Source organism: Dermacentor silvarum, chromosome 10, assembly GCF_013339745.2.
Source record: "Dermacentor silvarum isolate Dsil-2018 chromosome 10, BIME_Dsil_1.4, whole genome shotgun sequence".
NCBI lineage: Eukaryota > Metazoa > Arthropoda > Arachnida > Ixodida > Ixodidae > Dermacentor > Dermacentor silvarum.
In genome coordinates, this window is record NC_051163.1 from 76,344,511 (window position 1) to 76,416,599 (window position 72,089).

Consider the following 72,089-nt stretch of genomic DNA (forward strand, 5'->3'; position numbering starts at 1 on the left):
TTCATGCTTGTGTAAAGGATAATGTGGGGGTATGTAGAGCGAGCAAATGGTGACGAGTTTACCCAGAAGTACAGCACGAACGGCTACCGCCTCAAGTGCCGTATTGAGTGGAAGTTGCTGACAGGCTACACTTCTGTCGAGTATGATGGCCACACCACCAGAAGATGCGGCAGAGTCCTCGCGATCTCTTCGGAAAATAATATTCTGACGTAGGAAGTTGGTGTTTTTAGAGTTTAGGTGTGTTTCTTGAACACACAGCACCTTTGGATTGAATTTATTGATAAGTTCTTGGATGTCGTCTAGGTTGTGGATTAGTCCTCTAACATTCCACTGCATTATTGTGTTCATGTTGGATGAAAATAAAAGGCGCTGTGTGTCTGAAAAGGGAGGAGAGTGACTTTACTTTACAAGGCCTTTGTCAGGCCCTGTAATTGGTGTTTTGTCTTTTTTGGAGCGGTCGAGAGAACCTCGCCGCTCCTTCGACGCTACCTGCGCCGTTTGGCTTGGACTGGTGTCCATAGCCTCTTGCGAGGCACTGGACACCCGCTCCAAAGAGCGATGTGTGCGTCGCGTAGACTTCGTCTCGAGCGACGAAGTCTTCGTCCCCACCGTACCGGAGGTCGACAGGACCCCTGTGGCCTCTGCAGTGGCCTGGCTGCTGCCGGAGCTTGTAGAGGCCACTGGTGTGGACACTTTGAGAGATGGCAGGGCAGCGTTGGCTGCTCCCACCTTAGGGGCGGGTGGCGTTAGCCTCGGCACGCTAGGCGTGGTCCGGGCTACCGCCAGAGGCCGTTGTGGTGCCGCCCCCCGTTGCACCACTTCGGCGAAAGATGTTTTGAGCAAGAACAACGAGGAGATACGTTGACGTGCTTCGCGGAATGTGATATTCTCCTTCACTTTTACAGTAATTATTTCTTTTTCTTTCTTCCAGGCTGGACAAGCTCTGGAGTATGCCGGGTGACTGCCGTCGCAGTTCGCACAATGTACCTCGTCATTATTGCAATCGTCAGAAGAGTGACCAGTTGTGCCGCACTTTGCGCACATAAGCTGCCCTCGGCAGCTTTGGGATGCGTGACCAAATCTTTGACATTTGAAGCAACGTCGCGGGTTCGGAATATAAGGTCGAACATGAAGTTTTACATAGCCGGTTTCAAGAGTCTCGGGTAATGTGGTTGAACTGAAAGTGAGTATTAAATGCTTTGTTGGGATTTCGTTGTCATTCCTTCTGATTGTGATGCGCTGCACATGGATTACGCCTTGGTCCTTCCATCCATCCAGGAGTTCTTCTTCATTTAATGTCATTAAGTCTTCATCTGATACTACGCCTTTGACTGTGTTCATAGTTCGATGCGCGCTTACAGAAACAGGGATATTACCAAAGGCTACGAGGTGTGCTAGTCTGTTGTATTGTTCCTTGTCTTTTAGTTCCAGGAGCAAATCTCCACTTGCCATCTTTGTTACCTTATAACCAGTTCCAATGGTCTCTCTTAGGCACTTGGCCACAAGAAATGGTGAAATTGTTCTAGCTTTTGTAGATGATTGTTCGCAGTGGAGGACGTGGAATTTCGGGAAACGTTCGTTGTTTTTGGGCAAGAATAGTGATGTTGCATCGGTGCGTACCCTTTTCGAGGCACGATCGGTTGAGAAAGGGTTCGGGGATCCCATGGAAGAAACTACTTGTTCGGCAACGGCGTCTGCCACCCACCGCGGAGCCCAACAAGGGGACGTGGCAGAACATAGAGACAACTCTGCACAGCGCCAGCAGTATGCCGTTGCTATAACCCAATATGGTAACCCAAGGTAGGACAGCCACACCAGGTTAACCCTTGCCGCCAGGAAAAGTCGAAGTGAATGGAAAAGATGAGAGGACAGGACAGATTAAAAGTGGAAGGGAAAGACGAAGATGATGCTAGAGAGAGATAGGAAAAGACGACTACCGGTTTCCCCCGGGCGGGTCAGTCCGGGGGTGCCGTCTACGTGAAGCAGAGGCCAAAGGGGTGTGTTGCCTCCGCCGAGGGGCCTTAAAGGTCCGAACACCCGGCTTCGGCTCAACCCCCAGGATCCTCTTTTCCCCGGACACGGCTAAGCCGCGCACGGCTACACGCGGGAGGGTCCAACCCTCGTGTGCTCGGGTACGTGGTGGCGCAACTCACCAAACGCCTGCTTGCGCAGACGCCCCTGCGGGGGACCTTTATAGTTATTATTTCTTTTTCTCTTTTCCAGCCTGGACAAGAGCGAGAATACGCCGGATGTTCGCCGTCACAATTTACACAGTGAGGCGTGGCCTCACAGCTATCTGAGGCATGGCCTTGCACTCCGCACTTGGCGCAGGTGAGTCGACCACGGCAACTCTGCGAACCGTGTCCGAACCTTTGGCACTGGTAGCATCGTCTCGGATTTGGGATGTAAGGTCGCACGTTCAGTTTGATGTAGCCTGTTAGGATCGTCTGGGGCAGAATGCTTGATGAAAATGTCAGAATTAGATGGTGTGTTGGTATTTCTTTATTGTCCCGCCTGATTTTTATGCGTTGCACATTGATGACATTTTGGTCGCTCCAGCCTTCTAGAAGCTCGGTTTCAGTCAATTCTAGGAGGTCTACGTCAGATACTACTCCGCGTGAGGTATTCATGGTTCGATGTGGTGTAACAGTTACCGGGTGCTGTCCGAGTGATTGAAGACTGGTGAGCTTTTGGAATTGTTGGTGATCCTTAACCTCCAACAGAAGGTCACCGCTGGTCATTCTGGTGATCTTGTAGCCAGGTCCAAGGTTTTCGGTCAGAGATTTTGCGACAACAAATGGTGAAATTATTCGGGCTGATTTTTCGGTTTTCTCACTGTGGATCACGTGGAATCGCGGGAAAGTTTCAGCTGGCTTTGTAAACGTATACAAGGATTCATCGGTGCGCCCCCTCTTCTGAGGCTGGCGATCAAGACGGGGAAATGTAGGGGTTCCCATGTAATTAGTTTTGTGTTCGGCAGCAATGGCGGCCACCCACCATGGAGCCCAACTTGGGGACGCTGCAGTTCTTAATGTTTAAGACAGCATACGCCAGCCGTACATCGCTACTATAACCGAATGTATTATGCCCATGGGAGGACAGGTACACAAGGTTAACCCAAGCCGCCTATGAAAAACGTGGAAGTAAGAGAAGAGAAGAGAAGACAGGACAGTAAAGAAAGGAGATAGGAAAGAAAAAGGTCAGAGAGGGGGATAGGAAAAGGCGACCAGCCGATTTCCCCTGGGTGGGTCAGCCCAGGGGTGCCGTCTATGTGAAGCAGAGGCCGAAGAGGTGTGTTGCCTCCGCCGGGGGGCCTTAAAGGTCCAAACACCCGGCATCGGCTCAACCCCCAGGATCCCCCTTTCCCCAGACACGGCTAAGCCGCGCACGGCTACACGCGGGAGGGTCCAACCCCCATGTGCTCGGGTCCGTGGTGTCGCAACACACCAAACGCCTGCTTTCGCAGACGCCCCTGCGGGGATTGTTGCATTCGTGTTTGTCAATCGAACGGCTTCGTTGGCGATCAAATCTTTATATGCGTATAGCACGTCACGACGTATCATCAATTCGTTTGGAACAAACCGCGCATAGTCTTTATCAAAATGCACCCGCGTGACGTCTCTATTTTTTGAAATCGTATATCGATCCAGCATATTCATTACTCGTTTGATTTCAAAGCACGTATTTCGAATTTTCTCGTCATCTAACCACCAACGTGTAATAAATTCGTTCATACCATCGAAGATAGCTTTACGTAAAATAAATGCATTTTCTTCTGAAGGTGTCCGTTCTGACATTAAATGATGTCTGTAATGTTGTTCGCACCAGTAAGCACACATGTGTGTTAATAAATTCCATAATTCTTCATTGTTAGAAAGAGGTGGTCTTGTGAATAAACCACCAGTTTCAACTGGTATCGTACAAATTTTAACAGTTCCCATTATTTTTTTTCTTCACCATCTGCAAATTATGTACTATAATTGAGTACACATGATATTCCTGTTAGTTTTTTTTTATTGCATATTTATATGTGAATTAAGCCTTCTTTTTCTACGAAGGAATGATTGAAGTAAGAAGAAACATTTATTTCGGAATATTTTAATGAAAATGGCCGAACTGCGCAGCATATCGCGCAGTGGTTGCACAAACGTACCACGCACACTGAACTTATCAGTGTCATTTTTTTCTTCTCTATTTTTTTTTGATTCCCTCTCTCCACTGCGCAGCGTATTGAATATCACGCACCCCCCCCCCCCCACCGGATAAGGAAGAAAGGAAAAAAATATAAAGCATACACGGCATGCATAATATATAAGACCGGAACTTCTATTTGCTACTTCAAACCGCCAAGAAGCAAAGATGCAGCGTACCACCAGTATGTTACGCTGCGTTTCTCATGCGCTCGTCAAGGCGGGTGATCTCTCCCCCGAAGCTATGATTGCAACAGCACAAGATGAACTTGGACCAAGCGCGATGGACGACTTAGAATTTGGCACAAGAATGGTGAGCGAATTGTCATATTTGACGAATTGCAATACGTGCAATAGTACTAGTCAAAATGAGCTCACAATTCAATATGCAAGAGCATGCCACAAGCTACGTGCTGAAATGGCAAGCATGCCGTGTATGCCGTTATTTTCAATCCAAAAGGATGCAGTTGATTTACCCGAGAAGCACATCCAATTTTGGAACAAGCGTTTTACCGGCTCTACAGTCTTCACTAACATGATGAATGGCCTAACACTGAAGATAAGTAGGCTACCTATGTTGTGCTATGGCAACTGTTATGACAAGAGGAATCCGTATGATCATAGCAGTTCATTTGACTTTCTCGCCTTTTTATACATACATGGTCATCGCATACGAACAATTCAATCATCTCTGAGTACTGTTTATACTCAGATGAAAAATCATGAAATGTGCATTAGAGACACCATCAAGGCTGTACTTGAAATGTATTGCATCAACATAGATATGTTAATGTTTAAATATTATATGCCTTGGTTTGTGAATTGCCTACAGATCAAACGAGTAATGGCACTGCACGACTCAATATCGAGTCAATTGTATAGTGAAGAGTCCTCTTTGAACACTGGCATTCCAACTGAACTATCATATGACCTCGGCGATGCCTTTATAGATTTGATTCCGTTAAATGTAGAAGTGCTCACTCGAATTGATTTAGCAATTTCGCAAGACGAGGTCATCCAATGGTTATGCTATAGCAGTGGTCTCTCTGCATGCAAAGCTCTCAAAAGCCTGAAGCTTATGTTCATAGTAACACCACAAAGACAATCTTCGATATTGATGTGGGTGGAGCAAGTTGGTGATGTGTACCGCTGTCGCTTCATGAACAGATTGATGGAAAGGATACCAAATGAAAAGTTGGAAACACTAGATATCACATTTAACATTCATATGGCCATTACAAAATGTAATTATTGGGTTATTGCAACCAACTTGAATCCTAGAACGATACGACGTCTCTCTGTAGAATGGTGCCACGTACGTGGGGACTATCCACAGTTTGATGATGAAAGGAGCACAGAAAAGTTTTCATTGAAAAATGATCCACTTGAATACATGCTAAAAGAGTTCAAGAAGCTAGAAGAATTGCGGGTGCGTGTTCCAAATTATGAACTGTTCAAACTTGCAGAGAAGAATAACATCAATATAATAGACTCGTGCAGCGAAAGGACCGACATTTCTGATGTAATGTGTAGACACACCAAGTCGATGTCGTGTTTCACTAGCTATGCATTTAGCCTTGATATCTTGAAGCCAGCTGTGGATACTATTACAAACATAGACATCAACTATCATGCCCGAATACCTGGTTTGTGTGACCAAGCATGTCGAATGATGCAACTTATGCCCAATTTGAGTAGCGTGCGATTTAAGTTTAGCACACATGATCACCATCTCACTGATGAGATGCAGATTAGGCTTATAGAGGATATATGCAATCATCGTAACGTGAGAGAGATCTGCATAGATGGGATAAGCATTATTCACGACTCTCGTAATAAAATTGCATCTGCTATATACACAGCGATTAACAAACCAAAAGCAGTGTATAGCATGTGTGTGTCACAATTAAATATGATGCAACGGTACAATGTGTTCGACATGCTAACCAATGAAAACAAACACCTGAGCAATTTTACTTTAATGACACTGTCATTTGTCGCCAAGTCAATCCGTAAACTAAATCGCATTATAGAAACCACGGATGGCTACAATGCCATGTCTAACATTTGTATGAGAAATGCTATGTTTCTCAAAAAAGTGGTTCACGATATAATCAATGACAGACCATCTCTGAGTGTAGAGGATCGCATAATTTATGATCTCATGAAAGATCATCCAGCACTTCCAGAAATGGTAATGACATTTTCAAAAGTGCCAATACAAAGCGACATAGACAAGCTGCTGGCGAAGAAGAGGAAGGAAACCATTGACATTAAAACGTGGCAAAGTATCGTCGGTGACAGTGCTCTAACGTTTTACTTGAATGAAGACTGCTGGAATCATTTGAAGAGTTTTGTATCTTTGAGCGACATTATGATCCACAACGAGCTTGGCGTAAATGAGACGTTGCGATTGTTTTACCCGTATAACAAGAAAGATTTCATGGAACAACCACTACCCATCGGAAATGTGATACGCGAAATTGTTAAACTCACTGAATGCCCATCCAAGAAGAACTGTGGGGACGACGAACTCTCACAGACTGATTGACCGCTGGAACAAATGTGCAGGTGTGTGCGCGTGTGTGTTGAGTGACCGCTGGAACAAATATGCCGGTGTGTGCGCGTGTGTGTGCTGTGCGTGTGTGACTACCATGCAAGAAAAAAAAGAAGAGCAAATCATAGAAGATAAATAAGCGAAGAAAAAGAAGACGAAGAAGACATAGAAAAATATGAATAAATTAATTTGTTAGTACGTAATGTTGCTTCTCTGACTCATTATTTAATGAACAATTAGGAATTCGATAACAATTAAATAATATACATATTTATTTTTTCTTTTCTTTGACTTTTGTTTTTTTTCTGATATTTGGTTACACAATTATTATGCAGCATCAACGACCAAACCAACTGCCCAACGGAGTGGAAAATGAGCTGGAAGAAGAAATGGTGGAAGAGGCGGTTGATGAATACATACCACCAACACCACCATCGCAACCTATGTCTCCAGTATTGCCAGCATCACCACCTGCATCTCCAGCATCGCCATCGCCAGCTTTGCAATCAACAACGGCTCCTCTGCATTCAACACCATTGCCATCATTAGAAAGTGGGTCGCCTAATAAGCAAGCGTACGCCACTATGTTGAGTGAATTGGAACCGTTCTTGATGAGTATCAATAGCAATAACAATATTAATATTGCTGAAATTAGAGAGATGTTATTTAGCTGCTGTGACAAACTGCCGTTCTGCATGATAACTAATCCAGATGCTCCTATACGCATCAAGACTCTTGTCTAGTGGAACGATGTGCTTCAAATAGGAGGCATACGAGTGTGTGAGTGTAGTTACGCGGACGAACTCGCATTACAATTGCATTGCATTTCGTGTGTTCTGTGCGAGAAGAATCTCTTTGCCATATTGGCATTTCTTTACATGCACGGGCATCGTATCACTTCAATCGTCACTTCCATGTGGGACATGAAACCCATCAATGTATGTAAAGTACATGGACCGTACATTAAGATTATACTGGGAAGATTGATTGCCGGCATGTGTGAAAATGTGAAATCATTTAATGCAGATGTAGGGTTTTCTTGGTTATGTGAATACGTTCGTCCTACTCGGATTACACAGTCTTCTTTAAGCGGAAAAGTGGAACATACAAACATTGCCATAGGTAATAGGCCTTTGCGCATGCCCATATTACCATGCAATAATGCCATTATAAGAATTTTAGTCATAAATGCTGAACATTTGACTAGATTAGATATAAAGATTTTAAGACTGAGCGTGTATGGCCTCTTCTTAAAACATTTGAACAGATGCTCTTCTCTGAAGACTTTGAATGTGACATACGCATCCTCTGTGGCTGGAATAGATTTATGTGAAATTGGAGAATCCATACCTGTTAATAATTGCATCGAGGAACTGGATATTACGATGGAGGAGCCTACAGGTGGACTCGTCTTTGTTACAATTGCAGAATATTGGGCACTTGTGAACGCACTCAAGCCAGACAAATTACGGTTATTTGCAATCAAAAGGTGCAGGTGGCAATGGGATGGTTATCCCGATGAGATGTTGGGATTGGAGCATATGGAAATAGACCCATTGAAGCATTTGAATGAAAACTTTACCAAACTGAAAGTGCTAGCAGTGAGAATGCCAACCCTGCAGCTCTTAACGATGGCTCGTGAAAAGGGCATTAAAGTGTTGGATGTAAATCGAACTGCAAATTCGATACGAGACATTCAGCGTAGCACAGAGATTGTGGAGGTAAATTGCACGACAAAGGATAACATCGTCGCGACATGTTCAGTAATCAACGTTACAGTGCTGGACATCAACTACTATTCAGTTTCTCAAAGTTTTAGTATGTATGAACATGCTCTAAATTGTATCATGTCGTTGGTGAATTTGAAGACTGTGTCATTTGGGTTTGAGTATGGACTGGATTATTCACGAAAAATACAACATAAGGATGACGTGCATGTAAGACTCATTAAAGCCATATGCACACATGATACGATTACTAGCATTTTGATCAAGAATATTGATCTGGTAGACGTACCAGATGATGATATTCGCATTGGTTTTGCTATGGCACATTCGTTATTCAAGCGGAACCCAGTGTACAATCTGAAGATATATGACATTCCTCATGCTCATAGACAATACTTTGAGAGTAGCGTCATGCAGGATCCCAGATATATCGGCAACTTTACAGTGATGATCATTGAAACTATGTCGCCGTCTTCAATGGAAGATGTTTCGCTTAATCGAGTGTGCTTTCGCAACAGAATGATGCTGGGAAAAGTAGTACATGACATTGTGTCTGGCCAACTACCTACTACTCAAATTTCTAAGATCATGTTTGAAATAATGCTTTCACACCCTCTATTGCGTCAAGCAGTTTCAGATTCTATAGAGTCTACGTTAGACGTTGACCAAGTCATAGCACCTTTCAAGCGGTACTTGAAATATAACAGCAGAGACTTGTTTCAAAACTATATTGGACAAAATAACGTTTTGAACGACCTTCCAGACGACTGCTGGTATCACTTGAAAACTTTTTTTTCTTTGGCAGATATCAAGTTGATGGTAGACGACATACCACCCCCCTTATACCCCAGTGACAGTGACGAAGACAACGAAGCGCAATCTATGCTTGTTTCTGAAGCCAGTAAAAAGAGAAAATTTCGGCTTGAAAATGCAATTGATGAAATGGTAGACGATTATATATATTGTAATGAAGATATGGATAGTATGGATAGTATATTAGATGAGGAAGATGATATTGATGAGGAGGTTTACCGAGAAATTGAAGCAGAAACTGATGAAGAAAATGAGGAAGAAGACCGGGCTAACGAGGAAGAGAATGATGTTGGAGTTCAGGTTCAGATGTGCGATAAACGTTAACTTCGCGTCCAGAATTAGGCCTAGGAATTTGTGTTCAGTTTTTACAGGTAGACCCTCACCCTGTATCTCGATGTTGGGATCAGGGTGCAGACCTCTCTTTCTGGAGAAGAGGACGCATGTGGACTTTTGTGGGTTAAGCCGAAAACCATTCTCGTCTGCCCACTTAGACAGTTTGTTCAGTCCAAGCTGAACCTGCCGCTCACAGATTGCAAGGTTACATGATGTGAAGCCTATCTGTACATCGTCGACATATACTGAATAAAATATGTTGCGTGGGATGTACAGACGCAGAGAGTTCATTTTTATGATAAAAAGGGTGCAACTGAGCACACCACCCTGTGGTACTCCAGTTTCCTGCACATATGGTCTTGATAGGGCATTACCCACACGAACACGGAATCTGCGGTTGGACAGATAACTTTCAATGATATTCAGCATAATGCCACGTATTCCAAAGTGTGCGAGGTCTCTTAGTATTCCGAATCGCCACGTGGTGTCATATGCTTTTCCCATATCAAGGAAAACAGACAGGAAGAATTGCTTGTGGACAAAAGCCTCGCGAATCTGAGCCTCTAGGCGTATCAGATGATCAGTGGTGGATCGGCCGTCGCGGAATCCACACTGGTATGGGTCAAGCAGCTTCATCAGGGTCAAGCCAGGTCGCTGCTCAAGTGGCTAGCTTTGTTCAAAACAGCACTATCCTTCAATGTCTGTTCATTGTCTCTGGTTACAACAACGGCTAGTTGGTTTTTGGCTGCTGAAAATGTTCACACGGTCACTCCTTGCGTAGCTGTGAACACATATGCCCATTTCGTTGTGTATGTATGAAGCTGCGCATCCCTGTTGACATGTGCCTTCCATTCCTGTGATTGCAAGCACATTCATTTGCTTTCCGACAGCAGGACCTGCACGTTCACAAAGACAACATTCTTGCAGTGGCATTAGGTGATTTGCCACTAATGCTCTCATGTATGTGGAAACGAAGTCTCAATTGTAGGATAAATTGCAGCTTCACCAGGACACAATCCCACTACAAGGAATAGACATTTCTGCCTTAAAGCCTTGTCCTATGCACTGCCTGCACACATGTGGTGTTTTGGCATCTATCTAGTAACTGTTTTGAAAAGCTCCTTCCACCATGGCCAAGCTATGCCTCTTCATACTGTGGACAGCTATACTCTCCATTTTGCGCATAGCAGGCAGCACTACAAAAGCTAACGAGACTTCTCTTGCTGTTCACATTCATGACGAAATGGTGCATCACATATGAAAGTTATAGGTATGTGACAAAACGTCTGTGTAACATTACCTGTCATACTTTTGTCTCAGTATATGCACAATTTTATATGAACTGTCTCACACCTTAACCTATTTGGTACCACCAAACGAGCACAATGACATGTTTCTGCAATCGGCAGCGCCAGTACATCAGTTGTGCTTGTGATTAAAACATTGTGCATTTTGTATTTTGATATAAGACATATAAACATTGCATGATTCAACTTAGCTTTACGTCCATCAGTTTAGTCATTCTTCTGAAAGAAAGTGTCTCCCTAGAAGTGGGACTTCTATGACCACACTACTTGCTTAGCTTGTGCAGCATTGCTTGCTTGGTAGGAAATGGAGTATAATCGCTTGAGCAGTGCAATGCTGATGGTGGCGTGCTGGTTTCGTGCAGCTGAGTTAACACTTCCTAGTTATGTCTCCTCGAGGACATGGCTGCTAGCACTGATGACCCTCCAAGCAAAGGTTTTCTGTAATCGCAATTTCTGCTCTCTAAATGCTGATGTGGCCTGTACAAACCGCTTGCTTCAATTTCTTAATGGGATGAGCTGTTTAAAATTTAATTTTGGCTAATAATTGCAATATTTAGGTAATTTCACCTGTCTTCTAATGACTCTATTAACACCATGCTTCTACCTTGACAAACCTATTGTGAAATTAGTTTGTTGAAGCCCAATATTAATTGAAGCTATCAGAAACTATTAAAGGCTATGCTAGCTATGAAAATTATGCTTGTGTTTGGAGTTTATTCACTTGTGTGTTAAATTTCATCTTACAAAGTGCAGTCAGTGAATTGACAATTGCATGTCTGCAAGGGGAAAAGTCAGACAATTGTATTTCGAAGACAATTGCATCTTGTTTGATACTTCAAGCGCACTTCTGCCTCACTTATTAAGCTCAGCTTCACCCTTGGCCCACAATTTAATCAGGCTTGTAATATCTGCTAGTTACTAGAACTGCACCAGAGCTCACCCTGTGTCATCCCTCGAGTGTTAACCCAACAAAGAAATGACACGCATGTGCCTAGATCTAAGCAGATGCCTGTCATTTTTTTGCATTGAAGTTCCCGATACTTTCTAGTCTTAAGTGAAAGTGCTGATGAGGCTGCGCCTGGATGCCAATAGTTCAGGTTCACTGTACGCGAGAGGCCTCCTTAAAGCTCTTTTTACAAAAGAGCTTGAAGGGAGGTCCCTCTTTGGGCGGCCTTCAAATGCCCATAAAGGCTTTCCGCAGAAGGAGCCACTGGACTCCAAGAAGATCAACGCCATACTGGGTATGTTTGTGACAAATATTCTTTCAGTTTCAGTAATATTCTTTGCAGTTTTAAACACTTTTTTCATGGCAATTTCAGTGCTGTGTTAGGGTAGTGCTTGCTTTCCTGGGAAAATTGCTACTAACCTGATTATAATAGCATATTATAATAAAAGCTTTGCCAACATAACTGGAAAACTGTCATTACTGTTGCCATAAGTGATTTTGTGATTGAGGTCATGGTGATGTGAACGTACTACAATAACCTGTCTCGTGGAAAGCTATGCTGTTTGGTGACAAGCTCCTTTTGACGATGTCTGCCTGCACCAGCAAAAGCATTTTATAATCTCACTGTAGAACCTCCATAATGCCTGTTCAACTGCTTACATGTTGCTTGTATCATTTCTTGGTCCTTAAGTGCCACACTTAAGTCAACTCGTCTTTGTACTTGTGCCCAAGCAAAGCTGCGACACAGTTTCGACAGCCACTTTGCCTTTCCTAAGATCGCATGCATGAAACTTCCATGTACTGTTCACGATATGAATATGAAAGTTCATTAAACTGAAGTTGATTTGCAGGTTTTGTTTGTATATGACAACTGGTATGATAGAGCTTATGCGTCTTGCATCTGTAGGTGTTGCGTACATCCATCATTGTCCCAGCTCTTATGCACTAATTTACCATTTCATGCACTTTAGAAGGACTTTGCACAAATCAGATGGAGACGTTTAGAGCTCATAGGGTGGAAATTTTGCATCTTGTGCACTTCCTTTCACAGAAACAGATGCATGGTGTGTTGCAATGTCAAAGTAATGAAGCCAATGTATCGCCTTTCTTTTTTTTCTCTCTCTCTTGTCTAGGCTACACAACGCAGCACTTCAAGGTCCTACCAGGACAGCTGAAAAACACGTTGTCCTCACTACTAGTCCGGGGCTATTAAATGAATTAATTCAACTACAAATTTAAACCTGTTTCTGTTGCATGCCACACCTAGCCACTTGGAAACGTGTAACGCTTTCATTAAAGCTTGCATGCTATTCACTAAATTATTACTGTAGTCAGTTGATTGGTATATCTTTTTTAAAACAGCAACAAATGTGCGTTACTCGGAACGTCATTACAGTGTTCACTGAAGTCCGACAAGCAGTTCTTGGACAGTTACAAAGAAGTTGTTGGGAAGTACATAAAGATGTTATTCAGAGATAAAAGGTTTGCAAAGATTTTAATATATCTGTGGCCAATAGTCGGCAGGATGTTGGTACGAAGTTGTTACAGTGTCTAAAGACGGTTTATTCAATGTCGATAGGTTCTAGCAACCTTTGTCTAAAATGTGTGTGTGTGTGCGTGCATGCGTCTGTGCATTATTCAATGTTACTAAAAATTTTTGTAAGGGTTTACAAAGTGCAATGGCTGTTGTGATTCATATACAGGTATCCAAAAAAAGATTACTGCTGCATCAAAGAAACGTGGCTGCACTTTGCTCAAAGAATGGATCCAGGCGCTTAGCGATGCTATTGTTCAGCAGGCTGCCGATGTAGCTCAGCTGCGAGACACCTTGGTCCGCCAAACTCTGGCCCAGGAACGCCTGGCTACTGCTGCAGAGCGTCAAGTGCAACAGAGAATGACCTGGTGCTGCAGGAGCTTCGCACTTTGACAAGGATGGCCATAGCATTATTACATTTGCAGCAGGCGCTCAGCATTCCGAGTAATGATCCATAAATGTGCAAAGCCAAATCTTTTCTTTTCCCATGGAAGGGCACAGCATCGCTGTAGTCCCATCGCGTTGACTCTCCGAAGACCAGTTTTGCTTCTGGCCTCATAAAACGAGGGAGTCAGAAGTAATGGTCATGGCGGAGAACCGACCTCACAAGAGAAAACTGGGGGACGTATCCCGTAGTGGTCATGGCGAGGTTCAGTAAGTGACTGCATGACTACATATTCCTTGCTTTTTACTTATAAGATCTGCTGTATCTAGGCACAGCATAAGTACAGCTCCCTTAAAAAAGCAGGAGCTTACCATGCAAATGAATTTTCATAATTTTGTCAGAACGATAACATTAACTTTAAGCAGCCAAATGGAGACGGAAGGTCTCATCAGAGGGCTTGCATTCTTGAGTGAACACAATGTGAGTATTACAAGCTTCACTACAGACTGCTACCCAGGCACTAAAAAATATGAAGTTGCACCAACGAGGCATCCCACATTACTTTGATGTGTGGCATGTGGCAAAATGTATGAAACATGTTTGTATGGCACCTTTCTGCAATATAGTCTACATTTATTTCAGAGGAATGCAGTTATTTTTAATGCCTGAGGGGCATAAGGCAGATTTCAACCTAGTTTTTCTGGTGCCTTGGATTATTTCAGTGTAAAAGCTCAGTGCCACACAAAATGCATGACACACCATAGTATAAAACAGTCAATAAACTTTGATAAATATGGCTTGACCGAAAAGAAGTCTTGTGGTGGCGCCCCCTATAAAAAATGGACGACCACTGGGTGTCGGACGTATTAGATGAAGCTCTCGCTTCTGTTTCTGCTTTAGTTAACGGTACACCAACGCCGCCAAATAGTCCTAAGTTAGTAATTGAAATATCCGAAGACGAGGACGGATATTACGATTGGCAAAGAGTGTGGGAAGCTCAAACTCTCCATAATGGACTACACGACGAAGAGTCTCAGCTACCCGCCGACATGGTGGACATCGGGCAACCGTGGCAATCTTTGGACTCTTCAAAATTACCTTCCGAATGTGAATCCGAATATGGGAATCGATGTCCCGGATTACGAAGTGATGGAGCAAGAAATTGTGAGTTTTTGGAACTTTCTCAATGTGCTCGAAGATTCCGAACTCCAGTAACGTGCGTAAGAAGCAGAACAAAGCATGGGGGTTACTCCGCGATTCTCCGACAAGAGAAAACCTGGTTAATTTCAAGCATGTCAAATCTTAGGGAAGGAGAACGCACCGACAAGCTAGAAGAAAGAGTTGGCAAAAATATTTATCAGGAATTAACTCTTACACAGATGAGACGAAGGTCTGGAACAGAGTGAACAGAATAAAAGGTCGACAACCTTACTCCCTGCCCTTAGTAAATAAATACTTCGCCTGGTCTTCCATACCTGGTCAGCCTAAGTATTTATTTACTAAGGGCAGGGAGTAAGACCATATAGCATTGTAAAGAGAACGAAGGGTTTTTTGCATTTCAGATGGCCAGTGTTTTAACATTTCATATATAATGCGGTCAGACAGAACCTGGGGCAGATTTATTGCAGCCGTTTAGTGCTGCTTGAAGCTCTGCTGTGCAAAATGGTCCATTGTATAGCTCGCCTTTTGTACTTTTTCGTTCTAATGGCTGCCGTTCTATTCGTGTTTTGTGTCTGAAATGTGTCAGAGTAGTGCGACGAACTGGATACAACATGTTCAAAATGTGCACCTAGAAAGTTCGCCTGGTCTTCCATACTGTCAGCCTAACTTTCTAGGTGCACTAGTGCTGTTAAAACTAACAAGTTCTAGTATATAATTCTTCATAAAGTACTTTTATAACCATACGACTCACTTTTCATTGACATTATTTTAATTGATACATATCTGTACCATGTATAGCGAATATTTCATGCCAATATACAGCCACTCGATTTCCACCATATTACATTTTTTCTCATTGCCATTCATCACCAAGTGTCATGGCGCTCTTTGGTCATTTCTGGCCCTTGCGCCAAAAAACAATATCCATCAATCAATCAATCAATCCCGAACTCCAGAGACAGCGCCTGCTGATACACTGACTAGTGATGTTCCTGACAAAGCTGCGTCACCAACAAAGCAACGAATATTCGGAGTACTTGATTTGGAAAACCAGCCACTTCATAAGAAGAGGAAGTTCCAGAAAAAGAAGTGTTGGGCAGAGCTTCTTCGAGTGATCTACTTCGTGCTTCATCGGCTCATTCCGTGCGGTGGCGAAATGGTATCTTCAACGAGCGGAGCATGAGGGAACTCTATAATCACTGTAATGCAGTCGTTAGCAACACAAGCCACATTATTCACGACATCTTACCAGATCCAGATGGTCGAGGAGTTGATATGTTACTGGAGCATCAAGCACAAGAAAGTCCAGCGGAATGTGGACCATTAGCGTACATCGACGCAACGGTTCTCCTAACGAGCTGGTGTAACCTGGGACATTACCCAGCAGAAGTGAAGCAATTACTTGGCTAAACTGATCAACAAAGAGTATGGAGGAGGATCAGATAGACATGCTCACATCGTCTGTCTGCCCTTGGGCATCCAACTATTGCAGATGCAAGCCACTTCAAGGACTGTCCATCAAACAGAGATCCCTCCCTAGCAAACCTTGGCGAGTGTTGTCTGAGCCACTTTGCCAACATCCTCAACTACCTTATGCGTCATCCCAGGCAGTTGTGTTTATTCGAAGCAGGATGTGCCCCCGTTGACATCACACTTCCTTCAGGTGACTGATATCACCTTACTTTTCATGATCGCATCTGTTCTGTATGTCGCATGTATTTACCTTTTTTCCTGTTATAGGTGAAAATATGGAGAGCACAAGACCCGATGCTTCATGCCCTCTACTTCTCAAGTACACTGTGCCGATTTCAAGCACGAGAAACCATCTGCCGCTCCAAGTCTTTCTAAACAGTCTGAACAAGAGAGTTACGAGCATCAACCCACAGAACAGATGAAGAAACGTGCACAGGACTGTACCAGGAACAGCATATACAATTTTCTTGGGCAAATATGTGTGTCACCACCAAAGTCAAGCTGTCATACTTTAGCGTCACGAGCACACCTGCGGCAGAAAGGATGTTCCTCATCTGCCCCTAGGTTTGTGAGTGGTGGCGCTGGCTAACACTCCCAGTGTTAGTTCTAGTTGTAAAACATAAATACCCCAGAAAGTGGATGGGAAAACGGCTCCACGGTAGCTCAATGGTGAGAGCATCGCACGCGTAATGCGAAGACGGGTTCGTTCCCCACCTGCGGAGAGTTGTTTTTTCATCCATGCCTTTAAAGAGTGCAATGGCTGTTGCGATTCATATGCAGGTATCCAAAAAAAGATTACTGCTGCATCAAGGAAAGGTGGCTGCACTTCGCTCAAAGAATGAATCCAGGCGCTCAGCGATGCTATTGTTCAGCAGTCTGCCGATGTAGCTCAGCTGCGAGACACCTTGGTCCGCCAAACTCTGGCCCAGGAACGCCTGGCTACTGCTGCAGAGCGTCAAGTGCAACAGAATGACCTGATGCTGCACGAGCTTCACACTTTGACAAGGATGGCCTCAGCGTTATTACATTTGCAGCTCAGCATTCCGAGGAATGATCCATAAATGTGCAAAGCCAAATATTTTCTTTTGAGCAAGTGCAAATAAGCAGGTGGCAACAAATTCCTCTACCGAGCTTGCTAGCGGAGAAACAGCGCCTCCTTCACCAGTGTAGGCTCTCCGCTTGATATAGTTGGTTATTTATTAGGCAGACGCTACTGTTAGTTTCATGCTTTTTAGCAAGTTTCTATATTATAAATTTTGCAGCAGTTGCCCTTGAATAATTTTGTAGTGATATTCATAGCTGCAAAATTGCGATTTTGGTGCAGGTTTCTTACTCTGCAGTTGCTTTCTTTCTCCTGGACATGACGCAGGTCTGTGTTTATCTTTGCAGTGAAACAAGCATGCCATTTTGGCCCACTTCCTATGTTGGAAATGATGAGGGGTTCCACATAATGAACTAAAGCAGAAGGCACCAGAAGTATCATGCTGCATCTGTGTGAATTGTATGGTGGAGGGAGTGGCAGGAGTGAGATTGAATTGTTGACACGGGCACACTCGAATTCTCAAGAATGGCTGATATCGAAAGGGCTTCGTGACTGCAAGTACTGGTCATGCTTGCATGACCCGAGCGAAGACGTTTCTACATTCCTATGGCTCTCGCCAAAACATTGTGGAACATGCTTTTGGGAGGCTGAAAGGCCACTAGCACATTGCACTAAAGCAGGCCGGCATTTATTATAAGTTTATGCCAGGTGTGACTGCGGCAGCCTGCATCCTCCTCCACAATTTTTACAAGCAGATAAATGAAAGCACAAGAGATGGCTCATGGACGTGAGGGACTGAGCGGCACCTTTACCAGCAGCCATCAAGCAGCCCTCAGGATAATGACTCAGTGTGTGAAATCCGAGACTTCTTGAAGGACTAGCACAGGAATTCCCACTGTGCTCAGCGACATGGAGATGTTGCCATATTGATATGATCACGTCAAGCTGCGAACTGTTATGCAAAGTGGTTCACTGCATGCATGCACCTCTTTTGTGCTCAAACGTTCCTGGAAACAAGGCTCTTGGAGCTTGCAAGAACTGAGTTCCAGAGCTCACCAGGAGAAGCATCAAGCAACTGTACTCAAGTGTCAACATCTACAGCTTACAAGGAGCGCATCTGAGACAGCATTTAGAAGCTGGCAGCATCATCAGAAGATCCTCCTCCAAAACAGCCAACATCGACGAGTTTTAGTGGTACCTTGGAGAGCCCACTTGCACTAAGGACCAAGACCCTCTAGCATTCTGGAAAAAAAACAGGCAAGCACTACTTCCCAGGACTGCAAGATGGCCATGAAGCACAGGCGTGGCATCTGTTACAGGTGTGTGGCCACGCTCCTCGGACCACCAAGCGGGTGCTACGTGAAGTATTGCGGCGCAAGCGCAATCAGCGACAGAGGCGGAGTTAGCTGCACGTCGTGTGCTGTAGTTCCTCCCACTTCGCTGCACATGCTCTGGTACAAAAGACTGTAGCCATGGTGCCCGAAAGAAAGTATTTCAACTGAGTTATCTGGGCATGCTGCACCCAGTAACCGGCTTTGAGTTTTGAACATTCTTTTTCGTCGCATTCATCTCACAGTTATCTCGTCTGTCACCATAGTGTGGTGTGTGAAGTGCACGACACAGCACGGTGGATTCAGGAGACGAGAAGCCGATGACAAGGAGTGCGCGCGCCGAGGTGAATTCTGTGTTGGCTAAAGACGACAACGTCAAAGAGCGGTCGACACGTGAACGCGCGGTGCAAGAGAAGAAAATAAAAGTAAAAGCATCCAATCGCAAGAAAACACGGAGCTTTGAGCGGCCAATGACCAAACGACAAATCGGCCAGAGCGGTAGAAAAACGAGCCGCTTTGGCAGAAGAGGGGAGGAGTTCCAGAAGCGGCACCAGGAGGTCAGCCAACGGATCGGGGGTTGAAGACGGCCGTCGGGTTCCGGACCCAAGCCACCAGGACTTCACCCGCCCGGGGCCTCCTGCCAACCCATTCCTGGGCGTCGCCAGTCCATCCGATCGGGAACTGCTAGGCGAGGCCGGCGAGTGTCCGCCCGTAGGCAGAACATGAGCTGTCGGGCTACGGGCCCGAGTTCCACGACCAGCTGCCCGGCCAGAACGCCACCGCTGTCTACCCGTGCTGCCGAGCCGCCTGTCTTCTCCCTCCGAGCCAGAGCTGCCACACTCTGGCAGCGTGTACAACGGTCCGATACAGCGACTTTTTGGTGAGACCAACACCGCTTCTCCCGTCTCCACTGCTCCACGTCGAAACTATAGTACGCACACACGCCTGCTTCCTGCCCGAACTTGACTGCCATTGATATCATCCTAACCCTAAGTGCGTTTCGTGCCGTGATAGTCTTTTTGAGTGTTTGTTTTATGGGTTAATTTTCATTTTAGTTTTATTTAAAGTTTGTGTGCTTTTTCAACAAACGGCTTTGTCCTCGATTGGGTTCTGGGAGGCTTTGCCTCAGAGAACCGCCTGAAAATATTAGACAAAAGAACCTGTCATCACACATAGTCTCAATACGCGTATCTGGATCGCTACGGGAATCAATTTCTATACCGAAAGGCATCGTACAAGTGTGCAAGTGCGACTAGATGCGTCTTTCAGCAAAATAAAATGAAGTTTGCTGCTGAAATCTCACTTGCTTAGAAAAGATAGAGCACGTGGCACAAGTTTAACAGTGTTTGTCTTTGTTGTTTCAAATGGCAAACAGCGCATTCAGGCAACCAAAGTGATGTGCACTTTTGATAAAACCCTGTTAGGTACGAGTTTAAAAGGGGCTGCATGTGTTACTACCCTTGCATTTCATCGAAGCAATACGTTCGGGCATGGCTAGAGTTCCTGAGGACGAGCGATGGGAAATCGTTGTTTTATTTCAAGGATATGTCGCAGCGAGAAATTATCAAAGCAACAGGAAGATCACTCAAGACAGTCAATAGGATTGTAAGAGCATTTAAATCTCTTCGGCGAATCAAGGATGCTCCGCAGAAGCCAAGGTCTCGAGCTACGACCGAAGATTTTTGCATTGTTGCGGTGGCAGCAGTGAAGCCAGGCTTTTATGCTCTGGAAATCAAAAAGACCCTTGGCTTGGGAGCATCCATGACAACGGTCAAGGAACGCCTACGGGAAGCGGGTCTCAAGAGCAGAATTGCAGCCCAGAAGCCTCTTCTTCGCACCCAAAACAAAGAAAATCGGCTGCTGTTTTCTCGACAGCATGCGCAACGAACAACTGAGGAGTGGAAGCCAGTCGTCATCACAGACGAGTGCATATTCACTACGTGTGATCAAGAAGCCCAAATTTGGTGCCCTGACAACACCCGGTAATCTACACGAGAATTGTGGCGTTTGCAAACATGGTTTTTGTAAAAACAAAATATCTTTCCAACACGGCCTTCCACTTTCATATTGTAAATATGTTTACGTGGGTATGTGATTCCATTTGCATAAAGCATGCATCTCTAGGCTCCGGCATGCTTCCATTTTGAAGGCGATTGATTATGAAGTTTAACGCGCCGAGGCTACACAGGCAATGAGGTGCACCGTAGTGGGGTGCTCCGGATTAATTTTGACCACCTGGGGATCATTAACATGCGCCTAAATTGTTTATAAGAAGCCTAACATAATGAGGACTACCATAAAATGAGGTTACTTTGTGACTGCAGGGTTACTTTGTGGCACACACTCGGTTTTCTGTATTTTAAATCTCTCGCCAGCACCAGGCACCGCCGAAAAGCTATGAGCCACTCAACAAGCTCGCCTGACATGCCGTGCCACCTAGCAGCAGCTGGCAGAAGTTTCAGCACTCAGGAGCCACTCTAGATGTCGACAGGTTGAATTGTGTTTTAGCGCGCATTGTTGAAGCACCGTAAACTTTGTGTGCTCGACCTGTCCGCACGAGAAAACAGCGAAAATGGGTATGTACTTCCGATTGTTAATATGTAGGCTAAAGTAAACTGTAATATATATTTAATCAAGCCACGTTTGTTTAAGGTTATAGAAAGGAAACTGAAATGGTGATACTTTGCAGGGTAACTGTGACAGGCCAACTGTCACGCAGTTACCCCACTGTAGTTAATTTAAATTATATGTTGTTTTGTTCATTTTGCAGCGTTTAAGAGAGATGAGGAATGATAAAAGGAAGCTTGGTGCACGGCCGTACCAAAATTATACCCAAGAAACGTTGAATAATGCCGTCCAGTTGGTCCTTTCAAACAGAGAGAGAAAACAGGTAAAGGAAAGACAGGGAGGTTAACCAGAGATGCTTCAAGGTACGTTGACAGCGCAAGGCCAGCAGAGGGGACAGAAGAGAGAACAGAGCGCTGAACTTCCTACAGTGTTCTCTCTTCTGTCCCCTCTGGTGGCCTTGCGCTGTCAACCTACCTTGAAGCATGTTTTACCAACAAGCTCAATCTTACACCTTTCTTAACCACAGATTTTCTCCGGTTGGCTACCCTGTACCGGGGGAGGGGTGAAAGGATTCGCTAAATTTTTGTTGAGGGCAGCATCTGAAAGGTTCGTGAATACTATTAAAACCTTTTTTTTTTCTTGTTTTTAGGTCCTTACCTACGCATTATCGTTACCTATGTGTTATGTGATCTTTGTTTTTCCTCTTAAGTTCAATATTCATTGGAACCCCTTGTGGTTGAAGACCAAACAGGCTTGGAGTTTAGTCGATCGACCGGCTCAAAAAGTTCCTGTTTTTATGGAAGAGGAGGAGCAGAGGTTGATTGCTCATGCAATCGCAGTCTTCATTTGGCTTCCCAATGACAAAGTTTGACCTGCATTGTGTGGTGAAAGCATATTTCAACCGAACGGGAAGTGTCTGCTTTCAAAGATGGCAACTTTCCCAGTAAGGAGTGGGCAAACTCTTTCATGAAACGTCACAAAGTTACTCTGAACCCGTGTCAAAAAAACATCACACATGCAAGGGCCTCAATGGATGCAGAAGTGATTGACATGTTTTTTGGCCATCTGGAGAAAGAGCTAGATGGTATTCTTGACCGGACGAAAGCATTTGGAACTATGATGAAACAAATCTACAGGATGATCCAGGGAGCCAGAAAGTGATAACTAGAAGAGGAGCAAAGTATCCAGAAAAAATTCAAAATGCATCAAAAGCCTGTACTTCGATTATGGTTTGTGGAAGTGCCGCGGGAGAGTTGGCTCCGCTTTACGTGAATTACAAAGCAGAAAAACTTTGGCCGACATGGACAGAAAATGAACCAGAGGGGCGCCCATAATCGAATGAAATCTGGTTGGTTCTATCACCAAGTTTTCGAAGACTGGTTCATGTCACTTATACTCCCCATATTGAAAAAGCAAGATAGTCCAAAAGCTCTCACCGGGGACAATTTGAGTTCACACATTAGCCTTGAAGTGCTTCGTCTGTGTGAAGAAAATAATGTAAAGTTCATCGCGCTCCCACTGAATGCGACTCATCTACTGCAGCCTCTCAGGTCACTGTTTTTCGTAGCCCTAAAATAACTTGGCTTGCACTTTTGGCGGAATGGAAAGAGTGAACCACTGGAAGCCGCTGCACATCCATGCCAAAGGACGAATTGCCCGATCTACTAAAAAAAAATGACGATCAAATTGTAGGAAAGTATTAAAACAAACCTGAAGTCAGGATTCCAGAAGACCAAGATTAATGCAGCAATAAACTGGGGGACGCGACAAGATTATTTGACAATCGCATCTTGTATACTGCATCGCGTAGGCATTGTTATACCACACTCACGCAGGGCGCTTTAATTGCGATCGAGCCCAATTCGGGTGGAATTTCTTTCCCGATTGGCTCTTTTGTTCGAGGAAATGAGAATATCGCCAATCGAGAAATTTTATTCCAAACGGATTCGATTGCGATCGAAACTGCCTGTGTGACACATGGATGTGCTGCTGGCATGCACAAGGCACTTTACTGCTAGATTTTCATAAGATGTCTTTTGTGTTGTCGTATCACTGCACTAATTAATTGTGTATTGAGAGGGGCACACTAGGCGAACTTTTCAGAACTGTTTCTTCGTGTTTTATACGTAAAGCAGCCCGCCGTGGAGGTGATGGTTTCGAACGAGTCTGTGGGCACCACAACAGGATCGAGTGGCATTTCACGTAAGCTTTTGTTCTTCCCTGTTGTCCCTCCTTTTGTGGAAACTGCTTCATCTATAAGGAGAGCAAACGACTTCTACTGTAACTATTTACTGAATGTACTCTTTACAACCAATATAGGAACACTGCGGCAGCCAGACAGCCCTCCATCGGAACCACTGCCCCACTGCCCTCTCTCCCTGGACACAACTTACAGTGCTATGCACCATCTGCTCTGCCGATATAGGGTCGCCCTATCTGTGTCAGTTCCATCTGCATCTCAATGCGTATTTCTTGTAATTGTTGTAAATAATTCTTGTAAACACAAAGTGTCTTCAAGCTTCATCTGCTTCTGCTTCCAATCGATCGGATGTCCTCAGCGAAACCGTCGTCACTATCATTAATGGCAGTATCCTCTACTTGCGTGGACCGTCTCTGGCGGTGCGTCTCAAACGCCCAAGTGGGGAAGCAACACCCGTACCCTTGAGAGTGAGGGAGAAGAACCTGGACTTTACTGGCCAGCCCCCAGCTGGGCCCAGCTCTGCGAAAACCAGTAAGTGAAAAGGAAAATCCTGAAATGTCACAGCTTTAATGCTATGGACGTAATGTAGTTGTGTGTCTAGTGCACCTACAAGTGTTAATTTTTTTCAGGTTGGCCACCCCGAGTACAGCGTCAGTTTTGTGGTCCCTGTCGGGTGTCGAACCGGGAGTCCCTGCTCCAAGGCCTGACCGACAAGTATGCTAGAGGTGTCCCGCAAAACGACAAAATAACAGAAGTACATATGTCCTTGTTTGTTTAGATGGTGGAGCATAACATAACTGTCACCATTCGCCACTGCTTGTTGCATGTACGCTTTCCGCTGCTTTGCGCGTAGTCGGTCACGTGACTTAACGGCGCCGCTTTATTGGGTCTTTTCGCCCTTTTCAGTAGGCTTCGAATGCTTGGAGGCTGGTGCTCTCCGGGCGCTACATGCTCAGTTCGCGGGTTGTCTCTGAACGTGGTGGCTGTGTGATGCACTCATCAGTTCCCGCGTGAACATTTGTCAGCTCCAGGTGAACGTTTCGCGAGCTCTATCTCCCTGGCACCTGTGCGTCTTACACCTATCAAAAGGTGAGTGACAGTTCATGGAGCCAGTGTTGTTCTATTAGCAGCCCTGCTACCTTTTCGACTAGTGGGTCATCGTGTCTGCGCGTAATCGAATGGCAGGCATTGTACATCGCCACTGTTTGCGACAACAGTAACATCAATCGTCCATTGATGATCCGTTAATTGTGCTCCCACAATACTGAGGACATAGAAGCTATACACAGCTTACTTTGTTAGTGGTATGTGGATAAATGCAGCAGGCCTGCTGCACGGCTAGGGCACATTCCGAGGAATTTCCCTATTTTGTTTATTTGTGACCAATATATGTCCTAAATCCACAAACAAATGTCCCACAAACGTCCTTTGGATGACTTATAACACAAGATGTCCCAGAAGCGTCCCACATCTTGACAAAAATGTCCTTAGGATGTACTCAGGATTATGCAATAAGAAATATCCAAATTTAAACATCTCTTGGACGTCCCAATATCCCATAAGGACATTCATGGGACATTTCTAGGATAGGCAATGCGCGTGCATGGGACGATCCCATGGACATCCAAAGGTGATCCACAGGATTTTTACATATGTCCTAGGGACGTTCGAATGTCCTGTTTTGGACATCTGGTCGACATCTGTAGGATGTTGGTGATCCAAGGGGATGGTGAAAGGCTCCATCCCCAAAGTTACGTCACGGGGCAAGAAGCACAAGCGCGAGCGATGCTGCTGAATACAGAGTTGAAAAGGCTGGGCACGAGTCAGACAGCCAAATTTCTAGATCTGTCGGGAGCAGTACAGGGAGAAGGCCGGCTGGCTCACACGGTATCCACTATCTCGCCAAGACCAGCTGAGAGGTAGACACGGAAGTGACAAAGCTAATTCGCCCTTTTTTTAGGGGCCATGAAAAGGGGTCAAACGCGCAGAAGCGAAGCATGCAAAACGAGACATGGTGCCAAGAGCGACGGACAACCAGCACTACATCAGTGGAAACGATGTCAAACGAGACTGGAGAACACCCACACAGGGGACGCTGGCAGGCAACCCGGTACCCGAACAGCCCCCCCACCGTGACACGTGTGAGAACGTATTCCAGTTTCCTACCGCGCCAATGTACACGGTTATACAGGCCAACTCCGGTTACCCACCGGCAGCGGAAACCCAACACTGGGGTTACCATTACGGTCCACTAGTGGGAGCCACTTACAGTGTGCCACACCGTCTCCGGGTCCACTGAGGCAAACACTGAACCCCTACTCTGGCACCGACCTATTCCGCATGGTAGGCGACTTGGGTCTATCACCATCGTCCATCCAGAGGCCCCTGCAACAGCAGTAAAAACTGGACAGAAGAGATGCAGACGTCGGAAAAGCAGAGGGTCAATTTCAAAGTTGGCTTCTTAAATATGAACGGAGCCAGCCACGAGGCCAAATGGGAGGAGCTTTATCACATGCCGAGTGCAGAGCAGATCTCACTGTATGCGGTGGCCGAGACTCATCTCAGAAACTTAGAGGAGCCTCCCGTACACCCAGAGCGGTGCTGGGCGGGCACGAACAGAGATGGCAGAAGCCGAAAAGGCGGAGGCGTCGGAGTCCCTGTGGAGGCACCTCTTCACTGGTAATGTGAAGTGGGAAACTGCACCGTACATACCTGTAGTGGATAACTAACTGGAGGGCTGCTTGGTGTGCCGACAGCAATTTGTGTAGTGTATTTTTCTGTGCACAATGTATGCAGCGAAGCCAACAGTCAGTTGGTGGAATGCTTATGTGGGGACATCAGGTGAATGGTAAACGGCAAGGAGCTCCTTATAGTAGGTGAGAATGGCCACCTCTCAGAGTTGGACAGATATACAGATACAAATGGCAACCATCTTAGGCATCTTCCCGAGTGTCTGGATGTACAAATTGCCAACCTGGGTCCACGCTGTCATGGACAGTACACATGGTGCACCTGCAGCAGCGTGACATGCATTGATTATGCCTTAGTGTCCCCCCAGCTCTCCGAGCTAATGCAATGCTTGAACATCGATGAGGAAGGCATACACAGCCTGGGAAGTGACCACAAATGCCTGCGCATAGACTTCAGCCAGGCTCAGCGCAAAGCAGTAGGTCAATCGGGGCACCCCAAGTGTGGAAAGTTCCTACCAAACAGGTCTGTCTAACTGGTGGCCAAGGAGTTTGAGCAGAGTGGAGAGCAGCGCGCGGCATTGTCATACGAGGATTATGTGTCCGTGCTCAGTGAGATCATGTGACGTGACGCCACATGGTATGAAAGCACAAGAAGAAACGAATGGTGGGACAGAGAGGTTGTGGAGGCGTGGCATGCGAGACGCCTGGCAAGCCAAGAGTATCAACGAGCACTCAAAACCAGGAGGCAGAGTCCTCTGAAATTACCTGGAAACTCTACCTACAGCTCAAGCGGGCAATGCAGGCGATGGGGTAGGCTAAACTTGCGGGGGCGAACATGCGCCAAATTCAGAGCCTCCGGGCTGACAGCAAATCAACTGCGCAGAGTTTCTGGTGATATGTCCAGTCCTCGGACAGACAGAACGAGTCCTCAGTGCAGATAAAAGATGTAACAGGCCAGCCCATCACAGACCTCAAGGAATGCGTAACTGACCATCTTGAGAGGCTCTACAGGTCAAACAATGGAATCTCCATGTGCAACAGTGCACTCAGGACTGGTGGACAAGGAGAAGGATAGCGGGGGGGACTAAGGTGGGAGTTAATGCCTTGCACCGTTGATCGTACAATACCGCATATCCGCACCCAAACAGCATCTGGTCAGGATGGCATCTCGGCCTGCCCCGTGAAAAGCCTTGACCCCAACTCAAGGGAACAGCTGGCCGATTTATTCACGGGAATCCTCACTTCAATGGCAATACCTAGCGACTGGCGCCAGGGCAGAATGTCCCTCATTCTGAAATGCAGAGGGAAAGCAGATATGGGTCGGTAGTCTTGGAGCTTAAAGGTAACAAGCGTCCTCTATAGAGTCTTTGTACAGGCTTTGAGAGGATGAATTCAGGGCTGGGCAAATCGGAGCGTCTCATGCAGTTACAGAATGGTTTCAGACAAGGACGGCGTTCGGAGGACAGCATCTTTGTCATCACCCAGTGTGCCGAAATAGCAAAAAAAAAAAGACCGGTCCTTGATTTGCTGTGCGCTGGACGTAGAGAAGGCCTACGATAGTGTGCCTCACTCTGACCTCTTTGAACGCCTAGCTATTCTGGGCCTCCCTGCGAAACTGCTTTGAACCATACAACGGTTATTCTCCAACAACGTGGTGGACGCCAGATTCGGCACAATAGAAACTGGGAGGATCAGGTTGAACAGAGGACTGCGTCAAGGTTGCCCCCATTCACCGCTCCTGTACTTACTGTACGTTTCGGGCGTTAAGAGCCCTCCGCAATCCTGGCATTTGGGGTGCGACCACGCAAACAGCTCGCTTTCCAAACGTTTGGTTTGACTGCTACGTCACAAAGTCGGCGGTCTGGAAAATTTGTGAGAATTGGAGGGGGAGCACAGCCAATAGACGAGCAAGCGCATCCCCGGAAGTTTACGTCGCCAATTTGGGCTTCGATTGGGGATGATACATTAAGTGCAGAATGCTTGCAATACTTTAATAATTAAAAATGGAATAGGAAAAAAAGTCTTACTGTTGCAACGCATAATCTGCGCCAAAATGTCTTGTGAGAGAAGAAAACTAATTTAAGCAGTATATATTTTGTTGTAGTCCGCTATGGGGTATCGCACACACCAGAACGGATTGGCGGGAGCAAGCGGTTTAGTTGGCGATCGTAGTTCGTTTCTTCTGCTCGCTTGCGATACTCCACGATGTCCTCCCACAAGAACGTGAGACTGGGCCCACACGTTTCAGCGCACCAACGTGAATTGTTGGTCACCTTCATGGAGGGCCATCCCTACCTTGTCAGGGCACAGTGCGCGCTCAACCCAGAAATTACGGCGAAGCGTAAGTGGCAGCTCTGGAAGGAGCTTGCTGCCCTATTAAACCTGGAGGACCTGGCGACAAAGACTGCTGAGCAGTTGCAAGTCTTCTGGCGTAAAGACATCTTCCTCTCCCGTCGAGATACCGCCGCTGTTTCTGCAAGTCATAGGTGAGTACGAGGAGTGGTTCTGTTGCTCGTGATGTTTACAATGCTGTTTGTATGCAGCGGTACAGGTGGAGGCCGCCGGCCTGGCACCTCCACGGTGACGGGCATGTGTGAACCCTCTTTCCAGCAGCTCGACGAGGTAAGCCATTTATAAACGCAGCAAAAAAGAGGGATGTGGCAGCATTGTTATACCGCAGTCAGGCAGGGCGCTTTCAATTGCAATCAAGCCCAATTTGGATGGAATTTCTTGACAGCGATTGTCTCCTTTGTTAATTCTGGGGAAAGGAGGCAATCACAATGGAAAGTGCCTGTGTGACACTGGTATAACATCGTTTTTCTCCCTTTATGTGCATGTGTGTGCTGCTGGCATGCACAAGACGATTTACTGCTTGAATTTCATGAGATTTCTTGTCATAACACTGCATTAGTTGCGCATTGGGAGGAACACATTAGGCTAACTTTTGCAAAACTGTTTCTTGTGTCTCATACATAAAGCAGCCTGCCATGGAGGTGACCATCTGTGATGTGTGGTGCGCGACGGTGATATTTGTGGTGTGCGACAAGGTGCGGTACATTTAAATAAGAAGCAGACGACAAGGAGAGCGCGCGCCGCTCTACCACGCCGCGCCGAAAACGACGACGCCGAAGACCGTCCGGCGCGTGAACACGCAGCACAAGAAAAACACCAAAAGAAAGCGAATCCAATCACAAAGGAACACGGAGCCTCGAGCAGCCAATGAGAAATCGACGAATCGACCAGAGCAGCAGAAAAAGGAGCCGCGCTGGCAGTAGGGGGAGGAGTTCCAGAAGCGGCACCAGGACAAGGTCGGCCACCGGATCGGGAGTTGAAGACGGCCGTCGGGTTCCGGACCCGAGCCACCAGGACTTCACCCGGCCGGGGCCTCCTGCCAACTCGTTCCTGGGAGTCGCCACTCCTCCTGATCGTCGAGAACTGATGCCCGAGGCCGGCAAGCGTCTGAGCCCGTGGGCAGAACGAGAGCTGTCGGGCTACGGGCCCGAGCTCCACGTCCAGCTGCCCGGCCAGAACGCCGCCGCCGTCAACCCCTGCTGCCAAGCCGCCTGCCTTCCCGGGAATCGCCACCCTGCCCGATAATCTACAACTGCTGCCCGAGGCCGGCAAGCGTCTGCGCCCGTGGGCAGGACGAGAGCTGTCGGGCTACGGGCCCGAGCTCCACGACCAGCTGCCCGGCCAGAACGCCGCCTGCCTTCCCGGGAATCGCCACCCTGCCCGATAATCTACTACTGCTGCCCGAGGCCGGTGAGCGTCTGCGTCTACGAGCCCGAGTGCCACGATCGGCTGCCCGACCAGAACGCCACCATCGTCGGCTCGTGCTGCCGAGCCGCCTGTCTTCTCCCACCGAGCCAGAGCTGCCACGCTCTGGTAGCCTGTACGACGTTCCGACAGCGACCTTTTGGTGAGACAAACAACGCTTCTATCGTCGTCTCTGCTTCGCCGCATCGAGACTCTAGTGCATTATCACACCCGCAGCCTGCCCGAACTTGCCCGACAGCAGTAAGCGTTCTAGCCACATGTGTGTTGTATTACAAGTTCTTTTTGAGTGTTTATTTTATGGGTTTTTTTTTTCTCGTTCTAGTTACATTAAACGTTTTGTGTGTGCGTTCCACAAACGGCTTTGTCCTCAATTGGGTTCTGGGAGGCTCCGCCTCAGAGAACCGCCAAAAAACATTAACACAAAAGAACCTGCTCATCACACCATCCCAACTTGTCTCTGTCGGCACCACAGCTTAACGTGGCCTTTAACGTGAAAATAAGCTTTTGCTTTTCCCTGTTGCCTTTCCTCTTGTGGAAACTGTTTCAGCTATGAGGAGCCACACTACTTCTACTCTAAGCATTGAGTGAATGTACTCTACAATCAATATAGGACCACTGCAGTGGCCAGACAGCCTGGCCCAGGGCCCTGCAGAGCCACTGCCCCACAGCCCTCCAGCTGTTGCACAGTCAACAGCTAGCCCAAATTCTGAGAACCAGTAAGTGAAAAGGAAACCCTCAAATGTCATAGCTTTGCTGTTCTGGACATGACGTAGTTGTGTGTTTATTTCCTTATAAAGTGTTAATCTTTTCTAAGCTGCTCCCACCGAGTGCAGCACCGGTCTCGCGGTCCCTACCGGTTCTCACATCAGAAAGCCCTGGTCGAACGCCTGGTCGACGACTATACGAGGGCTGTTGAGCAAAAAAAAATGAAACAAACGAAGTACATATGTCCTTTTCTGCTTATGTGGTGGAGCATAATAGACTGACAGGTGTAACGATTTTTATTTTATTTTATGGGCTCTGCAGAGAGACACAAACTCACATCCATGGCTAACACAAGTTCGAACAGTTGAAGTTAATACTCGCGTCGGTACCAGTGCACTCGCTGCATTTAGGTCTGTAGAGAACTGAAGGAATGCTATGAAAGGGAAGGCCAGGATTTTCTGAATTGCATCATGACGTGATGAAACATGGTTTCACCATTTCACCCCATAATTTCACCCCAGAAAAGTGAGTGCAACGCTGGATCCCAAAGCAGCTGTCTGCTTTTGACATACACAGAAGTGTCGCCAGCACGCGGCCATATACTAGGGTCGGTTCCAGTGCACTCTGTGCATCTAAATTTGTGGAAAACTGAAGGAACACTTTGAAAGGGTAGGTCGGGATTTTCTGAATCGCATCATGATGTGATGAAACATGGGTTCACCATTTCACCCCAGAATCCAAAAGAGTATCGATGCAGTGGAAACATACGGCATCACCACCTCCCATGAAATTTTTTACAGTTGCGTCTGCTGGCAAAGTGATGGCAAGTACATTTTGGCATAAACAGAGAATTATTCATGTTAATTGTTGACCCCATGGTGTCCAAAAAGTGAGTGCACGCTGGGTCCCAAAGCAGCTGTCTGCTTTTGACAAACACAGAAGAGTTGCCGGCACGTGGCCGTGTACTCAGGTCGGTTCCAGTGCACTCACTGCATGCAAATCTGTAGAGAACTGTAGGAACGCTAGGAAAGGGAAGGCCAGGATATTTTCGCATCGCATCAAGATGTGATGAAACATGGGTTCCCCACTTCACCACAGAATCCAAAAGGGCATCGATGCAGTGGAAGCATACAGAATCGCCACCTCCAAAGAAATTTCGAACAGTTGCATGTGCTGGTAAAGTGATGGCAAGTGTATTCTGGGATAAACAGGGAATTATTCACGTTAATTGTTTACACCATGGTGTCCAAAAAGTGAGAGCACGCTGGGTCCCACAGCAGCTGTCTGCTTTTGACACACACAGAAGGGTTGCCAGCACGCGGCCGTGTACTCGGGTCGGTTCCAGTGCACTCGCTGCATCTAAGTCTGTAGAGAACTGAAGGAACGCTATGAAAGGGAAGGCCAGGATTTTCTGAATCGCATCATGACATGTGATGAAACATGGGTTCACCATTTCACCCCAGAATCCAAAAGGGCATCGATGCAGTGGAAGCATACGGAAGCACCGCCTCCCAAGTAATTTCGAACAGTTGCATCTATGGTAAAGTGATGGCAAGTGCATTTTGGGATAAACAGGGAATTATTCACGTTAATTGTTTACCCCATGGTGTCCAAAAAGTGAGTGCACATTGGGTCCCAAAGCAGCTGTCTGCTTTTGACAGACACAGAAGAGTTGCCGGCACGCGGCCGTGTACTAGGGTTGGTACCAGTGCAGTCACTGCATCTAAGTCTGTAGAGAACTGAAGGAACGCTATGAAAGGGAAGGTCAGGTTTTCTGAATTGCATCATGACGTGATGAAACATGGTTTCACCATTTCACCCCAGAATCCAAAAGAGTATCGATGCAGTGGAAGCATATGGAATCACCACCTCCCAAGAAATTTCGAACAGTTGCATGTGCTGGTAAAGTGATGGCAAGTGTATCCTGGGATAAACAGGGAATTATTCACATTATTTTTTTACCCCATGGTCTCACTATCAACAGTGAGTATTTCCGCCATGTTCTACGTGATGTGCACATGAGTTTACGGAACAAACATCCGAGTTTAATCACAAAGGGTGTGGTCTTTTTGCAAGACAATGCAGTACCGCATACTGCTCAAAGCACATTCCAAACAATCCAGGAACTTGGCTGGGAGATATTACGACACCCCCCTTTAAAGTCCTGACTTAGCACCAAGTGTTTTCCACCTTTTTGGGCCCCTGAAGAAATTCCTTGGAGGAAAACATTTCAACACTGATGATAAAGTGAATAATGGTGTCCTACAATGGTTCCGTCGTAATAATACATCTTTCTATGCCGAAGCATTCCAGGCGTTTGTTAAACGCTGGGATAAGTGTATACATGTAGCAGGAGGTTATGTAGAAAAATAAATCCACTTTCCACACTTTGAAATTTGTTCTTAAAAATCGTATGTGTCACAGAAGAAGACCTAATTACATCCAGCTTACCATTGGACTTCGAGGAATTGAGTGCTTAAAATGAGATCTATGAAAGGGCAATAAAATTAAATGAAGTTTGCTTAGATCAGTCACGTGTGTCATGGTGGTATAATGAAGCAATAACAATATGAACTTGTAGTCTTTTTTGATTCCATGGGGGAATCGGTAGCTTCCAGGACATGGGATGTTGAGAGGAGCCTCCCCTGGCCAACCTTCTGTTATTCGCAATACCAACATTGAACTTTCAAACCCGGGGGAAGGAAGCAGTAGTGGGATCACTGGGTCTTCAAAGTCGACTGATATGAGTCACAAAACGCAAAGTTCTTCTGAGGTCCGCTCACATCTTCGCCGGAGTAAGAAATGGCCTCAGTGGCTATACGATTTCGTTCTTTAAGTGCAGGACATAGTGTCTTCCCTGAGGAGTCACGGATAGGGACCTCGCGGTGACATCACGGAGATAGTGTCATGTATTCGTTTTTTTGGTACAAGTATACAATGTATTTTCCTTTCGTTTGTGCAGTGCATTGAAATTTGTACCATGTGTTTCCTATCTTGTACCGTTTATTGAAACATGTAAAGTTCTGTGTGAAAAATGAGTGTATATCGGTGATGTGGGGTGTCAGTTCAGGCCCCAGGGCACTTCGTAGACTGGCGTGTCAAAGACTTTGTGGCTGTGCTCTTGTGTCTCCAAAGACTGGTGCGTCTTGTGTTGTGACCTCGGGGGAACACATTTATGGTTTTAAGGCAGTACACCCCATGTGTGCATATTGCTGAACGGTCACTTCTCTTTCCCAGAGGTGGATGATGTTGTACAAGTGTTGCCCTTTGTGGGAGCTCTTGTAATTTGTTTGAATGTATTGTGTGTGCTAGTTTGGCCAGGTGGCACACTTTGTCCGGTCACGTGTACATGCGCAACCAATGAGAAGGTGACATCTGGCAAGAGCAGTCTTGGTGAATTAAACGGCCGCTCGTCGGACCAGTCCTTGTGTGGTTTGCTTCTCTTGTCTCACTGGTGTCGGCGTGCCGGGCCAAGCGCCCGCTGCAGCGCTCGCTGGACGCCGGGCCCCGCCGCCTGCCGCTGCCAGCACAGCACACAAGTGCCAGACATGGCGGCATTTTCAAACCGCATTGGTCTCACCCTAATCATGCACAACAATAACCACACAACAAAACGCAGATGCTTAAGGAACCCTGAGACAAGATCCCCTAAAAAAGAAAGCATAATACAGAATTGAAGACCATAAATAGTTTCCACTATAATAACCTGCACCATTTGCTTGCACATACGGTGCAAAACTCTGCAGAGCATTGTGAAGCCCAAACAATGAAACATTCCTTTCTTTCGAGCGCTTCCTAACTTTACATGAAGCCTCCTTAAAGCAAAGGAATAATGGAGGAAGCAAGCGTACTCTGTAAGCTCCCTTCACCCATCCTCAAGTGAGGAGTAGTTGCTGCACGCCTGGGTTCGAGATCATGTCTTATAAGCTTTAGACGAACGCTTTTATTCAATAAAAAGAAGTTGTATTGCCACATATTTTTTTTATATTGAAGTGCTAATATAGAGACGCGCGAACTCTTTCTTCAAATTTTGCTTACTCAGCGACAAAAAGTACCACATTCTAGCGCAAAGCATGTGTTCCAGCAATACTGGCATGCCAGCGTCGTGCAACGCCGTTGATGCCAAACCTGCATCTGAAACAAATATGCCCGGAAAGTCTTACTTCACAGAAGGACCTTTTGCAGGAGCTCGTCACTAAGTACAAGAACGTGACTGAGAACAAGTGCACGGACACCGTGTCGATAAACGCGAAGGCCAAGGCGTGCCAGAAACTGTGCGCGCAGTACAACAGCAGGCCCTTTGCATGCCCCCAGGATGCCAAACAGCTTAAGAAGCTATGGAACAACACGAAGCAAAGGTGGAAGCGCGAGAATCTTCTTCACAGTACAGCTCCATGGGGTTTACCGCGTCGCTGACCTCATTACCGGTGAATACCAGTACACTTCTCCGAACACGAACTCACAGGCATGGTTCAAAAATTTCATGAAGTCAGCCACGCCATCGACCACCTATGACGCCATTTCTTATTTAACTGTGCTGACAACACCATGCTCGCACTTCTACGCAGGCGGTCGACAGCTCTCATGCGCAAACAAACATCATGTGGGCAAGCAGTGAGGTGAAGCGCTCGTTCAGGGCGAGGAGCGACATAAGGAGGCATGAAGGTAGCTTCCGAACAACCTTACACTGAGGAAGCACCAAGGAAGCCTTCAGTGAGGGCCCCTCAGTAAGGAAGCTTTCAGAGTGGCGTAAGGCAGCCTCACAGCAATGAAGGATTCCTTACTGAGGTAAGAAACGTTTCACCAATGAAGTCTTCAGTGAGGGCCCCTCAGTAAGGAAGCTTTCAGGGTTGTGTAAGGCAATGAAGGATTCCTTACTCAGGTAAGGAACGTTTCACTGTTTGGGCCTAAGTGATAAAGCTGTTATTCAAGAGTCCATATCTGATGCAAGATCTATGCAATGTTCTCTCTGCCCCCTTTCAGCGACTAGCGATTGTTTTATCCGACTCCTAACAAATGATCATGTTCTCTTTTTTTCTGCAGCTTGCTTCAGTGTCTGCTATAAGCAGTTGTCATTGGTTGTGCGAGATAACACTGCCAGTGTATCAAGTAAGAAAGAAAAAAACGCTGCACAGCCTCAGCCAGAACACTTAACACATAAGATGAAGCTGACTTCAAGTACCTCTGCTGTAAGAACAGCAGCCAGTGATAGGCAACACGAAACACTTGCAGTCAACTTCACGAGAGGTTCCAAGCATAGCTCAATGCAACACTCACTTACAGGTACACCCTCACAATATAGTGAAGGCCACTCAGGCATTCTTGGCAATGTAGGCAACATGAAACACTTTCTGGGCTACACTGCACTACGCTGTATCAAAAAGGGTACACAACATAAACAACAATCTTCTGAGCATTTACACCCACATATCTGAGTGTTACCAATCAAGAATACACTCCAGGCACACCCAAAGATATTAAAGGTGTAGTAAAGGGTGCCCTTGCAGATATATCTTCCAACAGAGATGAAATGGAGTTTGCATCACCACGCCAAGACCAGAGAGGTAGCATTCAACATGGTCCAGGGTATGAGTGGTGGAAAGTTTGACTTATCCAACTTACTTCGCCCTTCCACCCTGGTGTTTGCAGCCAAGCAGTTTGTGATGAAAAGCGTTTCATCAATTTGCCCACCCTGCATTCATGCATGGATGTACCAGCATCACATGACCAGCAAGTAGCCAGTGGCACTGAACCTAAACGAGTCGGTGTGTCCCTCCACGACCTGATCCGATACTAGAGCACAATAAATTCCAACTATCAGTCACTATGTGGATGTGTGTCTGAACAAGCTTGAGGGAGCCCTCAGGCAAGGCTCCCCAGAGGGCAATATATTCTGGACTGCTACTTCATACCGACCCTCAAAAATGACATGTGTTAGACCTAAGTCAATGTCACAAAGCACAGGTTTCAAGGCCCCGAAGCTCTGCCATCTGTCAGCCACTGTCAGAGGTAGTGGGCTTGGTTTTCCCGATAGAGGGCCACTGGGGAGATGCGCTGGGATTTTCCATGTGACTGCAAGCATGCAGTCAGGTAGTGGAAGATACAAGGTTCACCTCAGGCTCCTCTGTCTGTGCTTCACTACTATCTGTGCATATTTTGTCTTGACTGCTTGGTGAAAGTCTGGCTCGTGTTTTGAATACTGTGCGCATGTGCCGTAAATGGGCACTAAAGAAAAACATTAAATCCATTTAAACTAACAAATGTTCTTTCAAAACTACACTTTCGTGCATTTTGCAAAAACTGGTTGATTATCAGAATAAGAAATTAGGGTAATTTCCATTTCTTGCAAATTTGTCACCGAAACCCAAGTACGTCAGTATGATGTAACGAGTTTCAAATTGCATTATTTTCACACTTGTTAACTTCCTCACATTCCTCGTACCATTCCTTACAAAGTGAATGATATTCGTTGCTTGACACACCTGCTGGATACTGCAGAGTCCTTAGAGGGAAAGCTTTTTTTTTTTTTTTAGGAAGAAGACAAGACGATTGGTTTGCTTAAGCTGGCACTTTATCTGCTTCAAGTTTCCTCAAACTGTGAACTGCCAGATGTTGGGCAACTCGATGCAGTCAGCTTTTTGAAAGAGCAAGTTTCTCTTATCAGGCATAGCAGGTCATTCCCATATCCCACAGAGTTGTTGGTATTTTCGAGCATTTTCTTTAGTTTGTCCGCACCCTTATAGGTTTCTGTGCAATGGACCTTTTTCACGATGGGAGAGCGCCTCTAGCGGCAAGAGTCAGAAGCAAACACGGTGGCTCTCGGTCGACGCGACGGGGACCGCTGGTTGTTTGTTCTATGGGGTCCGCGGGATAGCTTGCGTGCCGTGCAGTGTGTCAGGTGTCATTTGTTAAGTTGCTGCTGTTTTCCATATAGGCAGTACGCCTGCATCGACACCGCTGATCTTCTTAGGTGCTTGTCGACTGTTGCAAAGCTTTTTTCAGCATGTTTTCTATTTAAGACTTGAAGAAACTTAACCACTCCAGCGGTCAGTGGAGCTGTGATTAGGACTGTGTGCCTCCAGTGACGGACAACGTGATCGACAGCCACTTCGACGAGTTGCACCGGCAGCTGCATAAAGGCTAGATGTTCAAAGAGGAGAGGTACATTCGCCGGATCGAATGTCTGATGCGACGACAACCAGGAAGGACCGAACTTTTTGTGTTGCGCAGCATATGTTTGTGTTGCACAGCATATCTCATTACCGTGTGCTTTAAAACCGATGGTACGTAGTCTGGGTGGGGCATAAAGCGTGAGGGCGCATCTGTGATTAAATGCAATGTTTACACAGTTCCTTTATTGTTTCAGTTACTAACGCGCGCACGACACACGTGACACTGCGCTAAACGACCAACATCGTGTGCTAAACAAATGCACGATAGCCGCCATGCCAAAGTCCCGTTCAGAAAGAGCTCGATTGAAACACTTATGGGCTAAGCAGACACGCTGTTCATCAAGTAATAAGGAACCTCAAGTCGCCGTTTCTTTACCTTCCACAAAGTGATTACTGCAGACGCGGGAGTTCGCTGTCGGTTTTCACCGCGACCCGTCGGTGTTGACGCGATCTATTGCTTGCACCCATTTCTTTCGTCTCGTTGCCTGAAGCGTCACGGCAGGAAACCGAAAAAATCGCACGTTTCGAGGCTTTCCGCTGGCATTACTGTACCTACGGCAGCACATCACTGTGGCATCGCAAAAAAAAAAAGAAAAGCTGCGATCCCGCCCGCGAAGCAGCGCGGCCAACACGGAGAGCTCGTACGTGCGTGTATGGCGGCTAGGGGCGCGATCTTGTACGCGTTCCAAAATGGAACGGAAGCGTTCCGTTCCATCGAGCCGCACACGATTGGTCAATTTGAACGTCGCGGTTCAAATTCACCAATCGTATGCGGCTCGATCCGTTCCATTCTGGAACGCGTACAAGATCGCACCCTAGAACTACACGTGCGTGCGTGCGTACGTTCACTGAGGTGGATGGCACCCAAAATGTTTCCGGCCCTCGCCGCTAGTGGCGCCGTCAGAGTACTTCCGGTGCGCATGCGCAGAAGGCCCCCATGAAAAATGTCCATTCTGGAAACATTAGACTATCCCAACAGTCTAAAACATACCTTATCTGTAAACCCAATGAAGTAGGCCGAGCAGCTGAGCAGCAAGGAACTTTTTTCCTATTGTATGTGAAGCTTGTCTCAACAATGAAAGAGCAGGAAAAACTCTTGTGCTCATAATCGTTGAAATTTACTTGCAGCCTTATTTTGATTATAAGGGAGGATCAACTGTTACTGCTGCTAGCAAGAGCCCTAATGAAGCAAAAACAGCTTATGTTTTCATGATCCAAAGCCTGCTTTTACCTCAGAAAAATGTTTTGCACATGCTGCCAGTAGCTCAGATCAACACACGGAAGCTTCACACCATTTGGTGTAGCATAATTACTGAGCTAGAGAATGTTGCGTTCTGTAATCGCAGTTACAAAGACTATCAATGAACCACAAAACAATGTAACTCAGCCGGACTATATGTTCAAGGCTTTTTAGATATGCTTCAATGTTATCTTCACTCATGCAGCATGGCATAACCAAATATTCATTCAAAAGCAGGGTGTCTGCATCGGTTCATGTTTGGCACCTATACTAAGTGACATTTTTCTAGCCCATCTTAAAAAAAACCTGTTGCGTACCTGGGGGTTAAAGGGTGGGTACCTAGGGTGGTTAAAGGTGTCACGTGCGTTGATCACAATCTAGTCCTTTTCGAACCAGATGCACATTCAACAGTAGATATGCTCCTTAAAGATTTTTCTGCAGGCCTTAGCCCACTTACTGTCACGGTGGAAGAGCAGACTGATAATGTGCTGCGTTTCTTAGATATTCAGCTTGAGTTCACGGTACGGCACACGTGTTCGAAGTACAAACCCAGGGCCTCTGTTGCCGTACCAATCCGCTCACTCGAAGCTCGTCAAAAAGTTGGCATTGCCAACTTGTGTTTTGGAAATGCATTAAATCCTGCCACCATAAGATCTATACAAGTCTTATGGACCAGTCGGGAAGGTTATCCGCGGCAGGATTTCCGGAATCAGTGCAGGTCTCGGTCGTAAAGGGGCTGCTTTGATGCCACTTAAACGGAACACTCGGCGTGCGGCAAATCAATGGACAGAAAACAGGAGGAAGGTAACGGTAGTTCCTTATCTGTATAGAACAGCACATAGCCTTAAGAAAATGGATAGCCATGTGGACACAAAGGTGGTCTTTTCAGCACCAGAAAAACTTCGTAAAATTTGTCGGTTGACGGACCCATACCGTAAGCCAGCGGTTGCATATTCTAAGAACCATAATGAGGCTCCTGTGGATTGCATAGAAGCTGTGGTGTAGCTTCCGCTTTCATGTGGAAAAAAGTACATCGGACAGACAGGAAGGTGTCTTAATGACCGGCTATGAGAACATAGTTTAAACCTAAGGAATAAGCACAACCGTCATTTGTCTTCTCATAGTCAGGAATGCAGCAGCGCATCGGTGTATGATTCCCATCTTGTTCTTGCAACGCACAAAGATAAAGATGTGCGAGAGATTATTGAGGCTCAGGCTATCGGTCGGAATAATGAAACGTGTGTTAGTGCCCCTTCAGCCGACTTGTTAAGAAGACAGCCTTTGTGGATGGCTGAATCAGGTGATGTGGCACCACTGTGGAAGGCAGCTGTTTCATGGAAATAAACTTGAAGTTAGCACATTGTCTTGTCATCTCCCTCCTGTCCTTGTCCGCTGGCGCTAAATATACTTTTAGTTTGCCAACACGCCCAACATATGGCAATGTAACTCCTTGGGGCACCCTGCTAACTTCACCTCCTCGACTATGACTCATCTGATGAGTAGTGTCTTCCAAGAGACGAGTTCACCCTGACTGTCGAAGAGAGAGGCCACGCAGCTTCTGCTCCGACGATCTCGCCTTGCCAGTCGTTCCCGACTCCTTCATGCGTGCAGACGTGCGCGCACATCACTCCAGCGTGTGCTGCACGAGCCGCGTGGCTCTTCATCGTCGGCGACGTGCGTGCTGCCGCGCATGATTTGCGCGTCCTACCACGCTGCATCGTGCGTCCCCTCCAGGATTATTCCCGTGCTACGAGTGCACCTATCTGTGCTTTGTGAGTGACGTGCACCAGACCAACACCCGCGCCACGTCCCCGGCTGTGCCGCTTCGTGCGCGCATCGCGTGAGAAGTGTTGCGCACGCGACACGTGCGTTGTGTGTTCGCGCCCCGCGGATCGAGCGGTTGGCTCACGTGACGTGCAGTTCTCGGGCTGTGCGGCATGCCGTGCACCATGGAGGATTTCCACAAGCCCGGAGAGCGCCCGCCGTGCATGGTCTACTGACGGCATGCGAGCATGTCACTTGTGACACTTGTGCCGGCAACCCTACAGCAGTTATGAGCGCGAGAACTCGTGCTCCTCGCCACTCACATCATGGACGAATGGCTACGGAAGCAAGCCACCACCACCCATCCAGCAGTTCCTGCCCAGCCCGTGGCTACACCCGGTGACATCGTGGCAAAGGCAGCACCTTCCATAGCAGTGGAGCCCCCCATGCGAGCCCACTCTCCCTGGTGCAGGACACCGCCCTGGCTGAAATGGCTAGCGCCCCGCTACCCCTATCAGACGAGGAAATGGACTCAAGCTCGCGTAAACGCGGCTGCGAAGCTGCGAGCGAGGAGGACGAAGCGGCCGGCCACCGCAAGCAGCCACCGAGCGCCCCTCCCTGCTCGGAGAGGACAGACGTGGGCGGCACCATATCCCGACACTCGGGAGAGACAGTCGCCACCTAGTCCCCACCCAAAGATGGCGCCCCCTCCGAAACGCCGGTGTCATCTGCTCCAACTCCCCGCTCCTGCCGAGTGCGAGCGCCACCTCTTGCCCTCCCAGCGAGTAGTTGGATGCCTGCTTCGCGTCTTCCCCACGAGATGGTGCGCCAACCATTGCACCTACTTCACCGTTCCCCTGCGGTGATTGCGTGCTCTCTCCCTCGTCTGCCAATTCAATGCAGCAAGGGCCGGCTCACCCCACGGCAGAGTTTCTCAAGGACCCTCCCCATCACAACCCCGCACAGCAGAACGACCGGAAGAAAAACAAAAAGAAGCAGAACGGGAAGAAGCCTGCCGGCTCTTCAGATGCTTCTTCCTCCCGGGTTGCTGTACCCCTGCGCCACGCACCACTGATAACAGACACACACACCGAGGCAGAGCAGCTCCAGGTTCCCGGCATTCAAGAACCCCCGCGGACAGCTTCGAGCTGGTTCGTTCCAAGGCGGACCGGCGGCGCACAAGGGCCCTGGAGAATGCGGCACTGCCAGTGAACCCCGAGGTCGTCGGCACAGTGCTATTCCGCCCTTCAGCACTTGGTGGAGCCTTCCGTGGTGCGCCACGCCTCGTGCTCGCGGCGGCACTATCTGCGCGGCCCGATGTTGCTGTGGTTAGGGTGAACCACAAGCGCAACATCGTGGCTGCCGATACCACCACCCAGGCGTGCCTGGAGGAGCTGATGGCTGTCACCGAGCTCCACGGCATCCCAGTGACTGCCCGTCTACCAGTTGAACGCGGGAGGAGCACCGGCTTCCTATACGGGGTGGACACAAAGCCTGCTGACAAGGATCTCCTGGAGGCCATCGAGTCGAGCGTCCTGGTGGTGTCTGCAACCAGGGAGGGCAACACCGTTACGATCCGCTTCGCGGGGCCGGTCCCCCCTGAACACGTGAGCCTCTTCAAGCTCTGGTTCAGGGTGAGGCCGGCCAGGCCCCGTCTACGGCAGTGCGGCCGTTTTGGACATGTGCTGGAGTCCTACAGGTGGCCGACGAGTTGCATCACCTGCGGCAAGAGCCACGCTGCAGGCTCCCCTTGCCAGACGGTCTGCTGCGTGAACTGCGGCGGGCCTCACACAGCTGGAGAGAACCGGAAAGGAGATGAAGAACTTGTCATTCGCAGCATGACCCACTCTGTTGTTGAGACACTGAGCTCAAGTGAGAGGGAATAGTTCTTTTCAGCTGTATGTCTATACTTTACAGCATCATGTGATTATATTCGTCATAAGTTTCCATCGGAAGATATCAACCTCAAGATGGTTGAGGTTGCCCAAGTGCATTCATTGGAGACAGCTTCATTCAGCAGTGTACGACATTTCATCACTGCATTCCCTGCTCTTTTGCCGCAGCAAAGTGGGGAATCAAAAGAGAAGGCAATTGATGAACTTGAAGTGGAGTTTGCAAGCTTACAAGCATATAATGTTCCAGCAGACATTTTGAATGAGCCCAGGTGTGATGTGCAGCGGGCACGTTTGGGAGCTCTTCGAAGTATTGACGGATCGCTCAGGTTCCACAGAATTTCAATGGTTATGCTGGGCATCCTCTTCATTCCCCACAGTAATGCTGAATGCAAGAGAATATTCAGCACTGTGAACAAAACTCGAATGGAGTTTCGCATATCTGTCAGTGAAAAAACCCTTGAGCCTGCTGATGGTGAAAGGGAACCAGAGTGGAAACTGCTTTGAGCAAACTTACACGGAGAACTTTCTCAAGCGGGCAAAGTCCACAACAGCAAAATCATTGAAAAAATAAATTGTTGCCCTAGTGAGTTGTTGCCGATTACTCTATGACCGATTTGACTTATGGTTGCAAACATGATTAAGCTTGTCACTAAAGGCAAATCCCTCGGAACTACAAAATAAAAAAGAGCTTGAGAGATACATTCTCAAAGAAGCACCGCACCTGGAAAACTGGTGCACCAAGTGGTTCTGGTGCAAGCGATGCAAAAGAGGTCCGCTGGCCTTATTTTAAACTGTTCCTGGCCCTATTTTAAAGTGCTCCTGTTCATTTTTTTTTTGTGAATTTTTAGTCAGATTTAGTCGATGTCGGAAGGTAAGTGTAAAGTTCAGAATTTTATGATAGAAATTGGTTCCACTACTCATTTATCATTTAAATGTTGATGAGCCTCTAAGCGTCATTATGACATTAACGTTCTTGTGACATTTCCACAGGAGGCACGAGACAAGTTTGTGTACGCTCTAATATATAGGTTGCTAAGCAGCAGCATTAATTACTTTTCCAGCACAAGCAATATCCCACAAGCTAAGGCAGAGCCCGAGAGTGCAGAAGCCCTCCTGATGAACATGTGTCGCCAAGTAGAGTGTAGGACATCACATTTGTTTATCACTTCAAAAATACATCAAATTACAGTGCACATAAAAACAAACGTGCTCAGTGTTTCCATGTCGTCACGTGTCACATAGTATTGATGTACATGTTTCTACGCCTGAGCAGTTCCTGTTCCTTAGAGGAAACGAACAAGGCTTCAATTTAGCTGATATTTAATAAAATGCTTTCCTTGCAGGCACACTAGACGAATGTGGATCCCAGGCCACTGAGTCACCTGTTCCTGGGACTTCCAGCCCGACTGATGAGGAGACGCCCGCTGAAGTATGCCAAAGTGTTACACCAAAGTGAACACCAGCAGTCAGTGAAAAGTGACCCAGACTCGATGATGAAATTTCAACTGTAGATAACCTGCTTAAAAAAGATGAAGATGAGCCTGCTGTATTTGGGCAGCTTGTCGCACATAAATTGAGAAAATTCCTACGGTTGAAATGAAGTGTTCGCATCTGTCTGTTCACTGCTACCGTGTCATGTTGCACACTTTAAGGCCAATGTTTCTGGAACAGTCGGTATTTTCAGCAACAGAGCTGCCAAACGTATGGCGCAGAAGTTCTCACACGCAAAGTATGTGAGTTATGAAAATTAAAGCACAATAACACTTTCGTATTGACGCTTTTGTAGACGCTTTGTTGCGCTATTTCTAAAGCTTCCCAGTCTATGCTGTGCTTTTTCCTTATTAATATTTATTTGTCATATGCTGCATTAGCTGCTCAAAAACGCAATCCACGCTCTTACTACTTCCTCTCGTGCCCTTTCACACTGTTGAGATATCGTTGTGTCTTATTTATTTGTTAATATGACTGTGTATTTCTGCGCCTGATAATTTGTTACTCTATAATCATTTATTCCGCCGCCGGGAAATAAATGAAACCAGTGGCATAACGCATGCTTTGACAAGTAAATAAAGTATTGCGTCATGGAGTCACGTTGTTTTATGCTAATAATTGTAGTCATAAGTTGTGTACAGAAATTGTTATATATTGTGTATGTTTTATATATGTTATGTCTTATCTTTGCAACTGACCTTTAGTCAGGAAAATATTTCTTGACCGTGTCTTTGTATATTAAAACTTTCACAAATCGTTACATGGCTGTTTTCATTTATGTGTAGTTGTGCGACTTATAGGCACAAAACACACATATCTCCCTAACGTGAACAACTTAATCGGCTTTTCGCATGGCTCATCCGAGAGACGCGAGTCTCTGTGGTACGAGGGGACTCAGGTTATGAAATTGAACTATATATAGATATGGACCGCTTAAGGCAAGCGGTCGACAACTTATAATTCTATATATATATATATATATATATATATATATATATATATATATATATATATATATGACCGCTTAGGCAAGCTGGTCAAGATGTAAAACTGCACTTTTGCAAAAGTCCTCACGTATTGATGTTGTATTTCAGAGCGGTATATGATAAATAAAATTTGTCCACTTTGGATTATTATTAGGTGCAGTTTACAGAATCGCAGCCTCCTACATACACTTCTGTGCCTGTCGCATGACTGCAAACGGTTATCTATAGAAGCGCCACTTACGTAGGGTTAGAGTCAGCATATTGAGGGTTAGAGTCAGCATATTGACAACCCTCACCAGGCGCTAGGCGACCATGGTACGGCGTTGCCGCAGAGTAGAAGAAGCAGACAACTAACATTGTTTGCACTTTTCACATAAAGGTTTAGAGCGATGGTTGTGGGCAGTAGCAGATGATTTTCTTGCAAGATATAGAATGCATGCTTGCAACGTCGTTGTGAACGTTTTGCAGCTGTATCACCAAAAATACGCAGCTTAGGTTGACAAAGAGAGACTTTTATGATGGCATCGTAGAACCAAGTAAGTATTCCGACGATTGTCATTAAAGATGTAATAGCACAGGTAATATAGCTAAGAGTGTATTACAATCTCATCTGGCTGTATGTATCCTTGAAAGTTTAATTTGTGTGTCAAGTTAGTACTTCAAGCACGCAGCTTCTTCAACTTGCAGTGAAAGTTTACAAGTGCACAGTGAAATATAAGCATGAAATATGAGCAAGGATGGAGTTAACGTTTGCAAACGTCATGCTGTCCAAGAATGTGAAATCCAGTAGTACTTTAGCTGCTACTGTGATCCTATAATTTCTTTTTTTTTTGCTTGTGATGTGTGATTTTAAAGAACAGGAAAGGCAATACAGTGATGTTTATTTTACAGAACAACATAGCATATTGTTGCGTACCGAACTGCAAGTCGGACGGGAAAAAAAAGCTACCAGGGTATCTTTTCATGAGATTCCTGCTGAGTATGTTCTGCGGGAAGCATGGTTCAAGGCAATTGATTCAGATGAATGGACCCCCAAATACAGATTCCAATTATTCAAGGGTGTGCAGCAAGTATTTTAAAGGGGGGGGGGGGGGGTAGGGTAGGTAAGTATATCACTTCTGTTTAAGGGGGGACGTGGCAATTGAAGAGGTCAAATAGGTCAGAATTTTTATCATTTCTTTTTTTTCACAATCCTCGGGCCTTCATTTACCTTGTGGTGAAATATAACAAAATATGCGATAGACATCGAGAATACAGCACTTTCCTAGAGTGCAATCATAAAAAATTGCGAAAAAAAATGGAGATTGAGCTTCATTTTCTCAGCTATCATTTCTTGTACAGTTGCTTTCAGTCATCCCGGTGCCATTTCACAACGAATGATGACAACAGCATTCCGTCTTTTGCACTAAGATCTGAAACTTTGATGAGCGCAACAAAGCTGTCCATTTTTATCTGCACCTTGAAAAAGAATTCATTTTCTTTTTTTTTTCTTGCAAAGGTCATTAGTAAGACAATATGCATAGGAAAGTTCAAAAAACAATTTGGTGCTCCATTTCGGCATTTAAAAGATAATCCGCTTTATTGCACAGAATGGGCCTTTGTGAACATGTTGAGGTGAATATCTTAGCGAACTTATTTGTAATTAATTAATTTGGGGATCACCATTAGAGGCTGACAAGTGTTGCAACTCGAAGACTATAATAGATAGCACAAAACTGCACAAATTTCATCAATTTATTCAAGTAAATAAAAAAGTTTTCATTGCCACATCTCCGCTTCTTCTATCTTAAAAACTACTGAATAAAGCAAATGAAAATTTTTATGACGGAGGCGGATGCATTTTAGCTTAAGGTATGGCACCACTTTTGAAAAGCTGCTTAAAAGAAGTTTTATCTTTTGCGATTTAGGGAATCCCCAAACATTCAAAAATGTCCTGCAGAAAGAAGTATGTTCTTATTTTATTTAGTTCAAAAGTTATAGCCGACTTTGCCGAGCTGGTGAACGGTTACGAACCCAAAACTAATGTGGTGTGGTAATAGAAACTGATAACTCAGCGAAAATCAGCAGCGTAATTGAAATTTTTCTGCTACGTTTCAGTCTGATATGTGAAATTTTATTCGACAATTTGTAAGGCTTCCTTTTTTTAAACATTGCTTTAAACTTCCGTAAGGGGGATGCATGGCGCTAAAGTGTTTCTGTTGCTTACGCGCACTTTATGCTACCGGGTTCGTCATTTTTATAGGCATTATTTTTAGTAGCAACAGTAATAACATAGGCTGAATGTTTTTATAAGAAGGCATGGCCAAGTTCAGGGCAAAAAGGAGACAAACGAAAGTTTCTTGGCAATCGGCACACGGTGAATGCTCCGACCGAAGACCACGCAGACGTGAATGTAAACTGGTCTGCCCGGAATGCAAAAAGACGTCACTCATATTGGAAGAATGCTCGCAGCACAGAATATCCTTTGCACATGCTGTTTTACGTGGTGCGTGTGTATACGTACATTCATTTCAATCGTCAAAAAAGGCTGGAAGTGCTACTGAGAATAACCTGCATCTTGTCTATGCAATGCATCAGCTGGACAAGGGATATTCTGGAGCGGTAATGGTGAAAGTAATGAACATCCCACCGCTGCCTTGGCATTCTGCCTACCAAAAGATATCTGCAAAGCTCTGTAAAGTTGCAGACTGTTGCGTCTAAGTCAATGAAGAATGCCACTGCTGAAGTGCGTTGTGATGAACAAAGTACTGACTGTGGTGTGTCAGGTGATGGCACATGGCAAAGGGGTGGACATTCATTAAACGGCTGTGTGTCCTTGATATCCACTGATACTGGGAAAGTTATTGACGTAGAAGGCATGTCAAGTAAATGTAGGGCATGTCATTTGAAAAGCAAGTTGAATCCCACAAGCGTTGAATTCCTGGAATGGAAGACAAATCATACCCAGTGCCAAGCGAACTACACCAGTAGTGCAGGTGGTATGAAGGCAGTAGAGCTCTATCGATGTGGGGAGCACACTGTGGGGCCAGGCGGCCGGCAATGCGGTAATCGGTAATACCAGCGGACCCCGAGGCAACCTTCTACGACTCGTGTGGGGTGCTCGTCGTGCACCCGGCGACGCATGAGCGGTTGCTGGTACACAATGCCAAAGTGGACAATGTGGAGCAGTCGGCCCAGCAGCCTAACGCAACTCTGGCCGCGCAGCCCGCCTTCGCCCCGGAATCGCTGCACTCGGTTGCGGCAGCCCTCGTCGCTGATCCGAGCTTCACGACGGCCATTGCGGCGGCAGTTGCGGCGTCGAACCCAACCATGAAGGAGGTGAGCTCCTCAGCTGGAACACGCGGTCGACTCGGCTGTGGACGAGGAAGATATGGCTTCCGGCCCACAGACCGTGGACTTCAGCTTTCTGGACTGAGTGCAGTGAATAAAGGTGACCGTTGGTCATGCAAGTGTCGTGCTTTCTTAGGCTGGCTATGGTCTTTACTTTAGGAGGGGGGAATGTGGGGATTGAGGTGCCTTCCCACACCTCGTCCCCCAGCTTGCGTGTGGCGCTTAGCTCTATCTCCGGGAACCGCGGCCGCAACGGCAACATGGCGGACATGGCTAGTGCGCCGGACCTACTTTCCCGCGCAAGCCGTACTCCCCCCCCCCCCCCCCCCGGATTGGACTTGCCCCACAAGAACACGTCACCAGGACACGCCCAGATTGGCTTCCCAAGTGGCGGCCCCCGGGCACTCTCTCCACCCGAGCTCTCGTCCGCAGACCGCTTCCTCGCCGCGGCGCTGATGCTCACAGGCTCGCAATGAGGTGGTTACATGAGACCTTTGTTCTCGAGACTCCTCGTTCTCGTGCTTGGCGGACCACTACCCGGTTAACCCTAGCGCAGCGGGCGCGCATACTCGATCGGTCTTGCGGTGAGCCTTGGCCCGTAAGCGCCGTGACTGTCGCACTGTGCTGTATCTTGGGTGAATAAACCCAAGTTTGTTGGCGATCTGAATCCGGAGCCTTCTCTGCACCGTGTCGACGAACCCTGCCATAGCGCCTTTGTGCGTTGCAGAGTGGAGGAGCGTCATGCCCTTTCCTGACCGTCGCTCGTAGGGCAAGCCTTGTGCAAACCCATCTCCACAACAAGCACCCACCTTCTCCCGCGTACCCTCATCATAGCGTGCACATGTTGCGGACTCATCGGGAGCCGGCACACACGAGAGAGAGGCACTTTGCCGTCTCTCGGTTCTCGCTCGCGTCTTCCGATGCGCGTACCCTCGCAGGATAAGGGAAGGTATCCGATGGGCGAGGAGACCATTCTCCTAGCAAAAGGTAAAAAGGCATAAAAGAGCACCACTGGGGGAGACCGACTCTGGCGTCCCTACCTCGAACCTGCTGAAACGGATTTGCCCGCTGCAACCCGTGAGTGACCTCGCTTGCGTGACTGCCACATGCAACGAGGCAAGCCTATTTATTCCTTATTACAGAGTGGACTTCCCTCTGCAAGTGTGCCTTATTGCCCGAAAGCAATAAATGTTGAGTTGACTCGAGTGTTGCCTTATTCGCCCGAACCCTACGTAGCTGCAATTGCACACACTACGGGTTGGGGAATACGACGGAACGACTGTGTGTGGCTAAATCTGGAGCTTGCCTTCAGCCCAAGCCTCACGCAGAGCGTACCCCAACATTGTATGTTTGAGCGCACAGAAAGAAGTCCCCAGAGCGGAAAAGTACCTCAACAAACAAATCTGACATTCTATCTAGAGAACGTTTTGTTCTTGAGGAAATGGGCTTTCACCAACTCACCCTCTCGGACAAGCGGACCCCCGAGATGCTAGCACTTAACGTCATCGTAGACTCTACGTATGTTAAGCTGAGTTGCACGAATACGTACTTTTCGAAGTACGTAATAAAAAGTGTATTCAGCTACTACTGTAGCATCTTTGCCTACGCCCGTCTGCTAAGACTCGCCCAGAAAAGCGGTGGTACGCTGACTGAGGCTGAGATCGCTTTTGCAGATTTCGTCGACGGGAGTTCCTCCTGCCCGAACCACTCAGCCACATGCATGAGAGGCACTTTGCCATCCTCTCGGTTCTCGCTCACGTCTTCCGATGCGCGTACCCTCGCAGGATAAGGGAAGGTATCCTCTCCGCTTTCGGAAAGACTTCTCTTTCCAGCGGAACGAACCTGAGGCTTAGGGTGGCTGGCCGCACCTACACAAATGTGGACGGAATCCCGGGCTACTTCGGTCGCATTGGCGCGGACACCCATTTCCCATATGGGGCGTACCCGTGCCTAGCAATCTGTGCAAAGCGCATCCTTGCAGATGTCGCACATACAAACACCGATCCGGCGTTCTGGAATCTTCCAGAAGCCATAGCACCCACGCCAGTAGAAGGGGTTGACTTCGGTAACCCTAGCGAAAACATGGTTGGCTATGGGCCGGCGGTGACTCTTGGCAGAGGCCAGAAAACCTGGCTCGCAAATTGTGGAATACGTGCAGATGCGTTCCCTTCCTGCAACGCTTCCATTCCTCTAAACCCGCAACTGCTTGAAGCAGTTAGCTCATGCCTTGATGAAAGCAAGGCTTTCAAGTTCTCACCCGCAGCGAAGGGAGGGTTTGAAGGCAGTCAGGCGCAAACGACGTACATTAGAGTAAAGAAGTCGTGGTTTAAAAAATGTAGATTTCTATGGAGATGGCGACTCCAACAACCACGCGGCTATAAAGGACATATATGGCACAAGTAGTGTGTGCAAAATGGAGTGCAATGGGCACATACAGAAGCGTGTAGAATGCCACCTACAAAAGTTTAAAAACAGCTGTTCGTGGACTTGGAGGCAAAGGAAAGTTAAAAGATGTTTTAATCAACCGGCTGCAAAACTATTATGGTACTGCCATCAGAGTGAATGTGGGAGACCTGCACACAATGAAGCAAGCCAATTCAACAGATGACATGGCATGGTCTGTGCCCTCTTGGTACTGAGAGTTGGTGCAGGTTTAACCAATGGAATACACTCGGTGGTGGATGCTACAAGCACAAGGGTGGCCTTTCGAATCAGGTGCTCAACAAAGTGAGGCCAGTATATGTTGACCTTTGCACAGAGGAGCTCTTAAAGTGCCTGCACGGAAAAACCCAAAATGCTAACGAGAGTTCCGATATGATTTGGAAACAGGTTCCCAAAGACGTCCACATGAGCCTGCCGATCCTATGTTTTGGTTTATATGATGCTGTGTGCCACTTCAATGATGACGACAGAAGTACAGCAGATATTCTGAGGGAAGCAGGCATCGAACTTAGCCACCACAATCTCGTAGCATGTTGCACCAGTGACCAGTACCATGTTAAGGCCCAGTGTCAATCAACGGGTGACTGGTAAAACATCGCAACAAAAGACGGGTAGCAACAAAAGCCAAAAGAGAGCTCGTGCCAGCTAAGGAGGGCTCTAGCTATGAACCTGGTGGATTTTAACTTACTAGGGCGTGATGATCTTGTTTGTACAAGGATTGAAAAACTTGTTTTTTTTTCGGAACTTCATTTTTTTTAAACTTTCTTGTTGTGCAAACAGTTGTAACTTCAAAATGAATTAATCTTTTTCACTGAAACTTTGCACGCCGATTCCTTTATTACTAGCCTTTTTTTTGTTAATTACACATTTTTTTGTTTTCTATCGTATTTTTACTATAACTTGATTCCCAATAACTGGATGGTAAAGATCCAAGTTAGCTGCACAGTCTGGTTAGTTGGCTACCTCTGTGCCAAAAAGTTTACAATGCCTGCACTCCATTCGCTAGTTATGAATGTTCGTATAATAGCCAAGTTTGGGTTATGTTTTGTCAATAACAAATGCCATTATAATTTTTTTCACTCATTTTTGCTTTTGAATATCATAAAACGATACTTCATAAGGTCAATGTGAAACGAAATTTTAATGGCCAGAATTTTAAAAAAATTTTAATAAGGCGGTGTCCACGTTTTCTTGTGTCAAAAAATTTTGAGGAATTTTCACAAATAAATATTAAATTTTGGCTAGAGCTTTACGTTTCGATGTACCTTTTCTCAGTAATGAATTATAGGATAACTGCAAACATTGATTGTTATATTCCATATATGGCTGTCTTCAAACAGAACTGTCATTTTTAGCACACAGCACATTGAAAAAATAACAGACGGATCGTTATGTTAATAGAACGAAATTCTGATGTCACTGCGCCATGAATGTTAAAACTGCCACATGGAGAACTTCCACCTATTGTTAAAAAACCCGTGCTACGACGTACGTCATTGTTGCTTCTCTTTTTGCTGCCAGTATTTTGCTCCATGTACTAATTGCATTGAAACTTTCTCTTCCTCGTCTACTTTGCGTTACTTCTTGCCATGTTGTGGCACACACAACATACTAAAATAATCCACAAAACATGCAACACGTGGACAAAATTGTGCAAAACACCAAAGCAGCAGCAGCAATCATGCAGTACAGTATAGTAATGCCTCCTAACGGCAAAATTTGCAGTGTCAAGTGACAAACTAATGATAAATTGGCTAGTTTTCTTAACAAGAAGAATTATGCGGTAAAACGCAAAAATCCTGCAACCAAAGCAAACAACATAGCATGTAAACACGGCGCGTGCCTGCCATATTTAATTCCCGGTGGGGGGGGGGGGGGAGGGGGAGGGGGGGTGACGTTTGGCCAACACCCTCTAGAAAAATATGAAGGCCTTAGTTCTTTTCCCTTTCCACTCGCGCTACGTCAGCAGATGGGGCGGACGCATGAGGCGGCGAGCACGTTTTGCGGTTTTGCCCGTCGCCGCGACAAGACGCATCCGCGCGTCCGGATCGCGCTGGTGCGCGTTGATCGCGTGTCTCCAGAAACTCATTCCCCGGCGCGTATGTACAGTCGTACATCTCTTCGCTGTTCAGTCGGACGTGTTTTCCTCGCTGTGAAAAGAATCCCGCCGCGATGCCGTGCAAATGCTGTGTACCTCGATGCCGCGGAAACTACACGGGGGACACGAAGGTGCACGTCTTCAAGTTCCCGAGAGATCAAGCTCTAAGGGACGCTTGGATTCGCGCTGTGCCACGGGAAAACCTCACGGTCACCGAACATTCCAGGGCAAGTTTTTTTATTTAGGTGTTAGTTAATTGAAAGAATATAAACGTACATGTGTAAGTGGCTCATGAGCCGCATGTTTGTGTGACCTGTAGCCGTCGGTTTGCTGATTGGAGCGTATTTTTTTTTTCTAGGTATGTGAACTTCATTTCGTGGACGAGGACATTATTCGAGACGCGACGCATACAGATCAAGCAACTGGCCGCGTAATGACAGTGCCGCTATCTCATGTGCGCCTTCGCCCAGACGCTGTACCGTCGAAGTTCCCGAATCATTCGAGCTACTTGTCCAGAAAGACCGCGAGGAGGGAAGATCCTGACTCCAAGCGCGCGCGAATAGAGAATGCAGCCCTTCAGAAAGCCATCTCTGAATCCAACGAGGCATTTATCAGAGCACGCGAGGAGGATAAAGTCAACAGTGTGAGCGAACTTGCCAACCACTTAAGGAGCCAAGGGATGAAGTTCTGGGATGTTATCGAAAGAAATGAAAGGCTTCTTCTCATTCACATTGTCGACGATGAAGCACCGTGGTTGAAATACTCTGTTTGCGTGAAAGGAGATTTGAGCGTGACACTACACGTTATGAAAACGGCCGTAAAAAAGCTCGGTGCAAATCTCTGCGTTCCCGAAATCGCTAACAGTAAAAGGGGTATGGTGGAACTCCTGGAAGGCACCGAGAAGTGGGACTGTGACCTGATGTCCAACTCAGTCGCCGAAATTTGCGAGGCTGTTTGTTTACTGCTTGATCAGCTTTGCACGTCCCAAGCAGAAGATGACGCCAACTGTATTCAATTTCTGAAAGAGCAAGTCACCTTGCACCTATCGAAAAAACAGCGCAGGCGCTACTCTGCTGATGTCATGATGTTTTGCTGTATTGTTTTCACTATATCGCCCCATGCATACGCGTTCATACGTAGCCATGGAAGCATCACCTTGCCGCATCCTATGACGATAAGATCAGTGTGCTCGTCTTATGGTATGAGTCCTCAACAAGAGCATCAGAGTGAAACATTCCTCAGCTACATGACAACAAGAATTTCTGACCTGGAAGATGACCAGCGCTTTGTCACAGTTATGGTTGATGAAATACATATAAAACCTTACTTTGACTACAAAGGAGGCAATATTACCGGCGCTGCAATTAATAGAAATGAAGCTGCTAACTGTGCGCTCGTTTTCATGGTGCGCAGCGTGACGTGTAAATTCAAAGAAGTTGCGCACATCGTGCCGGTGCACCGAGTAGAGGCGGAGTTCCTGCAAAAGACGCTTAAAGACGTGATTTGTGGGCTGGAAAAGATTGGGTACCGGGTTATGTGCATCGTCAGCGACAACAACTCTGTGAACAGAAAAGCGATGTCACTTTTCGAATCACCTCCGTGTAACAGAATTGTGTACCAACATCCATCAGACCCTTCAAGGCCGCTGTTCTTCGTTATAGACCCAGTGCACATTCTAAAATGCATACGAAATAACTGGATCAATCAGAAGAATGACCAAATTTGTTTCTACTTCCCGGATATCCAAGGAGACGCACCAGAATCAGAGCGAATGCAAACAGCGTCATTTGCAGGACCCCTCATGTAATGTCCCTAACGGGACCCTTGAGGTATAATAAAATAAATAAAAATAAAATAAACAATCAGGGACCTTCACAGCAAAGAGTGTGACCAGCTGTTGAAATATGGCTATGGGCTGTCAAGAAAAGCCCTCTACCCTTCGAGTCTTGAAAGGCAGGACGTAAAGCTTGCTTTACAAATCTTCAATGACTATTTACCAGAGGCGTTACGTGCTCTTGGAGCAAAGCACAACCTATTCTCTTTCGAGGCCACGGCTACATTCGTCGAGATCATACTCAAGTGGTGGAAAATTGTAAACGTCAAAACTCCATGGAAGGGAGAAAGGCTTAGAGATCACTTCCAACAACCAGTGCTTTCCATTGATAACGATCCAAAAATTGACTTCTTGCACATGTTTCTGAAGTGGCTGGATGAGTGGAAGAACAAAGGTTTTGACAACGGTACTCTGACAAAGGAGACTCACGCTGCTCTCGAACACACCACCTATGCGCTTGTTGAGCTCGCTAGGTACAGCTTCGAAGAGCTTGGAATGTCATATGTCCTTTTTGGGAAGATTCAGACAGACTGCCTTGAAGATCGGTTTGGAAAGTATAGGCAGCTGGCAGGTGCGCAATATCACATCTCCATCAGGCAGATATATGAAGTCGAAAACAAGCTGCGCCTGCAGAGCACCTTGCCTACAGTTTCCCCTGACCAGCACTGGGAATGTGTCCGAAAGCAAGTCGAGGCATTGCTTCCCAGCAGCAACGTTGTTGTTACCAGCCAGGCTCTTACGAAGATGCAGGACGTCGTCCCAGTCCTCGTCTACGTTGCAGGTTATGCAGTATACGGGACCCTTAAAAAGTTGAAGTGCGAGCAATGCAGGGACTCGTTGACCGTGGACAAGAAGATCACAGTCTCTGCCACAAACGAACATTATGGTCTTGTGAAGCAGCTGGACCGAGCAGGTTTAGTTTATCCATCAATGTTTGCACTTAACGCAGTTGCTCATAGCTACGTTGTAGTAGAGCAGCTCGCTACAGAGCCAGCACTGCTTATGATGCCTGAACAACGCCAGGTGGTAACGAAAATGACGCTACAATTGCTGGCTAGTGAAGAGCAGTCCGACTTCGATACGTGTGAGAATGGCCACACAGTTGAATTAGTGCTTAAACACATCCTGCGGTGCAGCACCAACATTCTGCTAAAGAACTTTTGTAGGAAGCTGAACGACAAACTTCTCGACGCTGCCGATAAATCAAAAAAAAGGAAAGCCACAACTCTCGAGGCCAAATAACTGCATGCATTGCTTCTAATATAAAGCCAGCACGAAAAGAAACTGGGCTTCGTAAATAAATGTTTTGCTGCTACAGTTTTCTGGCGTTCTATTGTTTTTTAAATACATGCATGCTTGTTCTTGCAGAAAAAAAATGTTTCCGCGCAATGCACCTGCGAGACAACCTCTCTTGAACAGCGTTCCATATCTTTTTTTTTCAATCCGCCCCATCGTGTGACGTCACGCGAAGAGAGCTAAGGCCTTCATATTTTTCTAGAGGGTGTTGGTTTGGCGCGACGTTTAAATGGCTTGGAGCGCTCGTTCACAGCTTGTACAATTTTTTGGTGCTAGAACCTAAAAGTGCATTTATTGGTTGGTTTACCCTACCCCCCCCCCCCTTATGAAGGTTTTATGAGTGGCAAAAGGCGTTGCCTCAAGTGGGGCGTAGTGTGAATGCTCTTTCCGAACACATGCGTCGGGAAGTGCAGCGCCCATTTATGGATGTAACTGATGCCCCCACCTACGCACACTCGCTGTTCAGACAGGCAATGTACGGAAAAGCGGGGAACGTGACTGATTCAACACCTGTGCAGCAGAGGTTGAAAGAGGCTACACTGAAGAAGAACCACATGAGCAGGAATCTTCTACTGTCATGCAAGGGCAACAATGCGCACTATCAGGTACTTTTGATAAGCTTCCCAACCGTGACCGTGACGCACCTCCAGCAAAATGTAACAAGGAAAGCGAGAAGTAAAATATGTATTTACACAACAGGCCATATGGCGAAATCCACACAGGAGCAGAGGCGCGCCTTCGTCTACCTTTTGCTACGTCCTCGTGCGAGCAGTTAGATAACGGTCCCATGACAATATGGTGGCGCACCAAGAAACGCCGGCGCACGAGGGGGGGGTTCTAGTCTTTTGGCAACTGAGAGAGCAAAAATGATGAGAAAAGAATGAGAACTGAAGAAAAGAATTGACAGGCTTGAGAAAAATGTCGACAGTTACCCCCCAAAGCAGAATTAAAAACGTCAAAGAAGACTCCAACTTTGCCGATACATGTTACATACGGTAGCAAGCCAGGCAGAAAGACATTGGCTGTGTTCCTTTGGAATCAGATCACCAACTTCAGGTGTAAAAGCCCGCGTGGTCGGAAGATGTTACGCATCACGACATCATATTAAGGAACTGAAGAAAAGAATTGACAGGCTTGAGAAAAATGTCGACAGTTACCCCCCAAAGCAGAATTAAAAACGTCAAAGCAGACTCCAACTTTGCCGATACATGTTACATACGGTAGCAAGCCAGGCAGAAAGACATTGGCTGTGTTCCTTTGGGATCAGATCACCAACTTCAGGTGTAAAAGCCCGCGTGGTCGGAAGATGTTACGCATCACGACATCATATTAAGGCACCTATCCCCCCAAGGCTTACAAACAAGCCATGAAAGAAAGGCTCCTGAAGCTACCTGGAAAGACTACCCTTCAAGAATTCATTCAGTGCACGAGTGGAGAATCAGGTTTTAACCCGTACATAAAGTTACAATTAAAAGCAGAAAGCGAAAAACTGCCGTCACCTCAATCAAGGCATTGCTCCTTTATCATGGACGAAATGTGCATAAAACGAAAGCTACAATACAACAGCATGATTGTTTTGTTGGCTACGTGGCCGTAGGCAAGATGACCCAGAGAATGAGCCCTTGCTGGCAAATTCATTATGTTTTGTTACAAACCACCTGTCAACGTCGTAGAGAATCCCAGTATCCTACTTCTTAACTAAAGGTCTCACTGGCTCTCAAATGTAGCAGCTGGTGCAAGCAGTTATCAAGAATGTCGAGGAGTCAGGCTTCAAAGTAGACTCGTGGCTAACAACCATGAAGTCAATGTGAATGCCATGAATGAGTTGTGCGGCGGCTTTCTGACATACAAAACTGAGCACCTGGTTGATGCCGCAGGATTATTTTCCTGAGCTTCGACTGCTGCCATATACTAAAAAAACATTAGGTCTCAATTTTTGGACAGGGAGATTGGCATAGACCACAGATCTCCAATAGGGGCGCTGGATGGCGCTTTCACACTAGAGCCACTGGAAAAACAGAGTACCGCAAAGGTACGCGACATGCTGGCAACATTGCGTGGCGGCGGCCATATTCCTTCCAGACCGCCGACGCGCTCTAGCGGTGCCAGCGTGCATTGAGTAGTGTTGACTTAACTGACGGATTTCCCCCCTAGATTTCGAGTCCCGTTTCGCGAAACTGGATTATTTTTGTGTTTTTCTTCAAGTGGATGCCACAAGTGACATCAAGATATCGACGGAAATGAACGTACTGCGCGGTAAGCGACGGAACGTATAAAATGTGCGGAGATGGTTCCGATGCTCTGCGTGTCGCTTTTGGACTTCGTCTTGCGTCAAGTGCCATGTGCAGAGCTGCTGCAAACATACTTTTATGCGCCCAGTGAATTCGCTCGAAACGTCTTTTACATGAAAACTGGGCCTTGAGGTTGTGTTTGCGCTAAAAACGCAGCTTGACAGCCGATGGAATGTGCAGTGGGTGTTCAGGTTGCCTTCATAGTGCTCGTTCGCGTCCTTTCGAAGTAAAAAAGCAAGCAAATGTAAACAGCTTACAGCTGCGCTTGTTTATCTCTATAATCGATGTGAAGTGTAAAAGCCCGCGTGGTCGGAAGATGTTACGCATCACGACATCATATTAAGGCACCTATCCCCCCAAGGCTTACAAACAAGCCATGAAAGAAAGGCTCCTGAAGCTACCTGGAAAGACTACCCTTCAAGAATTCATTGAGTGCACGAGTGGAGAATCAGGTTTTAACCCGTACATAAAGTTACAATTAAAAGCAGAAAGCGAAAAACTGCCGTCACCTCAATCAAGGCATTGCTCCTTTATCATGGACGAAATGTGCATAAAACGAAAGCTACAATACAACAGCATGATTGTTTTGTTGGCTACGTGGCCGTAGGCAAGATGACCCAGAGAATGAGCCCTTGCTGGCAAATTCATTATGTTTTGTTACAAACCACCTGCCATGGTCGTAGAGAATCCCAGTATCCTACTTCTTAACTAAAGGTCTCACTGGCTCTCAAATGTAGCAGCTGGTGCGAGCAGTTATCAAGAATGTCGAGGAGTCAGGCTTCAAAGTAGACTCGTGGCTAACAACCATGAAGTCAATGTGAATGCCATGAATGAGTTGTGCGGCGGCTTTCTGACATACAAAACTGAGCACCTGGTTGATGCCGCAGGATTATTTTCCTGAGCTTCGACTGCTGCCATATACTAAAAAAACATTAGGTCTCAATTTTTGGACAGGGAGATTGGCATAGACCACAGATTTCCACTATCCTCCGCTGGATGGCACTTCACACTAGAGTCACTGGAAAAACAGAGTACCGCAAAGGTACGCGGCATGCTGGCAACATTGGGTGGCAGCGGCCATATTCCTTCCAGACCGCCGACGCGCTGTAGCGGTGCCAGCGTGCATTGAGTAGCGTTGACTTGACTGACGGATTTCCCCCCCCTAGATTTCGAGTCCTGTTTCGCGAAACTGGATTATTTTTTGTGTTTTTCTTCAAGTGGATGCCACAAGTGACATCAAGATATCGTCGGAAATGAACGTACTGCGCGGTAAGCGACGGAACGTATAAAATGTGCGGAGATGGTTCCGATGCTCTGCGTGTCGCTTTTGGACTTCGTCTTGCGTCAAGTGCTATGTGCAGAGCTGCTGCAAACATACTTTTATGCGCCCAGTGAATTCGCTCGAAACGTCTTTTACATGAAAACTGGGCCTTGAGGTTGTGTTTGCGCGAAAAACGCAGCTTGACAGCCGATGGAATGTGCAGTGGGTGTTCAGGTTGCCTTCATAGTGCTCGTTCGAGTCCTTTCGAAGTAAAAAAGCAAGCAAATGTAAACAGATTACTGCTGTGCTTGTTTATCTCTATAATCGGAGCGAAGTGTAAGCAGTAATTTTTATGTAGATTTATACAGTTGCCTGTCACGTATCAGTGATAAAACGCCAGCAGCCTCTGCAAGCAAACTTCGCGTCTTGCGGCTACTGGCGTGTTTGCGAATGCGCGATTGTAATGTTCTCGTCGATTTGTGAAATAAGCTCCATGAAGGTAACGTTGTAAACGACTGGTTAACAGCATTTAGTTCACGCGAAACTGAAGCAGGTATCCGCATACGGCTATAAAGAATGTGTACGAATGTTTTTTTTTTTTTGTACCTTTGATAACGTCAACCTTTCAGTGCACTTATTTCCAATCTGTTACTGTGTTCTAGAGTATTGTGTTGACATTGCCAGTACGAAACAGTGGTGCGGTTTTCCTATATTTATTTTCGATCATGCTCCTTTTATGTATACCCTTTATGCGAATCGGATCATTAACACAAAAAGACGTTTTCGAAAAAAAAAAGTTGCAAAGACACGGTAAAAACTAGGTTTCTGAAACGGAATTGTAACATTGAGCACTTCTATTTTTTAAATGATGTTCTTGTCACTGCACTCACGGCATAAAAAGATGTATGAGGCTGTTTATAGAGGTGCTGTGCCAGTTGACAAGCATTCGTAATCCTGCTGTAGCAGGTTTGCAATAAAAATTACTACTTTACAGCCTCCCTGTATAAGGGACACCATACCATTTGTCCCCGAATTGCTTCATGCTGTCAGCAAAATTCGCATTTTCAGAACAGCCTCACCCATGTTTCCCTATGGGCATCAGTCAATCATCTCTCCATCAGTGAAACTAAGAGTGTTCTCCGTTTTCACAACAGCAAGAGAGCTACCTCACCCGTTAATAAGCTTGATGGCTTTGTCCTGCGCAATGTTTCGTCACAGCAATTCTAGGAGTCAGGTTCACCCTAACTCTTGATTTTTCACTCCACGTCTCCAACACAGTGGCCAAAGCGCGTCGCACACTCGATTTCGTGGTACGCACGTCGAAACCCTGTGGCCCAAATGCTTTACATGCACTTTACACTGCCCTTGTGCTGCCGAGACTAGAGTGCTGTTCTTCTGTGTGGAACTCCCTTCAGGTTCACCTGACCAATATGCTGGAGAGCGTCCAGCACCGCCCCACCCGGACACTGCTCACCCGCCTCAGCAGTGGCCGCGACATACTTCCACGGTATGAGGCATGACTGCAACGCCTTGGATGTTAGATGCTCCAGCACCGGCGCACTGTCGCCCGTGTAGGCCTTCTCTGCCACTGCCTCGATGGATCCCTTGCAGACTCTACATCAGCTCAGTCGTCCGCTACAGCAGACAAACATGTCAGCCTGAACCAATGTACGCGAGGACAGCCCACCACCAGAATTCTCTACTCCAGCAGCAGTGCAACAACTTTCTGCCCCACGAAGTGTACGAACACCCCTCCCTTCGGACCGTGCGTCATCTGGGGAGTTGTGCAGAGCAATGGCAAGAAGCCTCCGTGACCGGGCTTAGTTTGTTAATTAGTAGGTCAATTAATTACCTTGTGTCTACCATCCTCCACACTGGTTTCATCCCCCTCCCCCTGGGTGGGTGGCTGGCAAGCGCTCCTTACAGGTTTGCACCTATGGATGGATGGATGAGGCTGAACCCTTTAAATCGGGCTGTGGCTCAGGCCACCTAGCTGTGATTATTAACATACATCGTACTTTGCCGAGGTTGAAATTTCACCCTTGCCTTGATTTTAGCCACCAATCAGATAACCTCCGTTTGGTTCTTTCTACCCGCTTGAAGTCTATTTTGCCTCCACTGTCCTTAAGGCCCAATGCTATGAAAAAATCAACCCCATTGCTTTGCACTGTAGGGTCAAGCCCTTTATACATGGCTTGCACGCGACGTCACTTCCACCCCAATCAAGCGCCGGCGTTCATGCTGGCAACCCATTTTTCGTTTCGCAGCTGTCCGTCCGTGCGGTCCATACCGTCAAGTGCCTTGCCTGTGACAACTGACCGCTCCCGATATGCTGTGGATTGTTTTCTTATCCTTTTGGGAACGATGTCTCCTCCCCAGAGGAGTGAGCCATTCAGTGCAGGCTATTACTCTGAACTTGTGGGATCGGCGCGCGTACGCTATGAAGGTACTACAAATGTGCGACGGTATGGACCCGTACACGCTGCGACCGGGCGTTGACACGACGATCGACGTGAATGTGTTCCCTGAAGTGACCCACGGGGATATCGTAAACTATCTAGTTTACCCCTCCAGCTTTGTGACATTGGAAGAAATGAAGGCTTTCAAATCAATGGAAGCACACAACTCTTTCACCAGCGGGTGGGTGAGACGCTTGTCTGCAATGCGTCTACGAGACAAAAAGGTGCTTCTCCTCGGATATGTGAGCTCAAGATCCTTTTCTGGCACGTTTCTCGAAAAATAGCCTGCCATTGTTGTGATTTACGCGGAGTGAAAAATAAATCGTGCATCTGGATGTGGTGGCAGCATTTTTAGATGACGGGCAAACTTCAAAGACGCCCGCGTACAAAAATGTACCGAGCATGTTAGCAAACGCTACAAGGTTGAAATTCCGCCCCGATTAGTCTGATTTCCACTGTAAAAGTACAGTAATGAAGATAAACAATGCCTGTTCTTTTACACTGCTCTGTTCTCGGCCAGGTTATCTGGTGTGCATACGCCCGTTTTTATCTGCCGTCGTTGCTCGCTGCGCTCGTAGCGATCCGCATCTGCTTGCCTAATGCTGTAGCCAAGATGCAGCGACGGGGCCCAGTCTGGGTTTCGTGCTATCGAAAAAATCGAATGGCGTCCCTGCGAATCAAAAACATTCACTTCTTCAGAGTGTAGTCCTTGCTTCCCACGTTTTCGCGAACATTTAGTTCACGGCACAAGCCTCTTACCTGTCCCAAAGTGCGCTCCACCCACACGTAAATTGGGGTTCTGGGGGTCCATATCGGCTCGATTAATGCGAGCAAGCCACAACGTGTGCCGACTTGTGCTGAGTGTCTTAGAGCGCTTGCACCTGTCTACAACGATCCTCGGAATTCGGAAGAAGTTCGTGTTAGTAGGCTTCTTTTGCCTGGAGCTGTCGCTACGGTTGGAGCAGCCCATGACTGAGCAGAAAACCATATTGAAGCTGCGAGTGGTCGCGAACCAACACGATGCGAGCTGACAGAGGCGGCGGTAAGCAAGCAGTGGCCCGGCAGCGGTGCGTCAGCATGGCCGACAGACATCTCACGGCGACTGGATGTGACGTTGGTGCAAGCCATGTATAGAAAAGTATCAGGTGTTCAGTCATTTCCTCTTCCTTTCCACACGCACCGCACGTGTCTATACCTTGGTACCTGACTAGGTACATCTTTGTCCGCAATACTCCCGTCCTGGCTTCAAACAAAGCGCTTCCCCTAGAATTATCTATATTTTCTTTGCCAATTTCTTGCTTGAAAGTTCTGTATGTTCCCAGTGCCGATTTCGTCTGCATCCCTGTTTTCCACAGACCCACCTCAGTTTCTTTAACCTTTTTTTGATGGATGTTTTATGGTTTGCACCCCTCCTGCAGTCCAAATATTTTTTGATTGACAATTTTCTGGTCAACTTCTTCCATTTTGTGTCAACATTCCTCATGTACAAATAACTGAAAACTCTCCTTGCCCACTGCTTTTCCGCCGTTTCTCTCAATCGCTCCGCAAATTCTATCTTGCTGCTAGCTTCCCTGCCCTCGAATGACGCGCATCCCATGTCACCCTGTACTCCCTGATTTGGTGTATTTCCGCGTGCTCCCAAAGCAAGCCCATCTGCCACGCCTAGCACGCCACCCGGGTCGATCCTCTTTCTCTTTACTCCTTCCCCCCCCCCCCTTTTAAATAGACAGTTTTAGTTTAACGTTAGCGTAATAGCGGGGTTAAGGGAAATAGCGTTACCGTTCCGCAAACGAACTTTGCAGAAAGAGTTTTAGTATAGCGTGGTAGCGTAGTTTACGTGCGGGACGCTATTCCATTACGCTTTGAATTTCGCATACATAGGGCACCTAAGATATGTGTGTGTGCGTCCGGAAAGTGTGAGAGGCAGCGCAATGGAAGCCAGGAGCGCGTTGTATTTTTACTTGCCATGTCCGCCAACCTGCAGCGAAACAGACAAGCAGTACAAGCTATCTACCATAGCATCCGAATTGTTCCGATCTCAGAGGCCATATGCCGTCGCCATGCCTATCTCCCGACATTACCGACAGGTGGCGCTCTCATCTCGGAGAAAATTTCTCTCGTTAGGCTTAGGCGCGTTGGAAACTAGAAGCGATCTCGAAAATTCCTCAAGATTAGCCATAACACTCTCTCGTCGAAGCGGCATGACTCTAAGCAAAAGCTGTTTACGCAGTCATTTGCTACGAACGAAGTGAATTCTACAAAAACAACGCCAAATTCAGTTCGAAGCGGGCGACCAGGACCGCCGCCATGTTTTACGTGAACTACGCAAACACGCTAACACGGTAACGTAAACTCTGAGAAATAGCGTGCGCACGGTAAACGGTATGGATCGTTTAGCGTTCTGCGCATGCGCATTTCGATCCCGCTATTCCGGTACACCTGCTATTCCGGTAACCACGCTAAACTAAAACTGTCTAATGCGAATGCATTTCTTAGTCGGGGCATGTCAGGCGTCTGTCAGTGTCCGCGCGCCGGCAGGTGTTATCTCTCCGCTCTCACTCCCTCTCCCATAGCAACAGCTGCGGTCACGCGCACTTATCCTCGCCCCTAGCAACCGGAACAAGTGGTGCGGGCGGAGTAACGGAGAGTGAGTGGAGAGGAGGAGCGCGCTCTGGCGTGTGAGGGCGCTCGCAACGCGGGAACTCGGCGCAGCACAAACGCCGAGCAGTTCGAGTTGCTGCGCGAGATTCTCCATCACCAGACCAGGGCTCTCACACTCTCAAGTTCAACAAATGGCCACAGAGGGCGAAAAAATCGACCGCGCGGGCGCGGCTAATAAACCAAGCCTAATGCGTTTTCAAAAAAATTGCCCCGGTGAGTTCCGTCGTCTCCCGCTAGAGGCGCCGTAGTAAGCGCAATTTCAACCTACAAACTTACTCCCACGCTTATCGAAGTGTTATTTTATGACAAAAAGTACACATTTATTATTGCTAATTATACATCCTACTTTTAAGTAGTAACATTATTGTTTTTTTGTCATTATAGATGCAAAATAACGTTCATCATCATCGACCTCCCACGTGACCTCTCGCCTGGATTTAAAATTTTTAACGGTATTTTCGGGACACGGCAAGCACGGATTCATTGGTCGGTACACTTATGCTGGTTGCTTATTTGTGCTAAAACTACTTTATTGCGCTTCGACACCTCGCGTTGTTTAACTTGGGGTGAAGTGACATGTTTTCGAGCTGAGATGTAAGCCCGAAAGCTAGGTTTTGGTCGTGAACTATGCGGAACAAGTATGCATCGAAATAGGAGCCGGATTCTGCTGCGACTGAGGATGGCAATACCGGTGAGTCGTTTAACATTGCTGCTTGAATCGTTATTTAATATTCGTCTCGTTAATTCACAGGCGGAGACAAGTTAACGAACTAAATCCTGCATTACATATGGGTAGTCAGGACCCTATACATATGGGTAGTCAGGACCCTACGTTGTCGTTTCTGAAAGAAACCTGTAGTTGCGAGACCGTCGTTATACACACAATCACGAAAGAAAGAGAGCGATATCAGAACGCGCAGCATGTTTTTCATCTCGTTGTAGCCGTGGCCTTGGGCAACTGAGTAGCCTTATCAATATGTTTTTTTTTTTCTTCGAGCCCGCCGCCAACTTCTTTCGTCCACAAAAGCGATTAACCCTTTGGTAAACTAAAGTGAAAGTACTGAATTTAATGTATTAAACACTTGCACGCATAATAATTAACTTAACCCATATTTCGTACTTGCTGGTTCCAAGTGTTCTTGCTGTTAAGTTTGGTTTACCTTAAGGCGTTTATTTTTGCAGTAGACTTGTCATGAGTCACCGGCAAGACGAATGAAATGATGCGAAAAAGAAAAAAAAAAGACGAAGACGCTGGCCGAAGAAACAACCAAGGGACCCACAGGCGAGAAGCACGTGAAGCGCGTGAAGCGCGAGAGAAAAGAAAAAGAAGAAATGAACAAAAAGGGGACGCAGGCGATGATGAGCTGGCATTGCTGACGTGGTCGACAAGGAGTTGCATCTCCAGCTGTGCTCTGGAGACGGGAGGCAGCAGCTTCAGGGACCATGGACCGAAGGGGGGACGTTCGCGAGTTGGCCAGCGACAACTCCAGCTCCTGAGCCCCGACTGCGTCGCCGTGGCTGTGTTCCGCGGCCCCGGTCCAGCCCCACGCTGCCGTAACCAGTTGCTGCCCTTTGCCACGAAGGCAATCGCCAACGCCACGTCAGCGGCACGGTCCAGCCCGGTCCAGCCCCACGCTGCTGTAACCAGTTGCTGCCCTTTGCCACGAAGGGAATCGCCAACGCCACGTCAGCGGCACAACGGCCGACTGGCCCCAGACCGCGTCCTGTGCCACGCGGGTCTCTGTGGAAGACCACAACCTCATCGCTCTCGACGGAGGTCGACGCCCACGCTGCGCCGGAACCACGCAGGCCAACGTCCTTTGCCACGCTGGGCCGGAGTCCGACAGCACGACTGGTGACGGTCAGAACGTTCGTTTGTTCGTGACTTTGCGTTGGTTAGTCGAGCGGAGGAACAATATATACTTGAGGGCTTGTTTGTTTTTATATGTATAGCTAGTTTTTGGAGTGTTTGTCTATGTATAGTGCTTATAGTGTGTCGGGGTAGTTTGCTGTTTGTTTTTCTTCTATATATATTTTTTTTGTTTGAGATTAAATGCTCTTCTACGTATTTGCTTTCTGTCTCTGTCCATTTCTGGAGCGCTGAAATTCGTGACAAGACTGTAGTGGAGCGGTGCATCGCGGTCGTGCAGAAAAAGAATGCATCAGTTGTAATACATAAAATTCATCTCTTTCATGCGTTTGCTTGTGGAACCAGCAGTGTGATCTCTTCTAGTGTATAAATGAGCGCAAAAATTTTCTCATTTGTGATCCTAATAATACTTCAGGTGTTCAAACGCATTGCAGTTAGGCAGACATTAATTTTATGGACAATAGCAATATTGGGTTAATTAACATGCTGCTTAAGCTCCCTAGAACAAACAGTGTACATTTACATGTGTTGTGCAGTCAGAAACCATTACCATGTGTGTGCGTGTGTGTGTGTATATATATATATATATATATATATATATATCACATCTTTTTGCATTTCATATTGTGAAATTGTGTTTTCTAAATTTTTGATGCAGTCAAAATTTCTCTTCCAGACATGAAGTAAAGAGGACGACACCAGTGCAAAGCAACACACTACACACACTAAAGAGAAGCTACTGCCTGCTACAACCAGGTCATTGTGTGGACTTTTGCTGCTACTACAAGGTAAACACCGGGTTCAGAAATAAATATGCTTGATATATGCTGTATTGGCTTGCTAGTCTTGAGATACAGTGTCATTTGTTTGTAGCAGATGATATGAATGTTTGTTCATATTTATGGTGCAGCATAATTGATTCAAACATAGAAAGCACTACACGAGTTTGGCTAACCTCTGCTGTATCTCATGTGGTACTGTTCTGCCCCAACAGAGTCTGCACCAAGCACATCTTGGCACTCATCACAGGAGCCCTCATATATCTACACCAACAGGAAGGGGCTGGAGCCGAACTCACAAGGCTCTTACACCACGAACAAAGAAGCAGATCCAGAAGTATTTGGATGAGATACCAAGTCTACGTAGGAATGTATCAAGACTGAAAAGCGCCTCAGCCATCATTCCACCAGCACGCATATTGGCAGAGTCATCCAGGTACCTCAACAAAAGAAATTCTTTGTGTTTAGATGCATCTGCAACCTCTGAACAAGCATGGACGATGCTGGCCAAAAGAGTTCCATCAATTTGCCCTTCCTTAATCAGCTTCCTGGCCTTGTCAAATTCAATTTGTGCCAAGTATAAATTTTTTCTATGAATGCAAGCTTTTTCATTCCCCATTCTTGCTAGATATCATTCTTCTTCCTTATCCAAACATAAAGGTGAACTGATTCTTTGCTCATACTTAAGGTCCGTCATTGTCTATTAGCATAGCATCTTTGTAGCCCTATTTTCTACTGTATGTTGCCATGTTAAATTCCTCTCCTGAAATAGCAGATGCGGCATCGGCATGTGTCTTGCATTAAGCTTTGCACCGTGTGCTATGTAGCATTTCACTTTTCTTAATGTTATTGGCCTTCACTGCTTGCAGAGCAGAGTGGCTTGCTGAATGCAAGCTTTCTCATTCCCATATTCAATTCTTGGTCTCGTTCAAAAGTGCTCTTCTTGCTCAATAGCCTGGGTTTTTGTGCAAGCTACACTGAAGTGGTTGATTGCTGAATCTGGTTGCAGAAACTTGGTCATGGTCACTGTGTTACGTTTTTCAGATTTGGGGGGTCTGGTAAGGTTGCATTGGGAAGCAGCCTCTCGAGGTAAGCACCTGCTCCTGCAGTCCGTACAGCGACATAGACTCCCAATTTACACGCACCGTGGTTGGTGCTCCCCATTCCATCCTTTCCTGCTGCAGCTGTGAGCAAGTTTTGCTTGTGGCCTTCGTTGGCCGTGATTTGGCGTCAACAGAGAGCAGCATACATGTTTACATGGTCCGAAGTGTATGAAGTTGATAGCCACATGGGTGGACAGGCCTACAGAAGTGGCTGCTGAAGGTGATGCCCAAGAAATCGACTTGTCCATATCGAGACAAAGTGGGGAACCAAGTGTGAGCCACATATTAGCGGCCCCCGAAAGAAGAGAAACGTGCAGGCTGGAAAGGAGTTAACGCTAAAATGCTGGGTAGTCGATGTCGCTGTGTTGGCTGCGGCAGCAGATGCCTGCATGAGCCGAATGCTTTGCAATGCAAGTTGCTTATCTTCAACGATGACTGTCGGTGCAAACAGGTGGGATATGCTTACCAATCGGTTTGCATTTCTTGTTGTTGCTTGTTACCAGACCACCATGTGCAACGAAGGCAAGCACAAGCACTGTGCCTGTAGTTGGACTGCTGAATGCACCTAAGTGACCCGTGTATGTCATTCCTCACTGTTACCATGTGGATCTTAGCCAATGTATAGTGTATTGTCTGAACCTTATGCGGTGATTGAATGTGGAATCTCATTTTGCTGTTATCTCACTTGTTTACGGCCGCTGTATTAAGTTTCTTGGATGTGGCGGTCTGGTCATTTGCATTGGGAAGCAGTCTCTCGAGGTAAGCACCTGCTCCTGCAGTCCGCGCAGCGACATAGACTCTTAATTTACACGCACCGTGATTGGTGCTCCCCGTTCTGTCCTTTCCTGCTGCAGCCGTGGGCAAATTGTGCTTGTGGGCTTCCTGAGCCGCAATTTGGCATACGTGCTTACATGGTCGGAAGTGTATGAAGTTGATAGCCACCTGGGTTGAAAGGCCCGCAAAAGTGGCTGCCGAAGGTGATGCCCACAAAACCAACTTGTGCATATTGAGAGAAAATGGGCACCGAGTGTCAGTGACATATTAGCGGCCCTGATAGACAACATAAACGTGCAGCTTGGAAAGGAGGTAATGCTAAAACGCACAGTAGTCCATGCTGCTGTGTTGGGTGCGGCCTGCGTCACCCGATTGCTTCGGTATGCAAGTTGCTAATCTTCAACGGTGACTGTCGGTGCAAACATCTGCTTGCGCTGCTGGTTGTCACACGTTACCGGGCCGCCATGTGCGATGACGAAAGTGAGCAGTTTACGAGCTCGCGTTTATTGTTTCAGCGTATCTCAACATGCAAGTTTTATTGCTGCTCTTGTACGAGAAGGTGCACTGCTTGTCTTCGACCAATAAAGTCGCTTGTCTTCGACCAATAAAGTCGTATGTCTTGTTGACTCACTTGTGGCTTGTTTGTATGGGCGTCAGTAGAGGCTTTTTGGTCTCCTGGCAATTAGAACGCACAAGCTATCGGCAAGGCACTGAGGCACGCCGCAACGCCAGCCGGGCGAGCGCGGCGCGTACCAGGGTGCGCGACTGGTAAAAAACGGCCATATTGGATTTTGCACTAAAAAAAATGTTTCCGCTTCCTGTTTGAGCAGCGCCATCTGTCGGGTACCCCAGTGAGTTCCATGCGCTGCCGCTTCTTATTTTCGTACCACTGTGGAAGGTACAGTTTCCCTTCTCTAAAGTTGGTCTTTATTCTATAGCCAGACCACTCCCGGCCAGCCTCTCCTGCGAGTCTTCTACACCAGCCCCGCCGGTTGTGGCAAGACATTCGTCCTCAAGCTCGCCATGGACGTGTACAACAGGTGCAGTGGCGGTAGTGGAGACTCGAATGTTGTGATGCCACATATGCACGTGTGGTGTTACTACAGTTGGACTTATAGTTGCAGTGCTTCGCCGCTCATCTCGTTGCTAACGTGTATGGAACCTCATATCGCATGCCGTTGCCACCCTCGCCCGTTCGAGACACGTCTCCGTACAAAGACTTCTACAATCTGGCCTACACCGGAGACGGAGTCTTCGTGGTGACCGTGTACCTCGCGCCCAACCTCGCTCGTGACGCCGTTGCCGCGCCAACTGGACGCGGCTATGGAAAGTGTGTGTGTGCACTCCAAAGTATCTGACCCCGTCGTCTTGGTTGGTGACTTTAACGTGGACGTGAGAAAGATGAGCAGCGAGTGGTTGGTGGAGTACAGTCAACCACAAAAGTTTCGGACCACGCGAGCGCGTGCCAGACTGCCTATCCGCGCCACCTAGCGGTACGCCACCTAGCGGCGACAGGGGCGCTCTCCCGGATATGAGCCCTCTTGTACTCGCTGCCTGTTAATTTTTTATTCCCGTGCATGACATTGTTAGTTCGTTGTGTTGACGCAGAGCGCTGTCTGCGATAAGACCGCCACATATCTGGCTTGATAGCAGTATCGGAGCAATCACTGCAACCTTTGTCGACTGGTGTGCCAGTGGGTAGATAAGTTTCACGAAGCGCTGCGACGATTTTTTTACGCGACGTTTACTGGCGCACTTTGGTTGGCAGCATCTTGGTCCAATGAGTGTTGCTGCTTCTGCGTCTTGAGAGAAAGGGTAGGGAGGTGTTTCACTGTCATCAAAAATAAAGAAAAAGCGGATGCATAGAAAATTTTCTTTCACACATAGGCGCATCTTCGCATCAGTCGCTGAAAACGTAGTAGACTTGCTTCAGGCCACGTGGTGATTGCCTATTTGGAAAGATGCCGCTGCGTGTGCCACTTGACGAAAGAAGGCACATTGTGCGTTTATTTATAGAGGGAATACCTCAGCGCAAATCTGCCGCCGAACCAACAGGAGCCGGACTGCCGTGAATAGGATTATTCAAGCTTTCCGCGACGATGACAGATTCACAGATATGGAGCGCAGTGGGCGTCCAAGGGCCACGACTGAGGAAGAGGACCGCCTGATTACGGCCGCCATCGTGACTGATCCTTTTCAAAGTGCAGAGGATATCCGAGAAGCGCTCTCGCTCACGGTACGTCTGAGACTGTAAGAAGAAGGCTGAGTGAGCTTGGCCTGCAGTCTTTCGTAGCAGCACAGAAGCCCTGCCTCTCAGACAGCCAGCTACAAGAACGACTCATGTTCGCTACAGCAATGAAAGATTGGACAACAGAGAAATGGGGCGATGTCATCTTTAGCGACGCGCAACTTTTTTCCACGCGCTGGGACCAACGAAGCGGGTTTGGCGTCCACTAAACTGCAGGTGTTTACAGTGTATTGGCAGTTAATTCACGAAGCTAATTCTGCATCACAAATGTTTCACGTAAAATGAGCTTTTGGACATTACGAGATTTTTCTGTAGGGGTATTATGTTGAAACATTAACGAGGGTTTCATAGTACTA

General features: G+C 46.9%; 1 protein-coding gene across 1 annotated transcript; it reads left to right on the forward strand.

Moving 5' to 3' along the window:
• The first annotated feature begins 45,342 nt into the window (after nucleotides 1-45,342).
• LOC125940672 (uncharacterized) lies at nucleotides 45,343-58,267 on the forward strand. Its single transcript, XM_049657100.1, has one exon. It carries the CDS (start codon nucleotides 53,591-53,593, stop codon nucleotides 54,962-54,964), a length of 1,374 nt encoding a protein of 457 aa, XP_049513057.1. The 5' UTR covers nucleotides 45,343-53,590; the 3' UTR covers nucleotides 54,965-58,267.
• The last annotated feature ends 13,822 nt before the right edge of the window (nucleotides 58,268-72,089 follow it).

Excerpts from the sequence above, each read along its gene's own strand:
- LOC125940672 (XM_049657100.1), top strand. The coding sequence starts at position 53,591 with ATGACAGTGCCGCTATCTCATGTGCGCCTTCGCCCAGACGCTGTACCG.